The 71,777-nt window shown below is 42.2% G+C and overlaps 2 protein-coding genes across 4 annotated transcripts in view; one reads left to right on the top strand and one right to left on the bottom strand.

Moving 5' to 3' along the window:
• Positions 1-26,529: 26,529 nt before the first annotated feature.
• Positions 26,530-55,832, top strand: MAP7D3 (MAP7 domain containing 3). Of its 2 annotated transcripts, none has more exons than XM_045538836.1 (19): positions 26,530-26,622; positions 31,727-31,825; positions 31,918-32,001; positions 33,280-33,443; positions 36,495-36,609; positions 37,145-37,249; positions 40,333-40,425; positions 41,494-41,619; positions 43,807-44,537; positions 45,106-45,233; positions 45,454-45,662; positions 46,864-46,999; positions 48,715-48,862; positions 49,824-49,928; positions 50,937-50,990; positions 52,311-52,413; positions 53,499-53,682; positions 54,778-55,046; positions 55,643-55,832. In XM_045538836.1, the coding sequence occupies exons 1-19, from the start codon at positions 26,559-26,561 to the stop codon at positions 55,648-55,650; spliced, it is 2,925 nt and encodes a 974-aa protein (XP_045394792.1). In that variant the 5' UTR covers positions 26,530-26,558; the 3' UTR covers positions 55,651-55,832. The 2 variants fall into 2 exon arrangements, with proteins under 2 accessions (XP_045394792.1, XP_045394791.1); XM_045538835.1 differs by having other exon boundaries at positions 40,333-40,428.
• Positions 55,833-63,819: 7,987 nt separating this feature from the next.
• FHL1 (four and a half LIM domains 1) overlaps positions 63,820-71,777 on the bottom strand; it is a 12,732-nt gene continuing 4,774 nt past the window's right edge. The window contains exons 2-7 of one of the 2 annotated variants that reach the window (XM_045538834.1): positions 68,546-68,727; positions 67,932-68,106; positions 67,172-67,341; positions 66,572-66,758; positions 65,789-65,988; positions 65,267-65,350 (exon numbers count right to left, since the gene is read on the bottom strand). In XM_045538834.1, coding sequence (XP_045394790.1) covers positions 65,267-65,350; positions 65,789-65,988; positions 66,572-66,758; positions 67,172-67,341; positions 67,932-68,106; positions 68,546-68,727 — 998 coding nt within the window. Of the gene's footprint in view, positions 65,351-65,788; positions 65,989-66,571; positions 66,759-67,171; positions 67,342-67,931; positions 68,107-68,545; positions 68,728-71,777 lie in introns of both variants that reach the window. The other variant, XM_045538833.1, reaches the window with a different exon arrangement.

Raw genomic sequence — 71,777 nt, 5'->3', positions numbered from 1 at the left:
AGTCACCCCAGCACTGAGTCCCATCAGGCTCTGTGCTAGGCAAAAAATAAAAATATTCCAGGGAAACTTCAGGGCCCCTCATTTGAATAGGCACCTGTAAGTGCTGGGAGATGCTGGGAGTCATAGGGTGTTCTAGGTGGAGAGGGATGTAGGTATTAAAGCCACCCCTAAGCTGATGCAGGAATTGAAAGGAAGAGAAAGATCACTTTGAGAAAGTCTAGTGATTTCATTATACAAGTAATAGGTGACATATTATATTATAAATCTTCTGCCTTCAGGCAGATTTGTGTTTTATTTAAGAAAGAAAATGGAACTTTTGAATCATTTATAGAGGGAAAAGGCTTCCAAATTTCTAAATTTGAAAACCATACAAAAACAAGTCTGGTTCCATGGCTGAAAAAGTCTTCAATCAATCAAGTCTGTCAGAACAATTAGAAATGACCACAGTTAGATGGATTGTTTTCTGGTTGATGGTATTCAGCCAAACTAACCAGAATGAAATCGACCAGATGGCAATGCCATTGATGGTACAACTATCAGTTATTTTCTAGTCCAAAAAAATGGCCTCCCAGTGAGCAATCTAGGCATCTGATAAGAATACAGACTCCTGCTTATATATAGTAGCCATCACTTTAGATTACTTTTCAGGTTGATTTAGTTGCCCTGTGTAATACAATGTATGTTTATTCAGATTATTTGATGCTCTCGACTTCAATTAACTCCAGACAGGTTTCTTCCAGAAGTAAAAGGCAGAGAGGTTTATTTGCCTATATTAACTGAATTGGCAGGTAGTCAGGCAAACACAACCATAGCAACACCTGTGTAGTAGGCTGCCCAGAGCTCCCAAGCCAGGAGGAGTGATTTCAGTCAGGTGGAGATAAGAGGGTACCTTGATTGTAATTTATAGCTGTTAGGGAAATGACAGAACTGGGGAGGTGCCCTACTCTTGCTGAAAGCAGAAGCCACTAATGAGGGGAAGTAATCGGTATTGATTGTAAAAGGTACAGTAAATCCAGTGACCACATGCATTCCCTTATCAGGAGATGTTCTCCAAGAGTCACCAGTCCTGGCAAGCTCAGATTGCTGTGACTAACTTGGAGCAGGACAAATCTGTACATAAACCTGCCGGCTTGAAGGCAGCATTATGTAGTCTGTGGATTAGATTGGGCACCAGGAGGCTGAAGTGCTGGTTTTGACTTCACCTTGTGTAACCTGAGGCAAGACCTTTCTTTCCTCTGGCCCTCACTAGATCCACCTGAAAAAGGAGATGAGTTACACTAGATATGTCACCAAGCTGTCTCTCTCTCTCTCTCTCTAATACACACACACACACACATACACACACACACACACACACACACACACACACACACTGATTCTACGAACTCTCTACTATTAAATAGAAGTGGTTTAAAGAAGTAATCAATTTCTTAAAATTGAAAGGAGATGTGTGTGCTCTCAATGATGGCAATTGTTTCCAGAAGTATGTAATTTTAATAGAAATAATGTCAAATAAACTCTCTTTGGACCAGGCTTCAGACTGAGATCATGAACTTCAGTCTTTCTCCAGGGTTCTTCATTTTACTCTGGTATGATTTAGTCACCACTCAACATGTGACCACTACCGTTTTTAGCTACTGGCCTTGTCAGCACCTGCTTATAAAACACTTTTTTACCCCCTGGAAAGAAAAGCTCCATTCTAGACAAGAGACCACACTATTACACATTTTCATCCTACTTTGCGTGGAGACTTCTCATCTCACCAGCAATATATGAGAGGTCCAAATACTCAGCATCCTTGCCAGCATTTGAGATTATCTGTTTTCTATTTACTTTGTTTTTGTTTTAGCCATCCTAATAGGTAAGCAGTGGTATTTCACTGTGGCTTTTATTTGCATTTCCCTAATGACTAATGATTTTGAGCATCGTTTCATGTGCTCATTTGTCAGCACTATGCCTGGTACATAATAAGTGCTCCCTTCCAAGATTTTGAGTGGTTTCTACCCCCTTCTTCTCAGATATGTGATTTCAACAGAGGCCATCTAGAGCCAATACCCCCAGGATTTTAAGCAAGCAGTCACAAGCTTAGGGAGAAAAGCTTGGGGGAGCTAGGGAAAAAAAGAGCGTGTCTTCTGGAACTTCCCACACGCCACACCAAGTAAGTGACCACAGACATCTGGTAGGAAGAATTGCCCTAATTCTAAAACTTCTTTTCAGTATTAGCTTCTCTGACGTAAAAACACACACACACACACACACACACACACACACACACACACACACACAGAGGCAGTTTTTTAAATTAAATAATTGTTTTCGAGTGAAGTACACAGTAAAGGTAGATGGCTAGATTGTAGGGGAGCTGTAACGAGTCACTGAAAACTGCCCATATGTGCTGGATTATTGCAGTTATGATTCATATACATGAGATGGGGACATTTATTATCTTCACAATCTTCCCTTCACACTCTGAAGTCTCTCTATAGTTTCTCATTTCTTTTGCTGATAAAAAAAAAACCAAAAAACAGCAACTTGATTCTTAAAGCCTGGTACCCGAATACAAAGTCCATTTTGACTCACCAAATATTTACTGAGTACCTAAAACATGCCAAGCACTGGGCTAGACAACAAGGGAGAATTTAATAAGTAGGACATACGCTCAGCCCTTGGAGGGGAACTTGTGGTCTACTTGTACCTCAGGCTTATTTCCGGAAACAGCTGAAAATTCTGCCTGTGGTCCAGACTTAGCACATGGAGCCTAGGCATGAGGCCTCTGTTTTTTTAAAAGAGGCCTTTTCTCTTTTGATGACCTTCTGAACACAAAGTTTCCTTTAGTCCCCAACTCACTTCCTCTTTTTCGGCAGCATTCTCAGTTTGTGTTCAACTATTTCCTGTTCACATTTTCTAAATGCCCTTGATTGTTATTCTCTGCCTTTAAAAAAAACTATAAAAAACAACATAAAATATTGTTTATTTTAGCATATATTCTTAGCCTAAGGAACCAAAAAAAATCAAAAGAGTGGTGGGGTGAGGTAGGGACACGAGTAAAATCACTGTAGCACACATTCTGTTTATGGTACATACATAGATGTGTAATAGATAATAGATAGCTAGATTCTTATTTATGGAACCTCTTCATCTAATTGGTAATAAAATGGGAGGAAGGGGAGATTGTATTTGACAACAAACACCAGAAGGAAGTCCATTTCTTTCAGGGAATAATTCTGAGCATGTTTATTACTGACAAGAATTTTGCATGTGAAAGAGGAAGGTTTGAATTACTTAACTACACAGTCAATTCTTAATTTTCTATGTTAATAGAAAGAAGTGATTGCTCTGATAATCTGAAACAACAGATAATCAAAAATTCTTCCCCTTAATTAGCCACCTATCTTCCTGCGGTTTGTCTCCTCCTCCATCCCCGCCCAGCAAACAATTTTTCATACATCAGGGAAAATGTTTTCCCGAGATAATTTCTCCCCCTACAGGCAACTAGCCTACCAAGCTGATCGATCAGTTCCCTGAGGAGAGGCTGCAATACTGGAATGCCTGTGCATCAATTTGCAACAGGGTCTGGGAGAGGACAAGGAGGGAATCTCTTCCTAGAGAGAGAAATATACATGTCCACTAATCAGAGTGTATACTCACCTCCTGCTTCCTGGGAAGCCTACCTGTCAGGGAGGAGGTGGTATAGGGCAGTGATTAAGAGCTGAGATAGTCAGGGAGGGCTATGTGACTTTGGGTAAACTGCCCTCTGAGCCTCAGTTTATTCAGCTATAAAATGGGGGTCATAATTATTACCTCATTGGGCTATTGTCAGATATATGAGATAATGAATGCAAAGCACCTGACACAATGGATGCCCTTGGTGATATCAGCCATTATTATTATTATTAAGGTTGTTGACAGTGCAAAGAATCATTCCAAAAATAAGTGGGTCATCTCAAGTAGGGGCTGCGAGTTTGTTGCCAGCAATTTATTATAATAGTAATAAAAGCTTTTGATTTTTAGAAAAGTAGATTCTGGCTTATTCAAGTTATCCCACAATAACTTTTGCTTTTCACTCTCACCTCTATATTCTTTCCTGATAGCAGAGGAAACGGTTGGATTACACATGGTGCACTGGGAGTCCTGGGCACTCCCCGGTGGGTAGGAATGTACCTCTTGAAGATTGAGATCTGCTGCCTGGGAGGGCCTTTATACTCAGCCAGGCCTCTAGGACTCCCATTGAGCAATCCCTTCCTTCATCCCTGCAAAGATCACCTTCCAGTGCCTGAAGCTCCCCCTCAGCTTCAGTTTCTCCAGTCCAGCCAGACCACCCATTCCTCCTTACCAGAACGGCTCAGCTTCCTCTAAATATGTTCATATCATTGATGATATCTGCAGACCCGGGGGCTATATTCTCTTCTGAAGGTGATTTTGCAAATACCTAATCTCATCCATTCTGGGTGGATTTGATCAGACCAGCTTCCAGAGTTCTAGGACCAGTCTCCTGTCACCTTTGCCTACATTAACTATCTGTGTGCCCTTAATCAAATCAGTGTTCCGCTGTACTAGGACCTGGGTTGCCATAGAAATTCTCTGAGGACGGTCCCCTTCTGCTCAGACCTTCTAGGACTCTGGGATTCCAGCTGGGCGAGGACCAGTGGGAAAGGACACACTATAAGCAGATATTTGCAGAAAGCCAAAGACCCACCATGTCTACTTAACATTGCCCAGAGTAGCTCTTCTTCCAACCCCATTTTGCTCAAAGGGAAAGATATTGGCTTGCAGATACTGAAGCAAGTATTGTAACATTTAACATATCATAAGTTATCATAACATATCATAAGTTATAAGAAATTCCATAAGTTACCTGGTCAACTTGGATGATTACTCGTCTTTTTGCACTTTTTGCTTCCTCCTTTTATTCGCTAGGTGGCAGCAACACCCAGCGTTGCCAAACAGGAAAAGATCCTTTACATTGTCAGTTCTATGGTGATCTGTCATGTACATGTTTGATTTGGAAGCACCGCAATACTTTGTATTTCTATTTTTATTTTTCTGAACAGCTAAAAATATTTAATTCCAATGACAAGTAATCACAAATAACTGTGCATATTTCAAAGACAGCCATAGAATGTCAAGCCAGGAAAGAACAAGCATAGCAACTGAGTATGATAACTTTTTCATTGATAGAGGAAGAAACAGAACGGGAATGACTTGCTCAAGGTCATAAGGTAGTTAGTGGCAGAGTGGGAACTAGAACTCAAGTCTCTTAAGTCTCTATTCCAATCTCTTCCCCTTTTCTTCTTTTGGGAGGTAAATATGCCCAATAGTTTCATTTAGTAACTGTGTGTGCTGGGGCAGATTAGTTAACCTCTCTGGACCCCAAGTTCCTCATCTGTAACACAGGGATAATAATAGTATCTATTTCACGGGGTTTTACCAGAATTAAATGAGACCATTCGTGGAAAGGGCAGGGAGGCACATGACACTCAGGGAGATATGTCACACATGGGAGGGGCAGCACACACAAGGGATGTCTGATGGCATTTTCTGCCACAATGTCCTGGGACAGAGCTGGATACAACATACTACATACATGGTTTTCTTTCTCTTTTCCCCATTCAGGACAATGCATACATGTTTAAGGGAAACTTTTAACATTTAAGCTATCCTCAGGCAACAAGAAATGGGAAGCGGGGTTTGGTGTCCAGTGAGTGGGTATCTAAGGCCTCCTTTCGATGCTAACAGTCTCTGAGTGCAGTATGTCTAACTCCAGGTTTCTCCCTCAGCAGAGCGAGTGAAAGAGACAGTGGCTCTTTCAGTTACTATCCCCAGTTTTATCACTAACCCTCCTATAACAGAGACCTGAGGTAGAAGAACCGAGCTTGTCCTGACAACAGTCTCTGAATACCACACCTAGTTCATCTGACTCCTTTTAAGGCATGCGTGAGACCATCCTAAACAAAAACACCAATACAGGTGAGTCTCAGACAGGTGAGCATTGCATTTGCAAATATCATAGTGTAACTATAATCAGGGACCCACTTCTCAAAAATCATTCTTAGGACAGAAATTGCCGAGTCTCTCCAGAAAGCCTACGACTGAGCCTAGTTACGTGGCCAGTAGAGTCCTGTAGAATCACTATAGCTAAATTAAATCCGAGTGATGATAATACCTTGTGGTTACAAAATGCCTACACATTTAAAGAATGTTTTGTTCAGTCTTCGAAAGGCACTTTGGGATTTTTGTCTCATTTGATCCTTGAAACAATGCTGGAGTCTGTATGTCAGGTAGTAAGTCATCATCTCATAAATGAGGAGAGTCTGAGAGACAGAACAAGATCAAGCACAAAGGCCTTGGAAGCAAGCAGACTTGAGTTTACACCACAGCTCTAGCACTTCCTGGCTGTGTGACCCTGAGCAAGGTAAATGATCTTCTAAGCTTCAGTTTCCTCCTCTGTGAAATGGGGATAATAGAGTCCACTCCAATGCTTGCTCTGAGGATTAAATTCGATAGTGCATGGAAACAAAGGGCCTCAGCATTCCAAAATGTTACTTACTAAATCACGGACAATTTATAAGTAACAGAAGACAGAATAGGCACCCCAAGTCCAGTGGGCTAAATGTTCAAATGCAGGGATATATTAATATATCCTGGATTTATGTACCCAGGGTCAGATTTTCTTTTTGAAAAATTGCAGGCTTTTCTCATCAGCTCATCTTTGATACCAAAACCACCTTTTTGTCCATGCATTTGTGAATCTGCAACATTTGATTTGGTGAAGCACTTTGCACATTCACACTTCCACGTGTGTTGCTTCTGTTAGATTTTGCCTAGCATTGATACGGAAACTGTTCATCCTGTTCTGTATCAGCGTGGCCATTTCTGCTCCAAGATTCTAAGCAGAAAGCGGAAGTTAGAAAAAGGCCAGGAAAACACAGTGCCGAGGGTGGGAGGGTGGGGTGAATGGGTGTGGGGAAGGAAGTTTCGGCCAAGAATTCTCAAGTTCCTTTTCTACGCCTGGAGAGAAGAGTTAACCACTTTTTTTTCCTCAATAATATAGTCTCCCCATCACTGGTGACACACAGACACAATAAACTGGTGGTATTTTTCTGGAGAGCAATTAGGTTTGAAAGCTCTTTATACTTCTCGCCCCATCACCAACACCATATCCCAAAGGAGCAGAGGGTGGGAGGGTGAAAAACTGTGTAGGGTTGTTTTAAGCCCCACTATTTATAATATTGAAAAGCTGGAAACAAATCCAAATGTTCAATAATGATAGAGTGTCTAAAAAAAGTAGTTTATTGCCCAGATGGAATGCTATTTAGGCATTAAAATGATAAGTATGTGGGCTGTGTTAAGTGAAAAAGGTAGATCACAATGTAGCATAGGCACAAACATTACAACTATGTAAACCTAAAATATATGTGGACATTAATATAAAGGAAAGAAAATGTGTGCAATGGATAGAACATTTTAATTGAGCTTGGTTTAGGTACTGTGCATGCCACTTCACAAACATTATCTTATTTAATCGTCATGACAACTAATCATTTTGTTAATTTCTACGCAAAATAACCCCTGCTGGGATTATAATTGGGATTGTGTGTAACAGCATTTTGAAGATGGGACTTTAAAATGCCATTTATTAGATGTGTGACCTTGGACAAGTCACTCCATCTAAATTGCTTCCTTTATAAAATGAAGAGGAAGCTGATTAAATGTTACATCTGAGTGTCTTTGAGCTATCAAATGAGCCATAATTTTAGTTTTCGTGTCTCCGGTGTTTCTGAGAATAACAGTTCAGAATGCCTACGATGAAGTGTCCATTAACATGTTTTGAAAAGTATGGTGCAAAATGCCACTGGAGGAAAAGATAACTGACTTTCCTATCTTAAAGCAACACACCAATTCAAAATATTTTATTACTGTTATTCATGTTCCCATAAATTTTGGAGACCAGACTGAAAGAACTTCCTTTCTACCACACCCAGAGAATTGGCAGAAATTGGAAGGGTGGGGGGCATGCCTAGAAAGAATTAGGAACTGCACACAGATAATTTAAGTAAAAAATGTTGAAATTCTGTGCCACGGCTTCCCCAGGACCGAAGGACAATTTAAACCAGTGTTGTTTTCATCAGATAACCCTGTCATCTGGGAGGCACTATTTCCCCCAGGTACAAGCTGTCCCTCTGAGGTGAGTAAAGGAGAATTTAGCCACGGGATCTGGGTTAACCCCTCCTAACCGTGATGTTCTTCAAGCCCCACGTGCCTTCCTCTTTGTCATAAAGCACGGAGGCCATGGTCTTGTGGCTCGAATTCTCAGATGCAGCTTCAGCTTTTGCCTTATTCTTGAGAGAGGTTTTCTCTTCTTGTAAGATTTATCTTCCAAATAAGGCTGTTTCCATTTGTAAAAAAAATGAGGGAAGAATGCACGTATCATAGTGGTCTGTATAGGCTGTATTTGCTCCTGCCTTCTGGCTTCCCCACGAGGAGACACGCCTGGGGAAGGGGGTGGGTGGGTGTGTGACTGCACAAGGTGCTCTGCCAGCCACCACTGCCAAGGGAATAGACCCTACCTTGTCCCCTTCTGAAACAGGCCTTCTCCTCCCCAACAGCTGAGGGAAGTGTGGGAAGGAAGGGGCGTGGCAGGAACACAAAAGATACTGATATTCTGTGAAGCTCTAGTATTCTGGTCTTTAAAACCATTTCCAGTATATGAATGGCTCCTATGTTTATTTCCCCCAAAACAAGTCTCTTTGTTGGACAGTTACACACAGTTATTCTTTGCCTGAAAACTTGATCTCTTCTTTCTGACTGCAAACCCCTCTGCCAGCACTTGGGTTGCAAAACACTTATTCTCTCAGCCTCCTGTCTTTATTCTCTAATCACCTGGTGAAATATCCCCAGCCTTCTGCTCAGAAATGAACACATTTAGGGGGAAGGTGGAGGTGGCAGGGGGAGGGGGGGCAGGGAAGGGGTGCAATGAGGAAGAAAAGGCTTTCCAGTAAATTTTGAGTTAGGATGGGATTAGGAAGCCTGGAGTTATCTATTCCAATCTGAGCTGTGTGGTATGTTATCGTTATTAATAGCAGCGGCATTTTAGGGGATAATTCTATTGATCTCGTAGCATTATTGTCAAGAATAAGCAAGGCAATGTGACTAAAGTGTATGACTCAGTCAGTGCCTGGCACATGGTAAGTGCCTCCAAATAACTAGCTATTATTATCACTGCTAACCATTTTATATTGAGCCTGTACTGTATACCGGGCACTGTACCTGATCCTTGAGATCAGCTGATTTTAATATCAATAAAACAGTTTAAGCAATTGTCATTGTCCTCATGTTTCAGATGAGAAAATAGAGGCTCAAGGTTGCATAGTCCTTAAGTGGCAGAACTGGGCCCCAAACCCAGATATGATAAGTTCCAAAGTCCACGCTCTTCTCACTACAGTGCAGTGGATAAAGGACACATTTGGGGGCTTTGTAAGTTAGCTAGTCAGTTACTCTCCTCACCAATCTGTTACTAAAATTTGAATGCTTATATAATGACAGTATTTCTCCCTGCACCAGTTTTCTTCAAATGTCATTTCCTCCTTCTATAAACAGACTGAACATATCCCTGACTCACATTTGAACAAAATCATTTCACATTTCAGATTTTCTATTCCCTGTAGTCAGCCCTATGGCAATTCCACAGGCCCGGGGCCAAATTCCAGCTCATAGTGGGGGATGTGTGAATACCATAGGCTAAGAAAATAGCATGAGACCAACTGACAGAGGTCCCCCAAGTGCTGTCTTACCCTGCTATTTCCCAGCAGGCTGTGGATTAAGATATAAATGAAACATATGGAGATAGGAAAAAGCATATGTCAGGCATGCTGTGGCCCATGTTCCTGTCAAGCGCACACATTGGGTCATTTTTAATCATGAAAACATCACCATGCAAGCTACCCAAATATTTCTACAGAACCAAAATTGAAGTCAGTGTTTTATTTCTCACACCTTCCTTCTTGAATCAGCCTCACTGGCAGTATCCCAGAAATGGGTGCATATACCCTACCCCCTCCCCATAAAAAGAAGAGAGAGAGAAAAGAACTTGTTAGTTCCAAAAGACTAAACAGTTCCCCCTGGGTATGTTTCAGTTGAATTAATCATCCCCAGACATAATAATAAATGCTATCATCATCGACAGCAAAACTTATTGGACACAAACTCTCTACACAGCTGTGTGCTGAGCTCTGAGGACAACACGTGTCAAGAACTCACCATTCAATAAATAGCAACCACTGGCAAAGCTCTGCTGTAAGAGTCATTTCTTCCATGCAGCCCCACGGGTACGCTAGTGCTTGGCCATCTCCCCTATTCCCACCCTCACTCCTGGATTCGGGTGGCAAATTCCAGTTGGTCACTCATTTAGCCCTTGGTATAAGCTGCTGGGCACCGTTTTTAGCGGCCCTCTCTTCCTCTGGCCCCTGTCACTGATGGAAAGCGCCCGAGCTCTGGAGTCAGATCACCCTGAATTTGAATCATGCCTCTGTAAGATATGCAAAAGCAAAAAGATCAAGAGGCCGAGCCAATTGCGTAGTTTCGCTGCTGGGGAAACGTCTTCCCTGGAGGAAATAGTAAGAAATGAGTCTGGAACAGAAGGTGGAGCCAACTCATAGAAACCGTTACAAAAAGAACGGTCATTAAACAGCCTTTAAGCGCACCTTGTACAACTTTGCAGCATCTCCATTTATTTCCCTCTCATTTCCTGTTCAGTTTCATTGGGAGGATTATAGGCCAAACATCAGCGGGATTACCTAATGGTTCCCAGAATTGGATCAGCAATTCTCACCTTTATTTTTTTTTTCCAAAAGATTGTTTGGGCAGCCTTTCACGTGTGTGTAGAGGAAAGAATATTAGATAGGGTGTCAGGAGACCTGGGTTCCAGTGACAGGAACTTGAATCAACACCTCTCTCTGAGCCTCAGGGGAAAATGAAAGGACTAAACTAGGTGGCCTTGATGGTCATTCCTAGCTCTGACATTCTTGATCTGTCCTCAACGATAACATTTGGAAACTAAAGAAAAGCAAAGTCCAAGGGTATGTGTCTTTCATGAGATCAGAGGAATGTGGTCTATTTACCCATTGGCCTCAGGGATAACATGAACTTTTTCTCTTTTCCTCCCCTTCCACCCTAAGAGTCTTCCTGAAAACTCTCCTTTGGGGCCTGGAAGGGCTGGCTGTTGGGGTAACCTGAGCCTTACAAGTTTTGCTCTGCTTTTGCTGAGTTCTTCACCCCAGCTGCATGCAGAGATGATGGGAACCCCTTGGCAAAACCTGCTTAAACTCTTGGCTGCCCGTGTGTGCATGCCCACGTGCCCTGGAGAGTGTGCACACAGCTCCCTTTATACTCTCAGGCCCTTTTTTCTCCCAACGTACACATTCTCTAAATAGAGTTGTGAGCTGGCCATGAAGAAACAATGAGGTTCACAGTGCAGGCTTTCAGCCACACAATTGTATCAGCCCATGGACAATCGAGTTTTGCAAAGGGATATTCTCAAGAAGAGCCAGAGTAAGGACAAATTTTTAACCACTGAAAATGGTTTCAGCTTGGATCTCAACATCTAAATGATCTAAGGCTTTTTAGAACACCATGCAGTCCTAGATATAACTTGATGATTAATGAAGTGCAATGTATAAATATGGATGTGATTCCTTCCACACAGCTTCCAAACATGTAGATCAACACGCAGAGCAACAAACCATTCCCTCTGCCATGGAGACATCTGAGTTTGCCTCATGAAAAACTAGGGGCTGAGTGTAGTGGGTGAGGGTATGTCTATGCTGAATCAGACCAAAGTTCCCTGGGAAGCATCTCTCTCGATTCAGAGGAAAGGGATTTCTTCTGCATTTCACCTCCTGTGTGTGATCTGGGTGTGTCTTTACTTTTCTCTCGTTCATCTAACCAGCTCATTTTAAAATGTAGCTGGGTTTGTGCACATACTGTCCTGTGTGGGGAAAAGAGAAGAAAAACTGTGTATGTAATGTGTTGTAGCAGACTGTCACAGGGAATTGTGGTACAAAATGCCATCGGGCATCTCTGCTGCACCTCCCTGTATGTGATACACCTTCTCCCTCCCTGGATTGTGGTGTAGCATCACGGTAACACCCTGGCTTTCAATATACCAAATGCAAGCATCTGCCTGCACTTAGTAAAAAAGAATATTAAGTATTCAGGATGGATACAACACTAGATCTGTATTAGAATCTCTAATATTTCCCATCATCAAAGTGTAATGGTATTGAGTACTTAGCTGAAATTGACTTCACACTAGACATTGTTCAGCACACTTCCTTAGCAGTGCTGTTATATAAATAATAATACTGACAGAATCAGAAACTCTGGGAATGGGGCCCAGCAATCTGTCTTTTAACAAACCACCCCAACTATTCTTTTTTTCTCATCTTCTCCCATCTGGATTTTACCAATTTTTAGCTCTATTAGAAATTCCAAAGTGTCTTTAAAGGGCATTCTTTGATATTTTGTGCTTTTTGGCATCCTATGAAGCTTCCCTTATATTGCAGGCCTGTATTTAGAATGAGAAGGCACAGCCCATGTTTGCTCTACTTTATTTGAAGTCAAGAAAAAAAATGAGGACACTTTCTTGCCCTTTAATAATTTTAAGTCTAGACCTTTTCGACACTGGGGTGGCCATCCAAAATATATTTATTTCTTCCTCCTTCAGTACCCAGGGAGGCTTCTAGTACTCTCATTCATTCAACAAACATTCCTTACAGGATAAACAGTGTGATAAATGTGGTACATTTTCCTTTACACATGTATTTTGAAACCATCCCCAAGTACCCAGCATTTATTGACTCTCCTGAGCCTTTCTATAAGGAAGCTTCCTTAAGAGGAGTCATATCTATCTCCATTGCAAGACACATATTAAACACCCATTTTCAATGGTTTCTTATTCAGTAGTTTGAGTCATTTCCATTAAAGGCTTAAGAGACAGTTATACTCACACTCAGGTTGGGAGATGTAGCTGTGGGAGGACATTATCGATTAGAAAGCGCAAGTTTGAAAAGGCTCAGTAGCCAGAGTATGGGGATTGGATCGAGAGAGAAGTGGAAGGAATTAAGAGCGTACCGGGGCTCATCAACTGGCAAATTGGGAGGCACAGTGGAAGGAGTATGAGCCCTCGAGTCAGACTTGAATCCTGACTCTGCCACTTCATAGCTGCATTAACCTTGGGCGGGTCAGTTAACCTCCCTGTGCCTGCTTCCTCCTCTGTAAAATGGGGATGGCAATAGAAGCTAGCTTATAAAGTTGTGATAAGGATTACATGAAATAATCTATGTCAAAATTTAACACTGTGCCTGCCATTGAGTAGGGACTCAGCAAATGACAGCTGTTACTGTCTACCAGGAAGTGTCTAAGACTCACCTACTACTCCAAGCAGATTGCCACCTCTGCCACACCCTTCCTCTCTGAAGATTGTCTGAATTTCCAATTTGGAGGGAAACACCCTCGGTGTTGGTGGGAGCCTCTTCTTCCTCTCCTCAGAAGTTCACTTCCCTCACCCTGGTGAACTCAAGGAAAATCAGTCCTCCTCTTCCCCAGGAAAGACCAGAGACTCCCTAAAAGGAGATGGTATAGAGCTGAAGGGTGCTGAAGGGTCAGTTGATGGGCGGGAGTGTTGGGCATTGCAGCAGTGGGAATTGCAGATCTGAGAAGGCTTCCAATAACCAAGCGAGAAATGACCAGGCCCTGAGTTAAGTCTGTAACTTAGCAGGGAAGAAAGTGCAGATTTGGGAAAAGGAAAGAAAATGTGAGTAGATTTGGCAAGAGATGAGTCCGGAATGAAACATCACTTCTCCCACACATCACAGCCAAGCTGCGACAGCTATGGGGCAAGAGTCAGATATGAGAGGAGAAAGAACACAAAACCAGAGCCTTGTTTCTTTCAACTGTGTATACGATGGATGAATCTAACAGGTAGTTCAGGATGGAGAGAAAGAGCCATCACATGGCTGGTAAGCTTAAACCTCATAGTGTGGTGCTGTGGTGGTAGCAGTTTAAATGCAAATTTGCTAGACTTGGCAAGTTCACTAAATGTTTCTTATATGAGAATTCAGTTTTTTTTTAAACTTCGTCTTTTAATAGAAAAAAAAAGTGACAATTCCTATTATGACTGTAGTTTCTGAATGTTTTTCCTGACGGTGTAAGGTTTAAGGGGAAAAAATAGCCCAGCAGGAAAAAAAAAAGCGAGCAGGATTCCAGTTCTCCTCTGCTCACTGGGGAACACACACTTTCTAAATACAGGGAAGAAGGAGGAGAGCTGCCTGGGTTGTTTCCCAACTCTGAGTCTGTTTTGGCTCCAGAATATACTCCACTCTCCCCAAGCTGGCAACTTTCAGTTCCAATATTTTTCTGAGAAATGTACAATCTTGTGGGGGCTCCTTAAGGAGCTGCTCTAGCCCCAAGGAAATATCTAAAGGTACCCTTATAATGATATGAGTCATTAGCTTAGAATCAATGAGATTTAGAGGCCCTGGAAGTTAGGGTTGCCTTCCCTGTGGCTGTCCTCACACTGTAGAGAGTACAGAGTAGGTGTCAGTAAAAGCTGAATTGAATGACTTACCTACTGAATGAAGGAATGAAGGCTAAGTATCACAGTAATCTACCAAAGAGGTTTTAGAGAAAGAAGAGTTATCTAGATTAAAAGATACTTTTTAAAAGACACATCAAATAATGCAATGTATAGCCCTTGTTTGGATTTTTATTCAAACATTAAAATATTAGGCAACTGGGAAATTCTAACCCTGATTGGATATTTGATGATTTTATTTGCCCTGCACCATGTTTTTAAAAACTTTTAGGCCGGGCACGGTGGCTCACGCCTGTAATCCTAGCACTCTGGGAGGCCGAGGCAGGAGGATCGCTCGAGGTCAGGAGTTCAAGACCAGCCTGTGCAAGAGTGAGACCCTGTCTCTACTAAAAATAGAAAGAAATTATATGGACAGCTAAAAATATATATAGAAAAAATTAGCTGGGCATGGTGGCACATGCCTGTAGTCACAGCTACTCAGGAGGCTGAGGCAGAAGGATCGCTTGAGCCCAGGAGTTTAAGGTTGCTGTGAGCTAGGCTGACGCCACAGCACTCTAGCCTGGGCAACAGAGTGAGACTCTGTCTCAAAAAAAAAAAAAAAATCCTACTAAAATTAATTAAAATCCAGATTTTCAGTTATTTTGAAAAATGGGAAGATCTGGCCACAGATGGGCCCATCTCCCCACTCAGTGACCACAGGCTGGAATTAAGGCATGATTACTCTCTTTTAGAGGTGGGGTGGTAGCTCCCTGGTTCTCACAGTCCTCACCTCAGGTCTAAATAAGTGCCAATTCGTCCACAAAGCCTTCTCTGATCATCCCAAACAGGACTGAGTTTTTGTCCCTCTCAGTTCTTGGAACCCATTTTAATTACTCATCTAGCTCCTAGCACATGCTGCCTGTATTTGGTTATTTGTGGACATCTTATCTCCCCTCTTCCTCCCACACCCTGGCTGGACTGAGGCCTTTAGAGGCTCCAAATGCCAAAAAGATTATGTAGGGTGCCTTCCCGTATATAATTCCCACTCAAATTTTATTTTTCAAAGTGGCAGTGTTTACAAGTAAGCTGAGACAAACTTCCTAGACTGAAAAAAATTCTCCAACTTCTTATTTTGAAAAACTTCAAACCTACAGGAGAGTTGAAAGAACAGCAAAATGAACATCCATGTAACCATCTGGATTTTTAACATTTTGTGATATTTTCTCTTATCTGTTTTTTCCCTTTGTTAGAAGTAACCCGCGGTGCCCTTAAGAAAACAGTTGGACACTGCAAATTGTCTTGGCAAGGCAAAATCTTTACTTCTGATCAGAAGGGCGCATAGCGAGCGACAGCAAAAGCAGCCAGCGCATCCTGCAGGGAAGTAATTCATCTATTTATCCCTGAGGCAGACCTAGGGCTGTGTCTCATCCCATTGGTAGGGACTTTGACTGCACAGTCTTGCCCTTACCCAATTGGCTAAGGCGTGTTGCTGAGGTAAAAGGGAGAACAAGGAAATTAAAGTTAGTAAATGTGGATTTTTTGGTATTGCAATAAAGGAGATTAAACAAAGGTTATCGTTATCGTACAGTTTGTGCTATGTGCTAATAAATACGTAAAACTGGGTATCAGACAGAATATTCCTTTGGCAGAAAAGATTAGGCCAAGGTCATCTCCTCCTACAATCTCCCCCTCTTTTATATTAGGCTTTTTCACTCTTTTCTTCAAAATCGGTGAAGAGGAGCTGACTTTGGTGTTCTTAGTCTTCTAATAGTAACAACTTGTTTTCATAGGGAGGTGGAAGAGGTTGTTAGTTAACGCTGTTTCTTTCTTTCTTTTTTTTTTTTTTTTTTTGAGACAGAGTGTTGCTTTGTTGCCCTGGCTAGAGTGAGTGCCATGGCGTCAGCCTAGCTCACAGCAACCTCAAACTCCTGGGCTTAAGTGATCCTACTGCCTCAGCCTCCCGAGTAGCTGGGACTACAGGCATGTGCCACCATGCCCGGCTAATTTTTTTTTTCTATATATATTTTAGTTGGCCAGATAATTTCTTTCTATTTTTAGTAGAGTCAGGGTCTCGCTCTTGCTCAGGCTGGTCTCGAACTCCTGAGCTCAAACGATCCACCCGCCTCGGCCTCCCAGAGTGCTAGGATTACAGGCGTGAGCCACCGTGCCCGGCCCAACGCTGTTTCTATTAATCTCTGGATTAGTCCCCTAACACAAGGGATAATGCAACATCCCACTAATATTAAGACACCAAATACAATAATTAAGGAAGTTAGTACTGATGTCATCAACCCTTTTCATTTTCCAAACCACTGCTCCATGAGGCTAGTGAAAGGGTCATCTATCCCTGAGTTTTCAGCTAGCTCATTAGCCAAGGTAGTGAGTCCTTACAGAGCTTTGGTGATTGTGCCAGCCGGAGCTGTGCAGTTGGGGATATAAGTACAGCACTGGCCTCCAATCATGACACACACTCCACCTTTTTCTGCTAATATCATATCTAAAGCCATTCTATTTTCCCAGGTCACTTTACTGGTGGGTCCTAGTTGTTTGGCTATACCTTTGATGGCATCGCTGGTATAATTTGCAAATATTTGCTGATTATAGTATATGTAGTTGATCCAGTCTACATTTTTACTTACTGTGGACCGCCAGAAGAATATAGATTCAAATCCAGCAGCTATTTGATTTCTAACTTTGAATTCATTTGGTACCCCTTGGGGGACTCCAATAGCATCAACAAAAATATGGTCATCAAAAGATTCTCTGGGAGCATTTATTTCTCTTTTTGTCCAATGTCCCCTTTCCTCAACTGGGAGCTGATGGAAGGCCAGGGTAAAAGGAATGGCCAATTGCACCAAAGCACAGGTACCACTCCAGCTTTTCGGTAGGACCTCAAAGGGTTGGTTTTTACAATACCACCAGATGTCTCCTCAAGGTATGGAGAGGGCAGACTGATCCTGTAGCTTCTTGAAGGCGAGGGTTTCATTGCACCCTGTCATGTTTCCAAGAGATGCTGCCCCCTCCTCCTGTCTAGAGAAACACGAGGTGAAGTTGACATCAGAGGCTAGTGGCCTCATGGTCCTCGGGGACTGACCCAAAAGACCTCTCATGTCAGGGAAAAGCAATGATATGGTTTTGTATGATTCATTTCCCCATACCGTGGTCTCCTGGAAGAGAGCTACCATCCAGTGCATGCCTATAGGATCTACAGACCATCCAAGTGGAAAGGGAACTATTTGGGCCTCCAGTCTTCCTGTCACACAGGCATAACAATTGCTCTTATTTAGGGTGCAGACAGAATATTTGATCCATTCTAACCAGAAGTTTTCATCTTTATACCCAGTTTCTATTGCAACTGTTTGCTTTAAATCCTTGACTTCTGCAATAGTTACCTTAGATGGGTCATCTGGGAAAGATACAGGTACAGTGTTGTTGTTGAGTCTTATAGAAGGAGTGGGGAATATGACGGTTGAGGCAGGAGGTATTATTTTTAAAGAGAACTGTCCAATTGGGTCCATACCTGTTATATCTTCTCTCATCTCAAAAGTTCTATTTAAAGTTGTGTCTGCAAAACTGAGGACATTTATGGAAATAGTGACAGGGTTACATTGATGTAATTTGCAATTTGGTGGGGGAACCCCTTTTGAAAAATGGATTTTAGGTTTCAATATGTTCCCCAGATACCCTCCTGGTGATGTCCGACCTTGATACTGGGTTGTCCACCAGACATCCATCCATCTATAACAGGGACCTCTCCCAAAATGTGAGGGGCAAAAAGTGCCAGTTGGACCAACAATGGTTTTTGGAATGGGGGGCGATAGGGGCAGAGATATTTATCAGCCGCGGAAGGCTGCCTGTAGTTCTCCAGGCTTCTGCATGATATAACCTGACAAGTGTCAAAAGTAATGGTTTGCAGCGCTATGGAACTAGGAACGTTGATTGTAAAAAGACCTGCTGATGGTTGGAAAAGGGAAATAAAGACAATGCTAACTAAACCTTTCAGAAGGTTACTTTGGTGGGAGTGAATCCAGGTATGGCAGCCCATCTTCCCTCTCGGGGAAAGATTGCTTTTCCCACCCGTGTATGGTGTGTCCAACCCCTTTTCAGCCATGCAGATTGCTGTCTCTGTAGTCAGAAGGACTAGGAAGGGTCCCTCCCAGGCTGGTTTGAGTTTCTCTTCCCTTCAGTCTTCAACCAGTGCTTAGTCTCCAGGCAGAAGTGGATGTACCGGAAACTCAATAGGTGGCATTTGTGCCAGAAGTCCCCTTTCCCTGAGAGAAAGCAGAGTGGAAGACAAACAGGTATATAGTTCTTAAGAAATTGGTCTTTGGTTTCTAAGGTGAGAATGTCAGTGGTTGAATTTAGATAGGGTAACCCGAAACCTGCATGAGTCCTTTTATGATATTAGCAGTAAAGTGACTCCCATTATCTGAATCAATATTTTCAATCAGACCAAATCAGAGCACAATATGTTCGATCAAGACTTTGACTACATTATTAGCAGTTGCCCCAGGTAGAGAAATCGCTTCTACGCAATGAGTGAGATGGTCTACAATTATAAGAAGGTATTTGAGAAGGCCTATTGTAGGCATTTCTGTGTAGTCAATTTGAATGCTTTGGAATGGCCATAAACCAGGATTCCTTCCTCCAGAGGGCGCCTGTCTTAGAGCTTGCTTATTAGATTTCCCACATGTGCACTCTTCAGAGGCTTGTTTGGCTAACGTGTAGATACCTATGCAACCATAAATGTGGAGGATCATGTCACACATTGCTTGGGGACCCCAATGGCTACTCTGCTGGAGCTGGGTTAGAATTTCTCTCATTATCGGTTTGGCTAGCATTTCCCTTCCATCGGGCAATAGCCACCTTGCCTCTGAATTTTTTTCTGTCCCTATTTTCCTTAATTGTTCTTCTTCTGTTGGGATGAAAACGGGGGTTGCAACAGGAGCAGGGAGATGTGGTGTTAAATGGAATATTGGCGTTTCTGAGGAGAGGGCAGCTTGCTTAGCTACTTCATTTGCTAAGTTATCTCCCCACTGTTCAAAGGAGGACCCTTTTTGATGCCCTGGAATGTGAACTACAGCTATTTCTTCTGGTAACATTAGACTTTCTAAAATTGGGTTATTAACTCTTTATGTATTAAGTTTTTTTCCTTTACTATTATTTAGTCCCCCTTCCATCCAAATTTTTCCAAAGGTATGAACTACTCCAAAAACATATTTAGAGTCAGTGTAGATGGTCCCTTCTTTCTTTGTTAAGAATTTTAGGGCTTGGTTAAGAGCATATAGTTCACAGGTCTGGGCTGACCACCAGTTTGGGAGTCTTCCTGACTCTATTATGGTTAATTGAACTCCGTCTACCATGGAATATCCATTATGCCTTTCTCCCTTTATTACTCAGGAAGACTCATCCACAAATAATTTAAGACCCCTCTGGAAGGGGGTTTCTCTAAGGTCTGGCTGGACTTTTGTTTGGTACTCCATTAAATCTATACAACAGTGCTCAGTTGGAACATTTCCTTCCCCTCCAAGTAGGAAGTCAGCAGGACTTAAACAACCATCTGTGATGAGTGTTAAATCACCTCTTTCCAAGAGGATGGCTTTGTACTTTAAGATCCTGGAGTCCGTAAGCCATTTCCCCACTTTTTGGTGGAGAATAGTTCTGACCTGGTAGGGTGTGCTGATGATTAGACTTCCACTGAAGGAAGGTAAGCTTTCTGCTTTCTTCCGTTAAGAGGGGTTGGCTGCTATTTATACATTCCAGCCACCCTGAAGAAACAGGGTCCAAAAGTTTAGACTAAAACGCCACAGGCTGTTTATGTCCTCTGTGTTCTTGGGCTCTGTGTCCTCTGTGTTCTTGGGCTAAAACTCCTAAGACACTTCCCTTGTCAACGTTTACAAACAAATGGAAGGGTTTTTCAAAGGAGGGCAGTGCTAGCACTGGGGCCATGATGAGGCCGCTTGACGGTATCTATTAGCTGGGTGTTTTCAGGCCTCCAAAGTGATAAGGAAAACCCCCAACTGTTACTTAGCACATCAGCCACCTGAGATCCCCACCCCTCACGGAAGACCCGCATCAGCATAATACTAAACTGTCACCTGGCCCATCAACTAATCTATCTCCTGGTGCATCAGCATAACACTAAACCTATTACCTGGTGCATCAACATAATACTAACCTATTACCTTAGCCACCTGAGAACCCACCCCTCGGGCCACCCCAACTTAATACTAGTGGGAAAAATCCGGTTAGACGGGGCTCAGAATTTGGAGCCTGCCAGCAAATAAACCTCGATTCTCGGTTTGTCCTCAGGACCACCCACTGTAACACTTGCTGTAACAAAACGAGGGTATCAGGTCCCTCATCTAAAAGTTTAAGATATAATGCTTTGGTTTTGAGAGCATAGGAGTCTATCCACAACCTGTAGTACCCTATTAATCCCCCAGATTTCCGGAGTTCCCTCTTTGTAGCTGATAAAGGCATATTGATTATTCCTGAGATTCGCTCGGGGTTTAATCTTCATTTCCTTCACTGATCAAATGTCCTAGATACTTCACCTCCTATTCTACAAACGGTAATTTAGTTTTTGAGACCTGTAAACCCTGTTGGCCCAAGAAATTAAGTAAGTTTATAGTGGTCTCTGCCACCTCCTCCCTTCCATCCCCTGAGACCAGTAAATCATCTACATACTGGAGGAGCTTGATTGGAGGGGGAGCTACAAATTTTTCCAGTACTTGTTCAAGGATTTGCCCAAACAAGCTGGGTGATTCAGCAAAACCTTGGGGAAGGACAGTCCACCGGTATTGCTGATTCCTCCCAGTGTGTGGATCTTCCCATTCAAAGGCGAACAAGTCTCTGCTATTCTCAGCCAGAGGGCAGGCCCAGAGGCATCTTTTAGATCCACCATGCTAAACCATTTATGACTATAAGGGATCTTGCTGAGGAAGGTATATTTATTGGGGACCACAGGGTGCCAATACTGAACAATTTGATTGACTGCCCTTAAATCCTGAACTAATCTATATGATCCATCTGGTTTCTTTACAGGTAATATGGGGGCATTGAAGGGAGACATAAAGGATTCAAGGAGACCATCCTTCAGTAAACTTTCTGTAATAGGTTGTAGTCCTAGCCTTCCTTCTAAAGGAATTGGGTATTTTCTTCTGACAGTCTCCCCTGGAGTCTTAAGATTAACTTGTACTGGGGAAACATCTAGCCCTCCTCGATTCCATTCCTTTGTCTAAACTTCGGGGAGAATTATTTCCTCCTCCTTTGTGGACAGAAGGTTTAAGGAAACTTGGGTTGCTCTTTGGTTAACAGCTAATTCTATCCCTAATATTGACATCAAGTCTCAGTCCAGGAGATTTCTTCCTACTTCAGGCACAAAAAGAAATTTTACTTGTGTTTTCTGGCCTTTGTATATGACCTGAGTCTCCTTGAAAATTGGGATGTTAAAACTTTCCCCTTTTACCCCTGATACAAGCAGACATTCATTGGACAGTTGCATAGTGATGGGATGGCACATTAGAGAGGAGCAGGCAGTTCCTGAGTCAGCAAGGAAGGTGATTTCCTCTCCTTGGAGTCCCACCTCCAAATTTATCAAGGGCTCTTGGTAGGACCCTTCAATATAAAAGAGCCCCTGACCCCCCCTATTCTTCATCAAAAGTCATGAGGGGTATTTTCTTTTCCTCTTTCTTGCAGTCTGGACACTCCCTTTTACAATGTCCTTGCTTTCCACACTTGTAACATTTATCCTCTCCCCTTCCCCTGGGTTGCCCTTTTCCTTGTCTTCCCTGGAAACGCTCTCCGTGGGACGCTTTGGGTCTTTTAATTTCTAGGGGCCTTATTGCCTCGGGTTGTTTTTTCTATGGCAGAGAGTATAATCTTTGCTTTCTGTTTCTGCGTCTCCTCATCTCCTCTCACATACAATTTCTGTGCCTCTCCGAGTAGGTCCTCTAAATTCCTATCCTGCTAACCCTCTGGTTTTTGCAGCTTCTTAGCAATGTCGGGCCAACTGTTGGCCACAAACTGTAGCTTTAACATCTCTTGGCCTAAGGGGTCATCAGTATTCAATCCTGAGTACTTTCTCACCTGTTCCTTTAACCTTGTTAAAAACACCGGGGGTCCTTCTTCCCGCCCCGTGTTGAATATTGAATGCCCTCCCCATGTTTTGAGAATGGGGAACTGCTTCCCTTATCCCTTTTATAATCGGATTTCTAAGATCTCTCATGTTGTTTCTGTGGGCTTCATTATTGTTGTCCCACTGGGGCTCCTGATTTGAAAATTTCACCTCTGTGGGCACCTCTTTGGGGTCTGCCGGGTGCTTACGTTCCCAGGTGGCCATTGCTGTCTCCTAATCATCCCCCTCTCTCCCCAGAAAACAGAATACTCAGGATCGACATGAGCTCGGCCCATGTGTATATCTGGGGACCTAGAATTTGATCCAACTGATCTGCAACCCTGTGTGGGTCTTCTTTTTCTTTAAATTTCTGACTTTCGAACTAGTAAGGGGAGTATTAACAAAGCCTATTCTTCCGCCACATAGGGGAACTTCCCGAAGCGGGTATCATGCCTGGGATTTTTCTCCATGGGAAGGAAGGGGAAAATTTTGGATGTCTTTCTTACATTGTTCTATTTCTTTTCTTAAATTGGGGAGCGAAGGGTATAGGGTTGGGGTAGGAGGTGAGACCCTTGCAGGAGGTTCAGGATTCATCTCTTCCTTACTTACTTCTTTGTTTCTTCCCTCCAGGGGGTCCCAAGAGGGGGAGAGCTTCTCTTTTTCCTCTTTTCCTGTTTCTTTATTGTCTCTCCCTTTAAGAGGGAACAAAACAAAGGGACCCTTTCTCCAATAGGAGGCATAGCCCATTTCTCCCTGAAAGACAGGGCTCTGCTATCAGCATATTCAATTAACAGTTGGCAAACAAACCCAGTCTTCGTGGGAATCCAATTTGGGCCAAGAGAAAGGGGGTTTAAGAATGGGTTCTTGCATCTGAGTGAAACAACAATATTTTACCATCTATTAGTCCTAGCGGGCTATCAGGGGGAATTTTATCTTTACTTCTATTTTCTCTAGAGATTTTCTTACTTGTGTCATTTCCCATCCTGGCTTCCTGGCTGTGTGTGTGTCCTAGTCTAGAGGTTCAACCCCACCCCCACCCCAGAGGTTTCTTCACTCCTGACTTCCACTTCGTCTGTCTCTGGCCACTTCCCTCCCGGGAATTTAGGCTCCTCTTAACATTGGCATGTCAGTATAAACCTCCAACTAGGATCTAGGTCAAGACTAGATACTGCCTTCAGTCGTATGAGGCAGCCATGGAACGAAGATCAGGACTTCACAATCGCTTCTTGCCCAAGGCATGTCTCAGTCACACACTCACCCCCTCTGTAATGTCCGGACCACCAAGGAAATACTTTGTCGCCCCCGCGACTTTTCTTACTTTGGTCCTTGCACGGAGTTACCTGGTCACCGCAGTTCCTGCTCAGGCCTTTTTCCCTGCATTGCTGAGAGCCCGGGTTCATTTACTGCTTTGGGGAGTCTCAATCACCTCAATCCCAAGGGCTACCACAATGAGGTAGCAGGACACATCTCCCCCAGGAGCGGGAATCGAGTCCTCCTTCCAAAGGGAATGGGTGATCCCAGACGAGGCCCCAGATTGTTAGAAGTAACCCGAGGTGCCATAAAAAAATAGTCAGACACTGCAAATTGTCTCAGCAAGGCAAAATCTTTACTTCTGATCAGAAGGGCACATAGCGGCAGCAAAAGCAGCCAACCAGGCAGGATATCGGACAGAATATTCCTTTGGCAGAAAAGATTAGGCCAAGGTCATCTCCTCCTACACCCTGAACTGCTTGCCAGTATGTTTCAGGCATTGTGATGCTTCACCCCTAAATTCTTTAGCATTTATTTCTTAAGAAAAAGGACACTTTCCTATGTGAACACAATATCAGCCTCACACCCAAGAAATTTGACCTTGATACAATATTTTTACTATACAGTTCATACTCAAAATTTTCCAATTGTCCCAATAGTGACTGCCCTTTAAAGATTTTTTCTTTTTTTTTAATCCAGTTTCAAATCAAGAATCGTGCCTTACATTTGTTCTATTTAGCCTCCTCTGATCTGGAACACTTCCCTGATTTTTGTTGCCAGTCTTTCATGACACATTTTGAAGCATACAGGCCAGTTGTTTTGTAGAATATACCAGTCTAGCTTTGTGTGAATGTTTCTTCATTATTAGATTTGGGTTCAACATTTTTGCAAGAAACTACAAAGGTGACGTTGCATCTTGCTAGATTTTCTCTTTGTGAAATTCTGAATAAATTCACCAAAGCTGAACGTGTGTTTGTGTGTGTGTGTGTACTTTCCTGGTGCCCTAAGCACGTGTGTGTCATATTAATAATCATTGCTACCATCCTGGACATCATGCAAAGCATTGATCTCTGTATTGACTTAGAACAGGGCTTTACATGATATAATGCCAAACTTCTCCCCCACCCCACTAGTGTTAATCTATCAATACATCCTCACCAACACTTATTGTCCATTCTTTCATTTTTGCCAAACCTATAGGTGTAACATGATATCTTGTTGTGGTTTTCGTTTGTATTGACTACTAAAGAGCTCAAGCATTTTTCTTTGTGTTTATTGACCATTTGTGTCTTCTCTTTTGTGAGAGGCCTGTTTATGCCTTTTGTTCACTTTTTGGAGGTTGTCTTTTTCTTACGTATTTTTAGAGCTTTGTGTATCCTGTATAACTAATCATTTATAAGTTATCTATGCCTCAACTCTCATGAAATAGTATCATATAAGGCTAAGCATGTAGATACTGTAGTTAGAGGTTCTGGGTTCAAATTCCAGTTCTGTCACTTCCTGTGTGACTGAACAAATGATTTAACCTCTCTGTTTTTGTTTCCTCATCTGTAAAATGAGGGTGATAAGGGTACATTCCTCACAGAGCAGTAGGGGGGCTAAAGGAGTTAGTACATGTAATGTGTCAGAACAGTGCCTGGCACGTAGTAAAGAGTAAAAGAAGTGTTTGCTGTTATTAGCTTCTTCCATTTTGTATCGCCCCTGTCATTTTGAGATTCAGTGGATTCATGAAAGTGCTTATCTTACACGTGGTCGACTGCCCCATTTCGGGGTCTCCAACCATAAACTGCTTCCCTACAGCCATGTGTCACAGCATACATACTCATAACTGGGGTGGCTCCACCTTGTACAGGCAAGTTGTCTACAAAGTGATGTCCACTCCTCCAAGGTACTTTAAACCAATTAAGTTTTTCATTGTGAATGGGAACAACATTCTGCAACCCTGAAGGGCCGCCTCCCAAATCCAGAGACATTAATGCCAATAAGTCCTCCACTCCACTACAAAGACCCACAAACACCCTGAAGATATTTCACCCAACTTTTGAGACCTAACAGTATCATGATTTATTCTACAACAATTTAAGAAAGTCTCTCCTCATGATGGGGCCCCTAGTACCTCACAGTAACCTACCCTCCTCCCCACCTCTCTCCCTGGGCCCTCTTCCCTCAACTTGGGCCTTTCTTTGTGTAGTGCTTCAAAGACTAGTAAACTACAAGGGCACCCAGAGGCACGCTGGAAATGCCCCTTAACTGAACGAATGAATGGGGAAGGAAGGAATGTTCTGCGTTGCTAGGTAGAGGTGAAGAAAGGAGGAAAGGAACGTTGGATGGGCAGCAGGGCGCTGATTGGCTGGTCTGCAGAATGCAGCAGGGTTAGAGCCAGCAACGTAGGGCAGCCTTTCTTTAGACCAGGTAGTGGCTCCCCAGAGGGGCCGGACGCGGTGCGCGATCAGAAGCCCTGCCTACCGTGTGAGTCCCTGGCGGGGGCGGCAGCCCTTCGGGCCCCGCCCCGCCCCGCCCCGGCCTCAGGCGCCTCGGCCACGCCCCAAGCGGAGGCCTGCCAGGCGCTTGCGCACGGCAGCACGAGCGCCACTAGCAGCTCCCGGCTCGACTCCGAAGATGGCGGACCGCGGCGTCGGCGCGGGCGGCAGTACATCCCTGAGGGGAATGCGGGAACAGATGGGTGAGCGGGGCCGGCGGCTCGCGGTGCGGGAGCTGGGGGTCCGCGTGGGAGGAGGGGCTCGCGCGGCCCCGGGTGCCGTTGGAGCGGCGGGGTCCGCGCCAGAAAACTTTTCTCCGAAGTCGCCTCGCGCTGCGCGATCCTCCCCTCACCCCTGCCGGAGCCCCCTGGGATGGGACAGGCAGTCGTCCTGGGTTGAGGGCGGGAAGGGAAACGGCCGGTCGACGCCGCCAACTGCCTAACTGCCGCCACCAACACCCAGACCCCCGCGGGCGAGGCTCGAGGGAACTAATGCGCGCTGCTGGGGCGGGCGGGGTGGGGGCGGCTGGAACCCCAGAGCCCGCGGATGGGCCCGAGCCCCGCCTGCCGTTGGGGGCGATGGACGCCAGCGCGACCGCACGAACTGACGCGCCCGTACCCGTGGCCAGCGCCGCCGCCTCGGCCGGGGCAGCCCTTCCAGGCTCGGAAAGTTTTGAGTTTTCTCCTAGCTCCGGGCGTTCGCGGGTTAAGGCTCTTTTACTGTCGCAGTCCGTCTCGGTCCCAAAGGCTTGCTTCCCGCACCCTCCAGCGCAAGGTCCACGGAGGGACGGGGCGGGGGTGGGGGGGACTTTAAAAGTTGCTTTGAGAGTTAGGATGAAACTTGGCTGTCCGCATCTCCTGATATTCTTGGTGTAGCGCTTGTTTCGACAAGATGTCACCTTCTTTGGGACATCTTGCAGTCCCTAGGCTGAACTGAACGAGAATCAGCACTTCAGAGTGCTTTCTCTTCAACGGTCCCGTCACCAAAAAGTCCTCCCCGCTTAAAACCATTTAACCTTATAAAATTTGACAGCGCAGTTGCTTAGTCCAGGAAACTGCTTCACTACCTGAGCGAGATAGTATTTCTTGCTCGTGGGAGGTTGCTTGTAGCCTGCCTTCAGGCTAAGTTTCCTCTGCTACGAGCGTGAACTAAACGATTTTATTGAAATCTTTAGGGATTTTTTTCACTTGAGATTAAAAACTTTATTTTGGCTGCAATGGGGAGCCATACATTACTTAACACTTTGAATCAGCTCTCCAAAGAGTGTGTCAGAAGCAAATACTGACTTTCCTCATTCCATTAGAGAGAAAAGACTCTGTCTAGCTTGTGGTTCACTTAGAGAGTCTCCAGTAAATTGCTGTATTGCGATACTGAAGGCTCTCTGACACTGCTTTATTTCAGTGATTTAAATTAACCAGCATTTATTCTAATATATTGGATAATCCCCTAAAAGCATGTGTATGTTGAATGTTGGAAAGTATTTTAGAATTATGTAGGGGACAGTTGCTTGCAAAAGCCATGCAAAAAAGGCTTAACCCAGGACCCCACTTTACATCGTTGCTGCCCATTTCACGTTAGGAATTGGAAACATCGCATGTTAGACTTTCACAGAGCACTAGCTTGACTAGAACTGCCCTCTTGGTCTCAGCGTTTTCCTGAAGGGGTCAATGAGACAATGAAATGTTTTTGCTAAAAGGTCAGTTTCATCTCCTGCTGGGAGCCTGGCTGCAAGATTTAAAACAGTGTCCTGGACAAATATTTAGGTGCACAGCACAGTCTACATACATTTATTTTCTATATTCACATATATGTTTTAATGTATGCCTATATAAAATTACATTTATTGAGTTGTTTTCTGTGCATAGCACTGTGCTAAGGTTGTCACATACCAAAGAAATATTTATTTTAAAGCATGTGTTTCATATTTTTATGCAGAAAAAATTTGTTTCAATGTTTCAACCAGATGAGTATAAGAAACTTTGTCACTGACTTGTCACCTTTCCCTTGTTGTTTTTCTAAATTCACAAATGATTTCCCAGTTTAGAATAAACTGTTCAAAGAATACTTTCTACAAATGCAGAAAAAACTACTGAGCACGACAGCCAGATTATCGTAGAATTTTAGAGCTGTAGAAACCTGAAAGTTATCTCGTCCAACGTACAGAGTCTCAGCTATAAAATCCTAGGCAGCTTCTACAACTTGAATGTGTACTCTAATGAGGAGCTTAATATTTTTCCAGGTAGCTGTTCCATTGTAGACAGCTCTAAATGGTAGAAGATTGCTTCCAGGACATCAAGACAAGCTATCTTTGGTTTAAACTTGGGATCTCCTGAAAGTCTCTCTCACCCCTATGACTTTGGCTGTTGTTTGTGGCAAAATTCCATGGATCTGCCTTATTTTTGTGGTTCCCTGATCACAGATTTCTTTGTTTTCCTATTATTTTTTTCTTAATACTTTTATATTTCAAAATAAAGTTACTTTTTAATGTACAATTAAATGCTAGGTTCACCACTCACTACCTGTGTGACTGGGGAAGTTATGGTTAGCTTTAGTTTTCTCATCTTTAAAAAAAAACTTGGGCAAAATAATGTGTACTTTGTAAGATTGTTGTAAGAATTAAATGAGGTAATACAAATCAACTTTGTAAGTGGTGAAGTGATATATAATATTTGTTATGGCAGTTTTTAGAAAAGTACCATAAATACAGGCTAAGATTCATAATTCGGTTTTAGTAATAAAGCACACAATTTTTTATTTAATCTCCAGACAAAAGGTAACTTTTACTTTAATTTGGGGTTTAGAATTAGTGTAAGAACTACAGAAATACTGTATTATACTTACTATACCTTGCTGTTACTTTAACTGAATATTAAGTAAATTCCTTCATTCATTTAAATGCATATTAAGTAAATTCTCTCATTCAGTGAAGTTGAATAAAATGTTGACTCTGTTAAGGCCAGACAGACATAGATGCTTTCTTCCGTTGCCTGGAAATTTTAAGTAATTTTTAAAGCCATGTCTGTGAATGTATTTCTTGCTAGCAGAAATTTGGATATAAAGATGTAAAAATCAAATTTGATATTACTACGTTAACATTTATATGATTTTTTTTCATTATTCCTACCACAGCTACTTTAAGTTATTTCTGTTTAATAAAATCTTGAAATAGTCTGGTAAAAATGTGCATTTTGAGAGAAATTGTCAGCTAAGTTGTGTCAAATACATACTATCCTTAGGACTTCTAAGCAGGAGAACTGAATATGCCAAAAGAATACTACAGTGTACTTTATTGTTTTCTTGGTGCTCACATAGAAATGTTGCAAGTGGGGGTTATGTGGGAGGGTTTAATTTATAGACTGTATTTACGAATTTTTGTTAACACACTAGTGCTCAAATTCAGAAGATAATTGTGGTCCACAGACCAGTAGTTAAATATTAAGCTGAGAAGAGTCTAATCTTCAAATTTAGCTAGATCATAGATTATCTGAGCTTTTAGGTCTCTGCAGTTAAAAAAAATCCTTTTTCTCTTTTCTTTTTTGAAATGATGATCCCTATGACAGCAATTGTTTTATCACTTTCAAGGTTCCACTATAAAATAAGTCCCAGATATCTTTCCTCAGTGACAACTAACATCTCAGAGTCCATTCATTCTATAAGTGGAAGGACAGCCCTCTATTCTCTTGGTTATTTTAACTGCTCATCTTCAACTGTGCTATTTTCTGGATATATAGAAATCGGACTTGTAGGCAACATTGCAGGGGCATATTTCCTGTGCTTTTTATACAAGAGTAGAACAGAGTTAGTTTTCAGTATTATTCTCCATACCCTTCCTAGAGATACACAATACTGTGGGGCATTTTAGATAGAGCCAGACAATTAAAGGGTTCAGGGATTCCCCTGTAATAACTTTTGTATATCCTGGAATTTTAGTTTTTCTTTTCCTCAAACTGTGCTACCCTAATCTTACACTTCATCCTTATTGAAGTCTATTTATCACCCTTCTGCCTGTTTGCACAAAACATGTGTTAGCACCTTATATAATTTATATTTGTTTGCTTCACATTTTTCTATATAGAATGATATCTCATTGGAGATTTCCTTCTGCTAGATTACTGGTTCTCCCTCTGCCTTCACTGTGCATCACAATAGAGCTCTTAGCTGTAGGTGCCTGGGCCCCACACAGAGATGGGGGCGGGGAGTGCTTGGGATTGGGGGAGAGGGGCAGGCATTGCTAATTTTTTTTTTTTTTTTGGGAGACAGAGTCTCACTCTGTCGCCCCGGCTAGAGTGTCCTGGTGGCTAGAGTGCCCTGGCGTCAGCCTAGCTCACAGCAACCTCAAACTCCTGAGCTCCAGGGATCCTACTGTTTCAACCTTCCAAGTAGCTGGGACTACAGGCGTGCACCGCCATGCCCGGATAACTTTACATATATATATTTAGTTGTCCATATAATTTCTTTATATTTTTAGTAGAGACGAGGTCTCGCTCTTGCTCAGGCTGGTCTCGAACTCCTGAGCTCACACGATCCTCCCGCCTCAGCCTCCCAGAGTGCTAGGATTACAGGCACGAGCTGCTGCGCCTGGCCTTGCTAATTTTTTTGTTCTGGATACACATTCATATACTTTATTTTTTTTAATTTTAATAGATTTAGGGGGTACAAGTTGAATTCTGTTACATGTATGTATGGCATAGTGGTGGAGTATGGGCTTTTGGTGTACCCATCACCCAAGTAGTGTACATTAGGTGACTCTAATGTGCAACCAGGGTATAAAGTCCCTGATCTAGTTAATTTATAAATGTGCTCCTTACTGTTGGGCCCCATCTCCGAGGATTTCACTGTTAACACTTTGCTTCCAGATTCAGATCCATAAATTTTTAACCTTTTATTTTTTAAATTCCCAATTTATGGCAAAACTTATCTTTTCCAATTCCTTGCCAGTTCAGTTTTTCTAATACGTGGTGTAATGTATTGTCTGAAACATTTTTGAAAACTATTGATCATTGGCTCCTGCTCATCCACAAGCTTGTGTACCACTGCCACTAACAACTTTAGTTATCTTTATGTTTACAAATACCCTGGCATACCCACAATGAACACTTTTAATTCTTTGTTAAAGTATTTTTGAATATTGTAAGTACTCAGTACATCTTTCTTGTTGACCCAGATTAATCAGTCATGATTTTACCTTATAGAAGTGGTTCTATCCTTTATCATCAAAGATACAATTCGCTGTGGTTTGCTGACCCCTGTGTTAACTGTTTGTATTCTTAATATCTAATCCTTTTCCTGTATCTCCTTGTATTTTAGTTGCTGCAGCTCATGCAATTGCTGAAGAAAGAAGAAATCAAAGTGGAGTTAGTCTGATTGTGTCCCAGTCTTCAAATCTGAGACCAGCATGTAAACCAGGTATCATTTCTATAATGCTTTGATAGATGTTAGTGTCATATCTTTAAAATTTGATATCCTATTAATGTCTAACTCTATCTTTTTTTTTTTAGTAATAGATGGATCTGTGCTTAAAAATGATGAAAAGCAAAGATTAGCAAAGGAGCGCAGGGAAGAGAAGAGGAGACAGCAAGATGGTATATTTTAAACTTTTTTAAAAAATCAAAATGAATGAATTTTATGTATATATTCATATATTTGAAAGTATTTTGCTTGCTTTTCCTAAATTTTTTCTATAATAGATTATAATTTTTATATTATGTATTATGTTGGGTTAAATCCTTTTACTAAATCAGGTAAAGAAGGCCCATGAAAAATCTTTGACTAAATTATTTAATTTTTGAGGGAGTAGTTTCTGTTAGCTTTGATTTTCTGAAAACTAAGGTATGAAAATTTTTTCAACATTTGTAAAAATAAGCAGAGTGGGATTTTAGTAAAAGTGATTCTTTTTTTTTTTTGAGACAGAGTCTCACTTTGTTGCTCCGGCTAGAGTGAGTGCTGTGGCGTCAGCCTAGCTCACAGCAACCTCAAACTCCTGGGCTTAAGGGATCCTACTGCCTCAGCCTCCTGAGTAGCTGGGACTACAGGCATGTGCCACCATGCCCGGCTAATTTTTTCTATATATACTTTTAGTTGTCCAGATAATTTATTTCTATTTTTAGTAGATACAGGGTCTCGCTCAGGCTGGTCTCGAACTCCTGACCTCGAGCGATCCACCCGCCTCGGCCTCCCAGAGTGCTAGGATTGCAGGCGTGAGCCACCGCGCCCGGCCTAAAAGTGATTCTAAAAATGAAAATAAGTTGCTAATAATCCTAGCATAGATAAGGTGAAAAGATGCTCTCAAGTTGTGGAAAGATTATTCTTTTAGATCCTAATTTATACAAAGTCACACTTTAGAAGCATTTAGTGAGGGAAAATTTGAATATAGGAAAACATTATGGTATTCTATAATGTGATATATGGCTAAGTCCATTCATGTAAAACCAGCATGCTGTATAGATGAGGACTTTGAAAGAAGTTTCCTAGTAGAAGGAAACAAAACACGTATTCTGGCCTTGTGATTTTTTAATGTGTATTTTAATATACAGCATATTAATCTGGTGAGGTTTGACTTTTGCTCAAATCGGAAATACAACATGAAAATATTTCTTCTTAGTTTGGAATTATAGTTTGGATAGGGTGAGAGTCATCTGGTGTGGACAGTCCAGTTCTCCAGAGTCACATGAACACCAGTGAAAGTGGTTCTTTAGAGACCACCTCTGTTCATTTATGTAATCTTTAGTTACTAGCACAGTTTGTGTTATTTTAAGGAAGAGAATGAGATATGCTAAATTTTTCCTTCTATGTGTGTAATGTGGAAAACTTAAATATTTTCTTGGCTCTTATACCTTGAAAATGTATTTGGAATATTTCAGCCAATAAAGAAATGCAGCTACTTGAAAAAGCAAGAAAGGCCAAGATCCAATATGAAAAACAGATGGAAGAAAAACAGCGAAAGCTGAGAGAGCAAAAAGAAAAAGATGAGCAGCGGAGAATATCCGCAGAAGAAAAAAGAAAACAGAAGTTAGAGGAAGAAAGGGTACATAATTTTATAGCCCCTTCATCAGATGATACACTGTGTTGCCTGGGTCTGGAACATTTTTTTTTCTTAGCCCTTCTCTGCCTTTACTGGCCCTGTAGAAAGGGAACCAGTCCTAGCTCTTTCTTTCTTCTTCCCTCCCTCTTCCCCTCAGCATTGGCAGTTCTTGCCCCTGTCCTCATAAGATCCCAGGAGCTGAGACCCACTAGCCTTAGGGAGGAGGAGCCTTGTAGATCCAAGAACAGAACCCCGTCCACCTTTAGGATGTGGCATATAAGGTTTGCTCTGACCTTCTCTATCTACTACCAGAAAGGATTCGCTGTTGTCCCATTGCCTAGAGAGCAAAAAGGGCAGACCCCACTGTCTGACCCTCCCTCACATGCCCACATCTGACTGATTTCTTACAACTCCTCTGATGGCGTAACTCCGCAGCCAGGTCAGAGTGCTTGCTCTCCCTTATAGCTTCCCTGGCTCCCTCCTGTGTGTACCACACTGTCTCCCTCCTTAGCCCCCTGTCCCCTGTGTTCCTCACATTCTCTTTCCTGATGGGACCCCTCTGGACCTGTCGTTGATAGGCAGCATATCTCTTGTTTTGTGGCACTGCCACTCTTTTTTCCTTTCTGGACTCTTTGGTATCTTTAGTACTCTGTTGGCATGAGTCAATGGCTTTGTTATGCCCTCTCTTTTACCCTTCTGTCCGTCTTCAGTCAGTTTGCCTCTTGTTGTTTATCTTAGGCATCTGTCTAACTGTCTCCTTCTGTGTGATTCGCTCTCTTTGACGCCAAATTTTTCTCTTTGTAGGCCATTCCACTACTTTACTGTGAGTATGCTTGACTCCTTCTGAAACCGGCATGGTATCTGTGACACCAGTCTCTTTCTTGCTGGCATTCTCTGTTTATTCTGGGGACTCTCAGGTGTCCCTGAATAAATCTTAGCTTAGTCTGTCTCTGAGTCTTTGTCTGACTCTGGGCTTTTTCTGCCTGAGGCGGTTCACTTTTCTTTCTACTGTCTTTGTTTTAGCTTCTCTGTTTTTCCCCATTTTTGAACTCTTTGGACTCTGCCTGTTCTCTTAGTGTATGTATATTTCTTATCTCCCTCTCATGTTTTCTGTTGTTCTAATTTTGGTATTTCTTTTTCTCTCCTTTTCTCTTTGGTTCCATTTCTTCCCATGAAGCTACTTCTCTTTGGCTTTCCCTGTGATGCTCACTTTTCCTCCTTCCTCACACACACAGTTGCTCTTGCACTTGCTTTACCTCCAGCCCTGTGTTCCATCTGGACATCTTCCCGGTTCTAGGTCTCTTCTTGTGCCATTTCTTCCCCATCCATGAACCACTACCTCTTTCTTTCTGACCCTTTTTCTGTGATTGTTTATGCTCAGTGTGTTTCATGTTCCAGTATTTGGTAGACTCTCATTCAGAATTTCTGTCATTCCCCACTGTCCTCTGTGAATCATTTCCTTATTTTACTTATCTGTGGCAAAGAGATGAAGGCCAGAGAGAGAATATGAACTAAGTAAAGACAATTTGAGAACTAAAGAAAGTAAAATAGAAAACTGTGTGCAGAGTGAGGGAGCATCCCTGGAGGAGAGAGTCCCAGGGACTGAAACAAAAAAAAAAAAAGACTATCTTAGAGAAAGAAGAAGCTCAGAGAGGGAGGACATATAGAAGAGAAGAGAATGCAGCAAAATGACACTGCAGACAGAAAGGGAACCAGAGATATAACAGGAGGGGGGGCAAAAGAGAAACAACCCCAGAGAGCTAGATAGTGTAGGAGAGTCCCAGACAGAGCATGGGACATGGGACACTGTAAATAGCAAAAATGAGAGAGGAATTCTGGAGAGCAGAGAAGAAACCCAGACTCAGTAGAGCTAAGGCGGGGGGTGGGAGTGCATGGACAGGAGATACATATGAGACAGGATGGGAACTTCCATTATGAGCTCTGGGTGGCCACAGATGCAAGAAGGAATTTGAAAGACAGCACAGAGGGCGATGCATTCAGAAACAGTGGGATAGAATTCTTATGAATCAGAAATGTTTTAATAATGCAAGATTAATCTCTGTTTTCAGTTTATTATAGTTTCAAGGTTTCTAAGTAATTTAGAACAACTTCCTTTTAGAAAATTTTCAAATATTTCCATTAGGTAAATTTTATTTTAAAGAATTGAAATTGCTTTTTTCCTCAGGATATGGGCTGCTCTCCATTTTTCTAGCACATTTTTCTTTGTCCTCAGAAAACTGGTGGGGACATTGTAAGGATGATGTTGCTATGAAACAGTTGTTAGGGAAGAATGGAAAACCTCTGGCCTTGAAATTGATTTGCTTATCTGAGCAAATCCATGGTAGGTTACAGTACAGGGAGAAATATCTGAGAAAAGAACTCATTTCTGGAAGTAGAGTTGTTTTGCCACAGTGTGGCATTTAATTGACATATAGCTGTTGCCCTGACCAGTTTAAATTGAAGTTGGGGTCAAGACAAAGATGTCGATAATTTATTTTGAAACTTTATTTTTATTAGTTAACACCAGAATTTAAGCTGTTACAAATGCGGGTATAGTAAATGACCCTGGCAGAGATTTCACTTTTATGCATGTTGATTTTTTTTCCTGCCTCATATCACAAAGAATTTAAGGTGACTTTTAAAAATCCATACCACACCAGATGATAAAATAAATGGTTGAGGAAATCCAGCAGAGGGGAAATTAAGGTACGCAAATAATAAAGCATAAGATGTGATTAGTGTACAAGAAAGTATACGACTCAGTTTCTGTACAATCATTAGAGATAGGATACAAATTTGGCTCTAAATTTCCTACCAATATAAGCAAGGAGGAAAGCATTATTGGTTCCTCAATGCAGAATCCCTAAGATAAAAAACAAATTATTTAGGAGAAGCACTGTTACTTGGTTGATCCCTGAGACATGTCTCTGGTTACTTTAAACTTTTACCTGGTACAGAAATTTGATGATGGAGTTGTTTTATAAACCACAGATCAAAATTATACTAGCCAATGTAATAAATATGTAAAAATGTGTTGGCATTTATTTTAAATAGGAAAGATACAAAGCTGTTCTTTATCGTACTTTGGAACGGAGCACCCGTGCTGAACTTCAGCAAAAACGATGGTCATGGGAAGGCTCTGTACTGGCGAATTCTGAGAGCAGATCTGGTAATTAATACAGCTGTTAAATTTTAAGTTCATTGATATTCGTGCTTAAATATTGTCTATTATCAGATTGTATTTACAGCAAGGTTTGTATCCTAAATGAACATGCTGTACACAGTAAATTTATATTTAAATTTGTGTCATATCCATTGGAAAAAAACAGGTAAAATTTTATAATAGATTTTATTTAACTCAATATGCCCAAAATCTTATTTAAACTTAGAATCAGCAGAAAAATGATGAATAATTACTAAGTTTTACACAGCTTGTCTAATGCATATTTTAAAAAATAAACTAAGTCTGCCTTGTTTACTGTGGATGCACTATAAATTTTCCTATATGTGGACATAATTCTACACAATTTCAGAAAACATAAATTTTATATAGTTTGGAAGGAAGGAAATGACAATGAACACGGTGTACCTGATTAATGCATGTCAGTGCTTCTTATAACTACATTGTGAAAAGTCATTTTGTTTCAGCTAATGATGCTTTCTTCTTGAAATATGATTAGAGTAAATATTACATCTTTTCTCAGCCAATAAGAGATCTGCATCTGCTGAAAAACTCGAACAGGGGACTTCTGTTTCCAATAAACAAACAGTTGTGTCACCTGCAGTTCTTCAAAATTCTGTTACCAAAAGTAAGTAATTTCCTGTATTCTACTGAATTTCATTTAATGAAATCAATTCTTCATGTTTATTTTTACAGTACTGCTTATTTATATTATGAAACATTTAGGTTTATTTCAGAAGAGTACCACTTTATTTTACAGGAGAGAGACATATTTTGTATTTTCATCAATATAAATCCTTTTGATTTTTGTATTAAGCATATCAGATGCGATTGTTGGGCTCAGATAGCTCAAACTGATAGAGCGCAAGCGAGCAGCGGACAGGTTGATCTGCTTTACATATATCATGTTTGTTATTCACAATTATCTTGTAAAATTGACAGGCAGGTATAATTGCCTTCCTTGTTTTATAATTCAGACTCCAAGAAACTCAGTGATTTCAACTTTAACATCCTTTCTTATGGTTTATATTTTGGTCATTTGATAGATCATGATATTTAAATTATACCTCACATTTATAAGTCCCTGTTTTCCCCCAAAGTAAAGTGATAACAATGTTTAATGATAGATGTATTGCCAAGCTCCACTTTACAACTTTTAATCGTGGCAACACAGTATTGTTTTAAATAAAATGAAGTCATCTACTATGGATACTTCAAATACCTTTTTGTTCCTGGTATTTGCTTTTTAATTAATGTTCCTTATTAAAAAGAAAATCTATACCTGAGTGTGTATTGGTGACCATTTCTGGCTTGTAGCACATGTTGCTTCTCAGTAATAATTGAAATGGATTAGGCAACCATATCCATCAATCAAAAAAAAAAAAACCTTTTTCTTTCCAGAGGAAAAAACAGGAGTGATCTCAGGAAAAAGGGCAAACAAATTTCACATCATTCCCTCAAACTTAGCCATTATAAAAGATGAAGAAATACTGCTTTTGTGCCTTGTGAATCGAAAAATGCATAATTATAGTTTGAATTAAAAATTTTTTTGCATTATTTAGGTAGCTTGACATTTTTTGAGCAATGCTGATTGCTGTAAAATTCCAGTACAGCAAAAGACTTTGGATACCATTTAAAGTATAATTGATTATAACAGTGGTTAACCTCATGAAAAAGATTTTGATATTTGTCTAAAACAGTATTATAATATATTGAAAAGGATTTCTGGGGGAAAATGATTTTATTCAAACTTACATTTTGTTATTTGTACTTTTAGGACTCTTACAATTTCAACGATGAGCTTGAAAGATTTTATTTTGTTGTCAGTCTCAGTGTATCACATTTTCTCTTGTAATGGTCTAAGAAAAGTTGATCCACTTACCACCCCCACCCTCTTAATATGCTTTCCCAAAGCACTTTTATGTATACCCTGGGTTCATTCATAGATTAATGTGGGAAGATATGCTCTAGCACCTTGCTTGTCATATGGTAAAAGTAGTTTATTATTCACCAACTAAATCCTTTAGAAAAATTAGATAACATTAATTGCTTTGCCATGTTTATGTACTTTGATTTTAACATACCTTAATTGTTCCACAATAATTGACTGTCTTTTACTATCTAATTGCCCTGAGGAATTTAGCAAAGATTTATTCCACATTTATTACATATTTAATGTAATGAGCAAACACTCATATGCTTTCATTAATATGTCTATTTGCCATATCTATGAGACATGTAAAGAGAAAGGACAGGTGATCACTTTCAAGGTAATAATTAGTTAAATTGTACTATGAAGGAGTGATTCCAAGTAACTTTTTAAATGATTTCTTTACGAGTTTTTAATACAGGAAGGTATGTGTGGACGATACTTTGTGAAATAACTTGCTTGAAGGTACAGTATGTTGCATACTCTGAAATGATGAATTCTGTAATTAATGATTTCAGGGAAAATAAAATCCGTATTGGCATGTCTTACCTTTGTAAACTCCCTTGAAATTGAAATGAAACCTGCTCAATCCAGAGAGATCAACATTTCAGATTCAAATGAAGTTCATAATCTAATCTGTAATATTTTAAATCTTGGTTGATTCAAATAGTCTATTTTTCTTCTACTCATTGATGACTCATAATAATTGTTCACACCATTTTGTCGTTTCTTACAGTATGCTGCTGAAGGATACTGCCTTAATCACATGATTGAATTGATTACACCTCTGTGGTTCATGCTGCTCAATCACATTATCAATTCAAGGAATTTTCAAATGATGCTATATTGCCAGTGTGTACTTTAATTTACAAGTCACCAAAAGAGAAATTATTTTTTTTTTCTTTTTTTTCTGAGACAGTCTCGCTCTGTTGCCCAGGCTAGAGTGCTGTGGCGTTAGCCTAGCTCACAGCACCCTCAAACTCCTGGGCTCAAGCAATCCTTCTGCCTCAGCCTCCCTAGTAGCTGAGACTACAGGCATGCACTACCATGCATGGCTAATTTTTTCTATATAGATTTTTTAGCTGTCCAAATCATTTCTTTCTATTTTTAGTAGAGACGGGGGTCTCGCTCTTGCTCAGGCTGATCTCGAACTCCTGACCTCCAGCGATCCCGCCTGCCTCAGCCTCCCAGAGTGCTAGGATTACAGGCGTGAGCCACCATGCCCGGTCAAGATATTATTTCTTAAATGGACATGCCTCAGTAGTCTGAGCTAGAATATTTCAAGTGATTTGGAAACGTTTCTATACCAAGCAGGTTTTCCTTATGAATAGTTGAATTGCATAAATTGTGACATCTGTACCAAATGTTAATGCGTTTGTTTCAAAAAATACTAGTTATAACTAAAGTATAAATTACTTTTAGTATTAGACATTGTCTCTAAAATTAAAGGTATATTCCTAATTTGGGATCTTTGATGTCAAATAATAGCAGACACGTTTCCTCTTAATTTTAACCATTTTCTAAATAGTTTAATCTCATTTCAGATAACTTACAGAGGAAACTAAAAAAAAAAAATTGTCTCTTAGTGTGCCCCCCCTCAAAAAAAAGGAAACTAGTTTTAAGTTTGGGGATGTAGAGATTCTGTATATTTGAAATTAAATAAACTCTTACAAGCAAAGGTAGAGAAGATGAAAAATATTTGAAAAAGGGGTGGGTCACTCCTGAAATAATATACTTAAGTAGTTTGTGAAAAATAATATTTCTTTGCACTTGATCTCTAGGAAAACCGGAAAAGGAGAGAAGCTCATCTTTAAGTAGAAGAGATAGCAAACTACATTCATCTACTGATACAGAACAAGGGGAAGAAAAGCCAGGTGGTTAGTTACTTCTAAGTACAAATTTTAAATAGTGGTTTAAATGAGGTATATTACATTGAGTTATTTGAAAAGTTTTTTTTTTTTTAAATTGGAAACCAAAATATCTCTTCTTGAATGAAATAATGTGCTTTGGTGCCATGTTTATTTGGCTGAAGCCAGAAAAGTCTGTCTTTAAATGAAGTGTAATTCCTGCCATCATCTGACAAGGTGTCAATAATGAAGCTGAGGAAATACATCACAGAATGTTGGTATAGATAGGTTTGTACTGGAAGACTTGATTCACTCCCAACATTTCATCATTTTGCATTTAGAAGTTACAAATTACTGGCCACATTTTGAACTTCAAAGCTTTACTCTCTTGCTCCATAGCATTAGCCACCTATATCCTTTGTGCATGTTTTTCACTGCCGATTATTGCCCACAAAATTTCATAATTATTACTAAAGTACTTCTTTATTTAAAGTAGTTTCTTTTTAATACCTTTCCCTAGCATTTTCCTTTCACATGTGTTTGTTGCTTTTTGTTTCATACTGAACCATTTGCTTACAGAAGATTCTCCACGTAATTGATTCAGGTCAAATCCTATTAGAACAAATGCCATTGACACAGGGATCTTTATGAATATAAAGATTTAATGGAGCAAGATATTTACAGCAAAATTCACTTTTCACAAAAGATTTTAGTCAGTCCCTTAGAGCTTTTGGCAGTGGACCTGACCCTTATGATTGTCAGTGGCATATATCTATAGGAATTCCTGTAAAAGCTGTTTTTTCGTGTGCAACTTTTTTTTCCACTTGTGATTTCCTCCATATGGTGGGGAATGGTTCTATTAAATATGTTACCTAGATTCCTTCCTTAGGGTTGTTGTGGTATGAGGTGGTCTTTCCCCCTTTATTCAGGTAATCTCTTCCCTGACAGGGCAGTTTGGTCACATGACAGTGTTCAATCCTATTATGTGTTTCTGGGAAAGTTACTGTTTATAGCAGCTCATGTTGCTCTTTCTTGCTTTGCATTTATTTGTGAGATCCCAAATTGAATCCTTTTTTATTTGTTCTCATCATTTAGCTCATCGCTCGTATGTCAGTTCTCAAGAGAATAATTTAATCAACCGCCTGCTCATCCCAACAAAAGCATCATTAGCCAGAAGCAAAAGTGCTGCTTCATTATCCATCCCTGGAAAAAATATTCCAGGTAACAGGCATATGGTGGAAAGCCTAAAGGGGGTGGTAGTGTGTTTGTACTTAAAAATAGGCTCTATTACTTAATTTGTTGGCTTTAGGCACCAAATAAATTTGAATCAATAGTTACCAAATTAGTGATTTTACCAAACACTTGATGTTGCATATTTATCTTATGACTTCTAGCATGGGTAGTTATCTGGGTAATAGGTCATTTTTAGGACAGCTAACTTTGGTGGTGGTTATTAAGTTTTAAAGCTCTGTAGATTTTTAAAGTATAGAAAAACTTTACTAATATTAAGGAAGAAAGTTTCCTATTCCACCCTCCTTTTTTCCTAAAATGTGGAGGAGAATAACACTGAGCCACCCTTCAGCTTCTAATTAGGAGCATAAAGGTTGTTAGTAAAATAAAACAAATCTTCAGGGTTATGTGGACATTCTCATTTACGGTTTACACGTAGTGTTAGGTCTGTGGGTAAGACCCCCCCGCCGCATGATGGAAAGCTAAAATGTATTGTTCCCATCATTTTTTCTCTGTTTTTCCCTTCCACTTTTTCCCTCCTAGAATATATCCCACCCCTTTTGCTTTTTTTTTCTGTCAATATTCATCTGCTTGGTAAAATGAATCAAATGTTATCACATATTTTCTTGTAATGCAACCATACTTCTTTTGGTTCTGATTCCTGACTTTTAATGCCCAGTTATATGTGTGTCAGGTTATTTTCTGCCATTCTCCCTCCCCCAACCTATGGTAAGATATTTCTATTACCACCATCCAAAAAACTCCGTATTTTGTCTTAAATTTCTATAGCTAATACAAATCTACTTATTATACTTCCTGTATTTTCTGTATCACAAACTATTGGTCTTAAATAATGTGACTATTTAGGTACATGCAGATACATAGATAAAATGCTTTCTCCACCAAAAATGAGGGACTAAAAGATAACATTTAATTTAGTCAAAACTTTTATTCATATTTAATCAATCTTTGGTAATTTGTTCTATTTTAATTATTTGATGAAATCATGTGAAAATTTGTCATCCATATTTAAAGATGAGGTGGCAGATAAATTTACCAATTCTTAAGAAAGCCACTACCAGATACCTTTTTTAAATATGTTTATCTTATTATATAAGCAATAAATAAATAGTGTAGAACAATTTTTTAAATGTAATCCCATATTATCTTAACACTGACTGGTAACTTAATATTTTTCTTTGCATTTATATATTTTTTCACAAAATGAGATAACCTGTTTTTGTTTAAATTCAATAAAAACCATTTTCTGTGTCCAAAAACTGCATATTCCTACTCTTAATGACTGTCTTCATATAGTCCAAATTTCTTGTGGAAAATTCGGATTATATTTTCAATTGTTTCAATATTATAAACAATGTAGTAATTAGCATCTTTGTACATACATTTTTATGTATTTATCTGATTTTTTCCTAAGGATAAACCTAGAAATGGAATTGTTAGAACAAAGAGTATGTACTTTTTATGCTTCCCAGGGAAAATATACAAATCTACACTCCTACCAGCAGTGTATGAGGTTTCCTGGTTCCAAACATTGATGTTATCGTTTTCCTCCATCTTAGTTGACCCCAAGTATTATCATTTTTGTCCATTTCATGGGTAAAATATATTTAGATTGGTAAAGCTGGAAGGGACCTTGGAGGTCTAATCCACTCTGGTTGATGTCTTCTTATAGTTTTTAGTATGGGTGAGAAAATACTCTTTCTTACATTCTATTCTAAAACAATCAAGTATAAAATATCTTACGTTATGGCCTGTAAGGGTAAGATATTTAGCCCTGGTGAAGATGTTTAGATTGCTTTTAAAAAGGGTTGAAGGTCTTGTAATTTTCTGTGAAAATCATTCTGAAATATAGTATGGTTAAAATAGAAATTGCAAACATCAACCTTGGAGAAGCATCTTATTTTTATCTGTAATAGACAATTGCTTTCACAGCAACTCTCTCGTTGGTGTTGCTTCTGAAGTACTAACTATGTGATGGTTCTGTCTGTGTCTGTAATCCATTTCACTAAACAGTGTGCCTGTGTTGTTTAATCCCTGTGCTTTCCTAATAAACAGTCTGTTTTTTCTGTTCCTGTTGTTATACTGTGTATATGGTGTGTCTTTGTCTTATCAAATTTCTAACTTACGGAATTTCACTCCGTCCTCGTTCACTTACAGCCATCAACAATCACATAGTCCAGCATACAAATGTGCCCTCTCAGAGCTATAGTAATGATGAATTGAAGACTACTATCATGTTTCCTAAGTCAACCGTGAAAATGCCTCCTCAAATAAAATTAGAAATCGTTCCCCAGGAGAAAGTAGAGACACCCCTCAAGGCAAGTGTGGAAGTACCCCTCAAGGTGAATGTGGAAGCATTCCCCAGGGCAGGCATGGAAGCACCCACCAAGGAAAGCATGGAAACATCCCCTAAGGCCAAAGTGGAAGCAACCCCGGAGGCAAGTGTGACAGCAGCCCCCGAGGCGGGTGTGGAGGCACTCCCTGAGGTGGGCGTGGAAGTGCCCCTTGAAACGAGCATGGAAGTATACCCTGAGGCAAGAGTGGAAGTGAGCCCCAAGGCGAGCATGCCCTCCTCCCCCGAGATGAGCGAGGACTCATCCCCCTTGGTGAGCGTGAATGTGTCCCCAGTGGTGAGTACAGATGACTCCCTCGACGTGAGCGAGGACACATCCCCTGAGGTGAGCCTGGAAGTGCCCCCAGAGGAGAGTGCAGAAGCATCCCCTGTGGTGATGATAGAAGTGAACCCCAAGGTGATGGTAGAAGTGAACCCTGAGGTGATGGTGGAAGCGCCTCCTGAGGCAAGCGTGGCAGCGCCTCCTGAGGCAAGCGTGGCAGCGCCCCCCAAGGCATCCCCTGCGATTAGCATGGAAGTGTCTCCCAAGGCGAAGGTGAGAGACACTCTGCAGGTTTGTCAAGTGCCTTTTATTGACAAATTTTCTAATGTAAAATTTTAAAATAGTATATTTTGTTGTATAGATCATGATAGGTCAGATTTCACAATATAACCAATTTCTTATTTATAATAATCTGCCATAATATTCATAAGATAACTCACTTAAACTAAGAATTTAAGATTTCTCTGATGTTCATTGTACCACTTTCCCCTCAAAGCTAGAATATTAGTTTTAGTAGAAGGGAGAAATTATAAGTTTATGTTTTAAACTCTGAAGAAAAATTTTTAAAAAAAATTTTAAACCCTTAATTAGGATTTAGAAATGGAGTTAGGTTTTGAAGTAAAAGATTCTTTTCCATTAGTTGTTTCTGTGATCTACTTGAATTGTGTAATGTGAATTGTTAGTCTGGAAGAAAATACCTCCGTACCGAATTCTCATGCACTAAAAGAAAATTGGGTTTTAAGGAACTATAATTGTATTTTATTCAGTTTTTCTCTTGAAAGGCCAGCTGCCATAAAAGAATTGCTAGTAATTTCTTATCTTATTGCATTGATCTGTTCAGAAATCAGAAATGGACAAACAGACCTCAAACTCTATTACCAAGAAGTGCCCATCTTCGTACATACCATGTTATAAATGGTCATCGTCTCCTGCAAGCGGGTGTCGTCCACCTTCTCCTATTAGTACTAAGTAAGTAGCTTATTTGCACTGTTCTTGATGGGCATTATACAGGACTAATTCCATGTCAGTGTTTCATGAGTGAAACAACACACAAAAAAACTTTAAAATGTATTTACTTTTTAGAAAAAATCCCAGATTATAATATCATTATCTCAAAATGTCAAGACATTATATTTCATGAAATTGTACATTCAAAATAAATTAGCAAACATGTATTACTTTTTCTCAGCAGGCAAATCCAAAAGAACCGACCCCCGTCACCTTCATCCGTTGTTTCAAAACAATCATCACAGCCTTCTCTTTCTAATAAAATAATACATGTTCAGCGTACCCCAGTTGTGCAAAATACATTGGGTACCATCAAAAAAAAGAGAGAAGCAGTTTCTAAAACCACTAACAAATGTGAACCTTCGAGCCAAAGACATATGATCTATGAAGGTAAGTTCTTTCACTAAGAAGTTTATTTTAGCAACACAGAAAATCTTAAGATAGTTTGGGAATGGTCAATTTCATTTTATTCCCCAATTGAGAGAACTTTAGGGAGTGATCTTTCTTTTCGATACAAAATTTAACCACTCATTGGTATATTGGACTGTATCTCCTCTGTTTGCTTGTCCTTGTCAGAGCTTCTTCCCTACTCCTTTGTTTTGGAAAGTCCATTTTTGAAACCACTGTTAAAGTACAGGTTGGATGAGAGAGTTAGTCTAGGTCTTTGCTGCAATCCCTTACAACTCTGATATTAAATAGTTCTTGTAGAAAGCACATCTAACCATTCGTGGATGAGCAGATTTTCCTCAGGAGGTTTAGGTCCATTTCCATGCTACAAAGTGGTATGCCTTGGTTTGTGTAGTATTTCTGAAAAAGTGCTGTGTTGTTATTTTGCCTGCCACATGCATTCTTTTTTATTATGTGTCACATTCTTAGTACCCATGGATGTTGCTTTTTTAAGGAATTCCAATGTGAATTCTTTGCTACAGAAACCACCATTTCATTATTAATTATTTATTCCTGATATGTCTTAAAATTCTCATTTTCATATGTGATTTATTTAAAATAAATTAGTTACATAGACTAAAATATTATATGCATCCACATAGTCATCTTATTTTACTCATAGTCTTGGGTTTTTTGTTATCTATTTAGCCACTTTATGATCAACCAAATGTATATACTATTATCAAAGCTTAGGTAAGCAGAAATTATATAGTAAAAATGATGCACAAATCTCAAAATGTATGCCAGATGTTTTTTTGTTTAGTTGAGTATCTGAGATACTTGTACCCTTCATTTGGACTAAGTGTAATCTCATCTTCCTCTATATTCAGTATATCTTACTCTTTTCCCATGGGATCAATTGATGCAGTTATCTCAAAACAGCTAAAAACAAAAGAAAAGTACCTTGTTTCATTTCGGAACAAGTAGTTGTTAAAAAGAAACAAAATGCTACTTCTATTGTTAGGGGGACAATTAGAACAAAATCTGTTACACAATCACCTATAGTTTGCTTGTGATTTACAAGTTTTGGCCTACACACGTATTATTTGGTTTTTTAATGTTTTGGATTACATTACACTTCCTTGTTGGACTGAGAGACAATAAGTTCCGTAAACTAATTGTTATACACATTTATTTAAACTAGAGTCTGGTAATAAAAATACAGCAGGGACCATGAATGCCGAGGAGGCAACAAAAATTTTGGCAGAAAGACGCCGCCTCGTTCGAGAACAAAGAGAAAAAGAGGAAGAAGAAAGACTCCGGCAAGAAATGGAGCCAAGGTCAGTACAAAGTCAGCCTTCCTATACCATAAATCTTGGCTGGGCCCCAAATTTTGGAAGTCAAAATTTTACCCTCAAGTTATAAAATTCTCAAAGAGTAACTGACTTTTTTCTTCAGTGAGGATCAGAAATTCCTCAGTGCCATCTAAACAAGTAAGGAAAGTATTAGGAAGCATTTCAAGCCCTTATAAATGGCTGAGTAGACAGGACCCTGGTATGTAGATGAGTAGTGCAGTCCATTTTAGACTCCATACATCATGTACCATTAAGGTTTGCTAGGAGAACGCATAAAAATCATGTCCAGAGTCCAATCTCTTAGCTGTAGCACCAGAGTGATCACATAAGAACATTTGTTCTTAGTCCCTTTCTTTATAAGAAACTTAAAACTTGAGGATTTTTAAAACTGGAAATTATACTTATTCATATTTTACTTTGAATGCTTTCCAGTGATCTTTGTGACACCTGAGTCAGGCCAGTGAATCTTTGCCGGAAGGATTTCCTGTGGGGAGCAAATCTGACGTACAGTTGTACACATTCAAACTCGGCAGAAGGTTTTTGAAAAAATAAAATACAATAAAATAAAATAATAAAAAAAAAGGTTTCTTGCTCCTCCATCTTGCGGCCTGTTTTATGTTGGGCCCTATAATGTAAACCTCTGTCCACTGGCTGCAAGAAATAGCAACAGTATTGACTTTGCTTTTAAGTATTAAGTGTTCTTTGAAATACAATCACATACTTTTCATATACTTTATATGGGTTTGGGAGAAGGGAGAAGGGGATATTACGAATAGCAAAACACCTATAACTTAAAGAATATTATTCATTACTTCATGTAAACAGAGCTAATTTAGCATTTGAAAGCACTAAATATTGGGGAACCACCAGACCATCCTTTTTTTTTTTTTTTTTTGAGACAGTCTCACTCTGTTGCCTGGCTAGAGTGCCGTGGCGTCAGCCTAGCTCACAGCAACCTCAAACTCCTGGGTTCAAGCCATCCTACTGCCTCAGCCTTTTGAATAGCTGGGACTACAGGAATGCGCCACCATGCCCGGCTAACTTATATATATATATATATATATATATATATATATATATATATATATATATATATATATATATATATATATATGTGTATATATATATATATATATACACACACACATACATATACATACATACACATGCACACGCACACACACATATTTAGTTGTCCATATAATTTCTTTCTGTTTTTAGTAGAGACGGGGGTCTCGCTCTTGCTCAGGCTGGTCTCGAACTCCTGAGCTCAAATGATCCACCGACCTCAGCCTCCCACAGTGCTAGGATTACAGGCGTGAGCCACCACACCCGGCCCAGACCATCCTTTAAATTACCCCATTACTCCCACATGAGATTGAGTGTGAGCACATGTAAATAAGGCCTAAAACAGTTAAGGGATGATTATCTCATATGTGTGCATGTGTATGTTTTTTAAATGCAAACTAGTCCACTCCTTGGTAGAAATCTTTTTCTACTCCTAAGGGTTAATTTCCTCAATTTAAAAAGGGTGGAATTGTGTAAATCCTGTGTGGCAACAACACAGAAAGTGAAGTGAATCTGGTGTAAATATAAATTGTATTACTGTACATAAGCAGTTTCACTATGAAAACTCAATATTGCAAGGTGGATATGGTAGCAAGCAAGATAAGTACTAAGAGTTATGTAAATACTCTCAGTGTCATTAGGGAAATGAAAGATGTAGCAGAGAAAGCAGTTGAAGGCCAAGCAGAAGAGTTCTCAAAACTCGAAGATGAGCAACGACAAAAGGATATTAAAGAGAAGAAAGGATCTCAGGATCAAGAAGACCAAGAAGGACTACTACAGGTTTGGTGGCGTGACACTTTATCAGGGGATGAGAACCAGATCATAAAGTTCAGTTGGAACCCAAAGGAAAAATTTGTGTCTCTGAGAAAGGTGATGGGCAGATAACAGCATTCTCTGGCTGTATTTTTATATTACAGTCTCCCTATTCCCCAATACCACTGCAGGTCATTCTCAGCCACCCTCAGAAAATCCCAGAATGTTTTCCAAGTGAAAGAAGCAGAAAGCAGCAAATTGTAGATTAGCAGTTCTTTAGTTTGAAATCCAAATTGCTTACACAAATTAAACATCTCAGGTCAGTTTTCGTCATCTTGCATTCTGTGCTACCATACATAGCACTCATAACTGCACCCCACACACACAGCCCGACAGATGAGAAGATAAAACATTATGAATACCTCTGGAAGTTTAAAATCATTAAATTAACAAAGAAGAATGTCTCACCCATCTAAATTCAAATCACCAGGTAAATAAATTCCCAAACTGAACTCAGACTATACTCAGTTTGAATTATTACTATAGCCCAATTTATATTCCCAGTTTTAGGTTACATGTCCATAAGTGATTGTATTCACTTGCATTCCTCAGGAAGGTACCTTTAAGAATCCTCCCAGTACTCGTGAGAAATACGAGACTTTTGGCTCCTGTTGCAATGTTAATGGATAAATGCAGTGTCAGTGGAACTCTACAATCACTTATATACTTTAAAGTCAGGTGGTCTGATGTTCATAATGATACATGAAGTCCTGAATCCTCAAGATAACATTTAGCCTAGTTTTGTGTGTTCTAACTAGTGCTTTGAAAACTGATAATCCATGAATGTCATATGTATAGTAACCCTCAATCAAAAAGTTACCTTTTGTTATGCTAGATAACATTTTACCATTGAAGTTTTTAAACTAGTGTTCTCTGATGTAACTCAGATATATTGAGATTTAATGGTACTTGTACACAAATTTCCTAGAAAGGAGACACCAAAGTAAAGGCTCAAGAGGAAGCCGACAAACGCAAGAAGGAATACGAGAGAATTATGTTACAAAATTTACAAGAAAGATTAGAAAGAAAAAAGGTATTTGCTCTCTGTTTTGGGGGATTTGATTCTTTGTTTAAAACAATGTTGGGTATATGATATCAGCGCACGTTTTTGGAAATCACAAATCAGGTACATGCTAGCCCCTGCCTGTTTTTTCACTGTACGTATTTCTTCCTTATCTAAGAATCTGACCTCTCCTACATAGAAGGCTTTCCTTTTAGTGACCATACATACACACCTCTCCCTCATGGATCCTTGATGGTCGTTACAGCAATGCCTCAGGATATCAAACCTCCAGAAACAAAGCTTATTTGAGCATAATCACTCCTATCATGGTGGGGTTTGGTGGAAGTTAGAGTTCCTTCAAAACTGGGATTGAAATTGCCGCAACTGCATGGGAAGGAGTGGAGTGCAGGCCTCTCCAAGAGGCCAAGGTGCAGGCTGTTTGTAATGTGGGGACACACATGAGCTCATCTGGGGGCCTTAAGGCCTCTGTTTGTAGATTGGTCACCCTGAGGCAGCCAGGGAGCTGCGGCTCTGCTCACCTCCAGGGAAAGAAATGTACACAGAGGAGAGAGTTCTTATCCCTCCCTAGAACACATTCCTTCTCTGCTGTCTGTCTTCTCTCTTTAGTAAAAAAATCTCCTGACGGTGGGGTATCATCGAGGTATATTATTTTCATTAACATAGGCTTCAGGAATGGTCTGTTAAGACTAAAATCATATTATAAGCGCTAATTGGTTTCCAGTATTATGTGCTTAGTGTAAGTAATGAATTTCCACATATGCAAAATTAGGAGTGAGATGTTATCATTTGGATGTTTGTGTAATGATAACAAGTACAACTGTCACTTTATAGCTGAAAAAGGGTTCGGAAGAGGGAACCCAACTGCCACCCCAGGCCTTTTGTTGGTTAAGTCTATGGTTTTGGAGCAGTCTTGCCATTGTCCACCTCTGTGACCTCTGGAGATAATCAACTCCTTCAGGACCACTGTTTGGTTTTTAATCTGTTTTCATGTTTGATTTTTTATTTTCCTTTAAATAGAGAATTGAGGAAATTATGAAGCGGACGAGAAAGACAGATGTGAATGCCTCAAAGGTAGTCTCCGTACTCCTACCAGCAGTGTATAAGAATTCCTGCTGCTTCACTTTCTTGCCAACTTTTTCATTTTTGCCAGTCTGGTAGTAATGAGATAAAGAATCACATTTGTATTTCCCTAATTATTAAAAAGGTTGAGCATGTTTTCTTATCCTTACTTAGCTTTCATGTTTTCTCTGTGTGAAGTGCTTCTTTAGGTCTTTTGCTAATCACAAAACTTTTGGGTTGATTTATCTTTTTCTTACTTATTTGTAATTCTTTAAATGTTCTAGATACTGCTGCTTTTTTGATTATGTGTTGCAGATACCTTCTCCCAGTTTATGGCTTGTCTTTTCTTAATGTTGTCTTCTGCTGGATAGAAGCTCCTCGTTTTAATGTTGAATTTATCAGTATTTTCCGATGACTAATGAAGTCGGGCACCTTTTCATATGCTTACTGGCCATTTGGAGATTCACCTTGGTGAAGTACCTTTTCAAGTCATTTGCCCATTTTCCTATTTTGTCTCCTGTCTTTTTCTTACTGATTTGTAGTTGTTACCTACTCTGGTTAGGAATCCTCTGGTTAGGAATACAATATATGTATTGCAGGTTTCTTCTGGCATGCTGTAGTTTGCCTCACACTCTCTTAATGTCTTTTGATGAACTAGAAGTTTATTTTAATGAGCTTAAATTTAATCATTTTTTCCCTTTATGGTGAGTGCTTTTGGGTTCTGTTTCATAATTATGTGTATACCCCAATGTCATGTCTTTTGCTGGAGCACATGTGTTTAAGGCCTTTTTTTTTTTTCCTAGACTCAGTACTTTGTACATTCTATGCTACAAGACTTTTTGCCTTTTTATAATTGCCCAGTTATAGTCACTCATATCAGGAAATAGCATGAGAATTTAGAATAGAAATGTCATTTCTAAAAAGTGCTGGGAGTCACCATCTCAAAGTTCATTCAACTCATGGGCCTGGAAGTTTTACCTCAAGCAGCAGCCGAAAACTTTTTAGGTCTTCACTGATTGGCCCTGCCCTGCCTTAGTGAGGATTCCCAGCAGGCAGAAAATGAATGCCAACCCAACGTTCTAGTCCCTTGGCTCCTGCTCAGGGAAATCTTTCATTCTTGAGTGTCTTTCCTCAGCTGAAAGATGTAACTAGGGCCACCTGTCCCTGTCCCTTGTCGATTCTTGGAGCCAGTTAAAGAGGTTAGATTTTTCACCTTTTAATTGAAATGACGAAAGTTGGTCATCAACCCAGCTTTGAAATCTTACTTCTTTGAAATTTTAAGCCAGAGTGATGGAATATTAGATATAATCATATTTTCTTTTTTAATCGTAGGCTGCACAAACATCTGGCAATGACACATACGAGGCGGATGAAGCTGATGATGAGGATGAGTCTGAAAGTGATGAGGACTCTCTTGATGAAATGTTTCCATCAGGTTTGCTTGCTCCTAGTGTTTTTGTTAGTCAGCCTTTAGGAGCTAAACTCCCTTGGTTCATATCCAGGGGCTTCTCTAGTTCTGAGCTGTGTGGCTTTGGGCAGGTCACTTAACCTCTCTGTGCTCAGTTTTCCCATCTGAAAAAGGTGAAGCTAATGTCTTTCTGGGGTGGACATGAGATTTCAGTGAGATAAATCTGGGTAATGCTAAGCATGGTGCCTGACATGTAATAAACACTCAATAAATACCAACTGCTGCTGCTACTACTTTAAAGGTCATGCTAATAGACTATAGGTGGCAGCTCTTTCTCAGTTGAATGTGAGGATTGCTGGCATTTCATAGTTCAGGAACTCAGAAGGCATCTCTGATTGACCACGGGTGGAATTCCACTTCCCTCCTCAGTAAGAAATATTAAAATTGTGTCATTGACTCCCTTATGAGTAGGAACCACTTTAGAGTAGCAATAATTGGCATTGCAGAAAACACTATCTGTCCATATTTATCGTGCAAGCAGATGTTGAACAGGTAAGTCAGGTCCTGTACTAGGTGCTGGGGATGCAGCCAAGGAGCCATAGCCATAGCCATAGCCAGTGAGAAGACAGACATATGAGTAGATGATGATACTGACATAAGATAATTGGGTTAAAGGAGGTTTGGTCAAAATACAACAAGAACATAGCAATAAGAGCCCCTTGGTCTGCCTGTGGACACAAACTCAGAGGTGGAATTGGCTAAGTGGGTGATTGGGCGGAGGCATGAGAAGCTGGGGCAGCCCTGCCTCTGGCCTATCATTCTTCCCTAGCAAGGGAAAGAGGAAAAGTTCCTTCAGGGTAGCACCTTGGTGCTTTAAGGGCAGGACGAATGAGTGTGTTGGGCAGTGGCCTGGACCCTGACTCAGAAGGGGAAGCACTTTGGGGGCTGCTGGGCCTGCCTCCCTGGAGTACTGCTGCCTGACTCTTCCTGCCTTTAGGAAGGTGTCACCACCCTCCCGGCCCCTGCCATCCTGCCAGGATCACAGCCTTCACTATTTCTTGAATTTGTCGTTGAAACTCCAGTTTTAATTGTGTTCTTTCTTTTTTTCCTAGCCATGCAAAATGGCGGAGATTCACCTACCAAATTCAAAGCCAAGACAATGTCACACAAGCTGGTGTTTCTAGAAGCCACTACTGGCCAGGTTCGTAAAGAGCCAAAAACATACTTTAATGGTGATTTGAAATTCTTCAAACAAAAAAGCATGAAAGACCCTTTGACACAGATGAAAGGTTCAAGGTGAGTCACTCAGTGAAATTATCTAAATAAACTTGGTGGGATTATGATTAGCATTCTTAGAATGCTAAATGATATCATTGATTAAGCTCTTATTTTGTACCAAACACTATGTCAAACACTTAGCAGAAACAAACTCATCCTCACGACAGCTTTGCTAGGTAAGGTTCATCATCCCCATTTTGCAGACTAGGAAACTGAGGTGCAGAGAGGCTTAGGGGCTTTATTTGTCCAACATCACACTACTAAAGGGCAGAGTCCAGATTCAGACCCAGACACATCTGACTCCGAACTGCTTTTGTTCACACTGGTTAATGTTGTGTCATAAAATCAGGGAAGGGGACATTTATTGAGTGACTGCTGTATACCAGGCATTTTATACTGCCCATTTTAATTGTCATTGTAACTCTGAGTTTGATAATAATATCCTCATTGTACATATGGGGAAACAGGGTCAGAAGTTAGGTCAGGAGAGCAGGAAGAGATTCTTGGAAAGGAACGCTGTTTGGGTAATTGCCTGGAAACAGGAGTCTGGAAACAAGGCCCATGGAAACAGGAGTCTGCTAAGAGGCACAGTGATAGTGTGGAAGGAGCACTGGACGTAGAAACCTGCACCAGTTCTCTACACCTTACTGGTTGTATCCTTGATCAACTTGAGTAAGGGACAGGGTTTCTGGAGCCCTGTGTGCTTAGGTACCCCTAGCCCCTGGTGCTTCAGTGGTACCCTAGGCCTTTCTAGAGTATAATTTGAAAACTAGTGTGTTCTGTGATCTCTTAGGTTTCTCTCAGACTTCCTATTCTATGATTCTGAAAGTTTATTTACTTCCAAAGCATTTATTAGAAGCGAATTAAAGGATATACCTTCCTTAGCGAGGTTTGCTGGCACACATCTGTAGTCCCAGTTACTCAGGAGGCTGAGGTAGGAGGATCACTTGAGCCCAGGAGTTTGAGGTTGCTGTGAGCTATGATCACATTACTGCACTCTAGCCCAGGCAATAGAGACACTGTCTCAAAAAAAAGAAAAAAGATAGGGCTTCCTTCAACACTGAGCCTTGGTTTAGGAATAATCGGGATTCTAACCAAAATATCTCTTTCTAGATCATCCACCAAAAGAACCAGACGCACAACAAAAACTGGAAAAGTAAACGGATCCAACAATGCCATAAGATCTTCCTTGAGTTTGAATTCAAATCAGGAGTGGATCTGTGACAAGACGACGGACATCAGAAGTCACCCAGAAACATCTGTATTACATATCTCTCCTGACGGCCACGAATACAATTTGAAGGATTCCATGACATTTTACCAAAGTCCCCGGACACCTTTACGTGACAAGAGAAGAAGCAAACCTGTTTCTACTGATTCGGGTAAGGCCTCAATCCCATCTCCTGTTTGCTTGAAAGGCAGTTGACCTTGAACTTTCCCCTGCTTCTGGTGGTCCCAAGGCAGTCTTTGCACTGTGTGACTTTGGAAGAGAAGGAGAAGACAATGGCGGGTCTACAGGAATGCTGTGGAAGAGTCTTCCATTAAGTTAGTTTTGAGAGAGTAGATGATTCTAAGTTTTATCTCCCACATTTTCTACCAGCTGTAAAAAAAATATATATATATTTTTTAAACTCAGATTCCTCTGAGCTCTCTATCCACCAGCTGTGCTTGACAAACATGCAGATGTTCTTTTAGGGCAGAGGGTTAGGGAGGCCTTTGGAATTAGTCTCAGTGTTTGCAAAACCAAAAGGCCTTTGTTTTTCTTTCCTTGAGAAGCTCTCTTTGAAATTAAGAGAGACAGCTTGGGCCCATTTGGGAGCTGGAGAAGTGGGGGACATTTATAAATACACCAGTGTATCAGCAACTCCAGCGGGGCTACCCAGGGTCCTGGGTGTGCCCCAAAGGAAGGCCAAGGACACATTGCCATGAGACCAGCATCTTCTTTACTAATCTTTCTTTTCTTTTTCCTTCTGTTCAGATATGTAACCTTTCTGAAGCCTAGAAGATTAATACACCTTCCACTCTGGATAGCTTAACCCCCAGGTCCATCTTCCAAAATTTTCCTGCTTCCAACTTGAACCTGGCAAAAGAAATGACTATCAAAAAAAAGGAAAACATCAAAAGATCACCTTGACATATGTCTCATAAGATATTCATATATCTTTTTTTTTTTTTTTTGAGACAGAGTCTCACTCAGTTGCCTGGGCTAGAGTGAGTGCCATGGCGTCAGCCTAGCTCACAGCAACCTCAAACTCCTGGGCTCAAGTAATCCTTCTGCCTCAGCCTCCCGAGTAGCTGGGACTACAGGCATGCACCACCATGCCCGGCTAATTTTTTCTATATATATTTGTAGTTGGCCAGATAATTTCTTTCTATTTTTAGTGGAGACGGGGTCTTGCTCTTGCTCAGGCTGGTCTCAAACTCCTGACCTCGAGCGATCCACCTGCCTCGGCCTCCCAGAGTGCTAGGATTACAGGCGTGAGCCACCGCACCTGGCCGATATTCATATATCTTGTTCTCTTATGTCCACACAAGAGTTCTGAGTAAACATTCATTTTTGTTTTCCCTGAAAAATCACCATTTTCTCTCGTTTTTGTGTTTTCCTGCCAACAGGTATGCTGGAGTGAGTGTGCATCAAGGATGCTTTCCTAAAGTGATAACTGTCAGGTTTCTAAAAGAATCTTATTGAAGGACTAATTCTCTTTCAGTATATATTTGAAATCTTAAAATAATGTGTTTTCTGTTTACCAATGACATTAATTTGAATGACTAAAAACTCACATTTGGTCTCGTAGAGAACGTAAGGGACTCAGGATTGCTCACAAGAGTTATGTCAGATTTTCTTATACAATAATGAAGGTTGTAAAATATAGTAAATTGTATTTTACCATTATATAAGTATATTTTTAACTGCCATCATCTGTGCCAGAAAGTGCAAAGGCACTGATACCCTCAAATGCTGGGGATCTTAGAGCAGTCAGCATCTTTCACGCTTTTTTCTGTATTTCTTTTTGGGAGTTATGTACAAAAACGTGTTATTTTTATTGTGTCCATAAAGCAGTGCTTACATTGTCTCATGGAATATGTTTAATTCCTCTAAGAGTTTAATGTTTTTTTCTGCTGGTGCTCTCTGGTCCTTCAGAGTGTCAAGCTTGAGATATGTAACCAAAATTTACTTGTCTTTCTCTAGCCACTGGCAGCCAGTGAGTACAGGAGCAGTGTTAGTCTTCAGTCCCTGTGATGGGCGCACAGTTGTGCACATGGATACACACACGCACGCGCACCCCCACACACGTACGTGTGCACACAGGGTATATGATTCCGTAAAACTCTAATACAGATTAATTGTCCTAATGCTAATAATGGGTTTTTGGTGTTAAATCGCAAATAGTTTGAAGCAAGCCAGTGTTCCTTTTGGCCACTAGTCTTTTTTTTTTTTTTTTTTTTGATACAGAGTCTCGCTCTGTTGCCCTGGCTAGAGTGCCGTGGCGTCAGCCTAGCTCACAGCAACCTCAGTCTCCTGGGCTCAGCAATCCTACTGTCTCAGCCTCCTGAGTAGCTGGGACTACAGGCATGCGCCACCATGCCCGGATAATTTTTTTCTATATGTATTTTTAGTTGGCCAGATAATTTCTTTCTATTTTTAGTAGAGACGGGGTCTCGCTCTTGCTCAGGCTGGTCTCGAACTCCGGACCTCGAGCGATCCACCCGCCTCGGCGTCCCAGAGTGCTAGGATTACAGGCGTGGGCCACTGCACCCGGCCTGGCCACTAGTCTTGAATTAGTTAAAGGAGATAGTAATTCTTTCTGATTTCCTAGTTCTTTGCTACTCCAAGTTCTGTACCTTTTTATAGATTAGATAGAACAGGTTGCCTTAGGTTTAAAAACTATTTTTATACACTAGCTCTTTCATATAGAGGGCGGAGACAATCATCCTAACAAATGAGTTTCTGATGTTTTTCTGCACAAATGTCACATGTTGAAACTCTCTGTAACAGCTCCACATAAATGTGTGCTATATAAAATAAACTTTGCACATGAAACAAGGTTGTTTTATTATAATAGTAAAAAATGCACTGGTGGTGGTATAAAGGTGACACCAATTGTTAGCCAAGCTGTGAACACAGGCATCCAGCAAGTTCAAAAAATAGTAATCCTCTGATTTCCCTCTTCCTCTAGCTGGTGATTTGGCAGAGATCCACCTCTAGGACAGAAGGATGTGAGTTTTCAAACTCTGGTCTCCTTCCTGCAAGTATTTCAATGCTTGTCACCCTTCCCTCTGGTGGCTCTGACCTGTAGTTGAGGCCATTATCTTTCTTTTTATTGTAGTAAAATTCACGTGACCTAAAAGTGACCATTTTAACTATTTTAAAGTGTACATTCACAAGGTTGTGCAACTATTCCCGCTGTCTAGTTCCAGAACATCTTCCTCACCCTGAAAAGAAACCCTGCACACTTCAAGGCAGTCACTCCTGTTCCCGCCTCCCCCAGGCCTTTTAAACTCCACATTTGGTGCTTGCCTTGGATGAGGAAAACCCACTTGCCTTTTAAAGTCTGGGTGTGCATGCTCAGGCAGTTATTGGGCTCTTTATCCTCATCTCTTAACGACATCACTGTTACTGTGAGTGGCAAAACAAATGTTCTCATCTACCCACAAGTTTAGTTTTCAATCTTAAAACGTGACCTACTCCACTAGGTTTTGTTCTTAGTAAGGCCAGGTCCTTGTTTATCCTCAATCTTTAGGGTCAGGTGTTTATGCGAATGGTGGCAGCCATTACCACAAAGCGAGCATTCTATATACTTTTTTTTTTTGAGTCAGAATCTCACTCTGTTGCCCGGGCTCGAGTGCCATGGCATCAGCCTAGCTCACAGCAACCTCAAACTCCTGGGCTCAAGCAATCCTCCTGCCTCAGCCTCCTGAGTAGCTGGGACTACAGGCATGCGCCACTGTGCCCGGCTAATTTTTTCTATATGTATTTTTAGCTGTCCAACTAATTTGTTTCTATTTTTAGTAGAGACGGGGTCTTGCTCTTGCTCAGGCTGTTCTCGAACTCCTGACCTCGAGCTATCCTCCCACCTCGGCCTCCCAGAGTGCTAGGATTACAGGCGTGAGCCACCACATCCTGCCTCTATATACATTTGAATCAGCACAAGCTAGACACATCCCATTCCTATCAAAGGTGCTACCTCTGTGTGCCGCATCTGAGCTAGGAAATTTTTTTTTTTTTTTTTGAGACAGAGTCTCACTCTGTTGCCCAGGCTAGAGTGAGTGCCGTGGCATCAGCCTAGCTCACAGCAACCTCACACTCCTGGGCTCAAGCGATCCTCCTGCCTCAGCCTCCCGAGTAGCTGGGACTACAGGCATGTGCCACCATGCCTGGCTAATTTTTCTATATATATTTTAGCTGTCCATATAATTTCTTTCTATTTTTAGTAGAGACGGGTCTTGCTCTTGCTCAGGCTGTTCTCGAACTCCTGACCTCGAGCTATCCTCCCGCCTTGGCCTCCCAGAGTGCTAGGATTACAGGCATGAGCCACCGCGCCCGGCCGCTAGGAACTCTTCATTACCAAGTGTGGCACAAGATCCTGTTGATTCATCCATTGGAATTGTGTGGGACCAGGGTGTCCCTGTTTACAACTCCCGGGTGGTAGACACTGACCTAGCCTTTCCCTCCTGCATTGCTCCCCTCAGTTTCCCTTCCTCCCTGGATAGCCTTTTGTGTCCTCTGCCCTGGGGGAAAGGTCCCTGGCCTCTACCAGCAGATTCTGCAGATCAGCACATTTTCTATGCCTGTGTCATAGGGACACTGTGTGGAAAGAAGCTTTTAACAGCTCCAATCCATAAAAAACAATAATGCAGTATGGAATACTGTAAAGAATGCTAGACAGGACTCTGAAGAGCTGAATCCCAGCAGAGAGGGCTACTAGCTTGACGTGTGACTTTGTGCATGTTGTTTTCCCTCTCCGAGCCCTGTTCCTTATATGTCAAATGAGGGGGGGGGCTGTATTACAATCTCTGCGGCCCTTTCCATTCTGAGAGTCCACCGTTCTTGAATGCCACTAACTCACTGGAGCCAGAGCCAGAGGATCAGGAGGCATAAACAGCAGCTAGGGCCAAGGAGCTAGGGCCGAGGAGCCACGGCCTGGAGGCGACTGCCTGTGATATTTTATTTTAATTGCGGTCAATTCCCTGTGTCACTTCCAGTGCCCCTCGCCTCTCTGCTGCCTTGCCGGCCTGGTTGGTTGAAACATGCCCCAGAAGGGCCTCCCTGCCTTTAGTCTCCCATCCCACCAATCCAGTTACAGTGTTTCCAGATGGGTCCTCTCCACCTGTCTCATTTCCCCAGCTGTGTCGTAATAACTATGGTTGTGTCTACACTTAAGATTCGAAGGGTACTTTATAGGCATCATTTCAAGCGTTCACAACAACCTTACGAGGTACGGGTATTCACTTAAATCTACGAGGACATTGAGATTTGTGGAGATTGGCGTCTGTTCCAGGTCATACAACCAGAAAGAAGCAGACCTGATATTCAAACCCAAGTCTGTCTAACCCTCAAGCCAACATCTCACACTGCTTTGGGAGTGGACATAGTGTCCTGTGGCTTGCAGGATAGGTCACAGACACCCGAGCACTGTCTTTGGTGCTGAGGATAAAATGTTTGCTAACATTGAGTGCTTTTGCTGGGTGCCGGTCACCCCACTAAGCACTTGTATTATCCACATGGGATTCTGCAAGGTAGGAATTTTAAGTCTCATTTTATAGGTGAAGAAATAAGCTCAGAGTGGTTAAGTAACTGACCCAAGGCCTCATGACTAGAAAGCACCAGAACAGCCAAGATTTGAACCCCAGCAGCCTGGCTCCAGAACCCACCCTGTGAACCACAAGTAGATAAATTCTGGATATCCTGATTCACTTCCTTACGAGGGAGAAAATGTTTCTCTGCTGACAACTTGGTAAGTATTATAGAAATTTATCCTCATTCCTCCTGAGCGTATGGTTGTCAGTCTTAAAATTGTGCATTCAGCAAACACAAGTGCCTTCTAAGTACTGAGCACTGCATGAGTTTCCTTACTGTGATTGATCTGTTTCTATGACAGTGTACTGTCACAAGTGATATGCTAGAGGTGTGCCCAGAGTGTGGCTTGTCACTAATTAGCTGTGTGACCTTAGGCAAGCTCCTTAACCTCTCTGAACTTCTGTTTTCTTTTTTTTTAATTAAGCAAAGCATTTTTAATACAGTAATAAGTCAATAAGAGAACTGAACCAGATTCAGGATTGAAATGATGTGGTCCTTCATGAAGATTTTAAAGCCAGATTTTTCACCTCAACCTCTCCAGTTTGTGACCCTCCAAAATGCCACCTTTTGCATGATTTTCTCCATCAATCCAACAGGAAATATCCGACCTTCCGCTGAATTATGGAAGCACGTTATGCCTGTTTTGTGGTACCTATTTCACTTTGTATTTGAAGATCCAGACAGACAACCTCCATCATTTCACCTAGGTAAAGACCATACCTCAAGCATCTCCAAGTCCTCATTCCCCCAGCCTCTACCTCATGGCGCTCTGCACAGCTCCCTGTGCAGAATAACCAAAGCTTACACACAGTAGACCCTCAAAAATAAAAGTAATGATGATGATAATAAGGTACAAACTAAAGTCGCCCTTGCGGGGAAACATGACTAAGGCCATAGCCAGGGCACAAACCAAACAGCCGGGCAGGAGTCTGCACCCCCTTTCCGAACTCGTAAAACTCCTACGCCCTGGACTCTCTCAGGAGGCCCACGAAGGATGAAGGCAGCCCAGCTCTGCGGCTTTCAGTCCCGGGCCATACCTGGTTCCCGTGTCCCACTCTGCCCTGCCTCGCTGGCCAGCCCGGGGTCCACCAGAAGTTCTGTTTTCTTATCTGAAAAATGGGAACAACAGTGCGGGTGCTGGCAGTGAGGATGGGCTATAGTGTGTGTAGGCCTGTAGGGGCTTGCTCCTTTAAGGGCAGGCATCGCGTGGCAAGCAGTAGCTATGGGTAGACTCCCCACAGGCCTCAGTGTCCTGGGGCAGAAGGTGGTAGAGGCCATCTATTGGGAATATGGACCAAGTGGTGCAGCGGTGGTACCGGGAACTTCAGGCGGTGTGTTTTTTCATCAGCAGAGCTCAGGGCATCAGCTCGGGTTTTTGCAGGCCAAGCAGGGCGGAAGGGCTGAGGGCTAACATGAGTGAAGAAGGGAAAGAACAGTTGAAGTGCTAGAGGCTAGACCCTGGGGCAGATAGGGAGGGAAGTAGGAAGGGGCTGAGAGAAGCAGTTAGAGCAGTCTGTGGACTGGAGGCCAAGGAACTGGCGCGGTGAGAGTAAGAGTTCCAGGAAAGGAAGGAACTTTGCGTAGAGGAGGGCGAGTCTGGCTGCTGAGAGGGCCCAGGGCTCGGCTGAAATGGGGCAAACAGGTGGAGGGCACTGGCCAAAGTCCTCAGTGAAAGGGTGGGGGGAGCCCCTCCATCCCAGGCCCACCCCTCGGGGCTCCTTTCCTTGCTGCAGCCTCAGGAACTCAGCCTGCTTGGGGAGCCCAGGAGCAGAGGGGGCTGCTGCTCTCAATTTCCCAACCACCCCTGTGCCCCGGGGCCCCAAATGACTAGGCTCCTCATAGGTTTAAAGGTCTTAACAGCTAATTTCTTTAGGGAGACACAAACAAGAGGGTGTTCCATGTTCTTAAAAATGCTCATGGTTTTGGCCAGTGCGATGGCTCACGCCTGTAATCCTAGCACTCTGGGAGGCTGAGGAGGGAGGATCGCTCGAGGTCAGGAGTTCGAGACCAGCCTGAGCAAGAGCCAGACCCCGTCTCTACTAAAAATAGAAATGATCTGGACAGCTAAAAATATATATAGAAAAAAACATCAGCCGGGTACAGTGGCACATGCCTGTAGTCCCATATACTCGGGAGGCTGAGGCAGTAGGATCGCTTGAGCCCAGGAGTTTGAGGTTGCTGTGAGCTAGGCTGACGCCATGGCACTCTAGCCCAAGCAACAGAGCGAGACTCTGCCTTAAAAAATAAAATAAAATAAAAAAATTAAAACACCTTAAAAAAAAAGGAGTTTGAGACTAGCCTGAGCAAGAATGAGACCCCATCTCTACTAAAAATAGAAAAAAAATAGCATGCCTGTAGTCCCAGCTACTCGGGAGGCTGAGGCAGGAGGATCGCTTGAGCCCAGGAGTTTGAGGTTGCTGTGAGCGAGGCTGACGCCACGGCACTCACTCTAGCCCGGGCAACAGAGTGAGACTCTGTCTTAAAAAAAAAAAATGCTCATGGTTTCTTGCTTATAGGTTTTGAGTCCCTTCTCAGAAGGCAAATGTTAGCACCAAAAGGGGTTTTTCCCTTTGCTCCTTCTGCCCCCTCCCCACTGTGCCTGTCGCTGACATGTAGTTTGATGAGGTGTCTTTGTGGCTTGTGGACCCTTCCACCAGGAGGAGAGTGCGGCACACACCTGCTGCATTGGGCCTTCTGTGCTGTCTTGACAGGACCACGTGGGCATGAGCCCGTTAGGTGACCTGAGACCATGAGCACCCCAGGTGAACCAAATACCCCAGGGTGTTGTGCTGATCTAGAAGTGCCAGAGCAACTTCCACCTCTGCCCACACCGTCCCCACCCCTCACCCCTAACTGAACTGAAGTACAGGGCCCCAATAAGCCACGTCCACTAGGAGGAGCGAGGGTCTCACTGAGGCCAGAGAACGGGAGCAGCCGCAGGTGAGGACACGGTAGTGTCCAGCCTGGACCCTGGGGCTCCAGAGGGCACCACAGGAAGGGCCAGTGAGGAGGCGCCCAACCAAACGGGCCGAAATGGCTTCTCAGTGACACGCTTCGTCTGGGATTCTCTCCCCAGCCCCCACCATCCTGCCCAAAGAAAATCAATTCATCCCTTTCCAGCGATGTGAAAACCCAGGAAGTGCTATTTTGGGCCAGAGTAGTTTCCGAGTTTTTTTTTTTTTCCTTTAACTGGACCAAAAGGTTTTACAGGTTTGGTTTGTTTGTAATTCCTATGCTCCATGCAATTGCACTGGGCTGAGTATATTCTTAAAGGAAAAAAGTCACTCAGTTTTCTGGATTAGTACTATTACCCTTATAGTGATTGCGCCGGGCAGAATTAAAAGACAGGAGGCAAATTATTTATTTGTTGCTTTATTTCTGTAAGGATACACGGAAACGTTAGATGATAACAGCTAATGACAAAAGGTAGAAATGAGGCATCAGCTTCTATAACCACACCTACAAGAATGTTAATATGTATTGTCATTACATGTTTACTTTTGATATTGTCTCATTATACTATGTAATATAATAATGTAGAATACAGCAAGTAGGTGATCCTGCATTTCAGGTAAGCAGTAGGTGGAATCTGGTTCTGCCTGTGAGGACGGTGGCCTCCCCACTCCCCCAGAGATCCAGCTAAGCTCTTGAGGAAAGTCCTAGGAATCACAAGAGAAGGGACTTATAGTCCTCATTAACACATGAACAAAGAGCAGGCAACTACTATGTTACAAAGGATTCAACTAGTCACTGTTTTGAAATGTCACATCCATGCTGATGACAGCCCTGGCGCCTGCTCAGCTACACTTCTAGAGTGTTACGGTTACTTCTGTAGGATGAATTTCAACACTGCAGGAACGTCTGAGGGGGGCTAAAAGATTTTCATGCAAGTTTCCAAACCCACAAAATATTCTGCTATTAATTCAAACGGAAGATGTTAATAAAAAACAATAAAAACGACAGCAGGATTAGTTTTATTAAGCTTCCGAAAGTATCCTGTGACGGTGTTCCTCTGAAACAGGCTCGTTTGCTCAGGTCTGCCTACACTCTCCGTATCACCTGCACGTTCCATGCTTTAAAGTAGGAACGCTCAGAAAACATGCCACACGTAGAAATCAAAAGTTAGTACAGGGGAAAGGTCAGTTTAGAATGACAGCTAAGTTCAAATGTTAATTTTCTGAAAATTCTTGTTAGTCATTGGAAAGCACAAAAGAACAGAATGAAGGTAAAGAGTTTTGATGAGGAAGTTAAACCATGCATGCCAGTAAGTTCTTTTCTGCTCACAGAAGAGGGTGAACAGTGAGTTGGAGCAGCCGCTGCAACTCTTGCGCGTCGTGTGACTATATGGTGGGTCCCAGCTGAGCCACAAAAGGCATCTCAGTGGGGGTTTTATCTCTTATGCTTCTTGCTTACATCACTAAGTGGCTAAATGGTTAGCACTTTTCTGCTCTATGAGAAACATGCAGAAGAGTCAATCTATCTAAGTTTTCGTTTTTTAACTGCAGCTGGAAAGAAATTAACTTTGCTGCAGGGTTGTTTTTTGCTAAATCCTAGTATGATCAACTGTGTGTGCCCTTATTTGAGTAATACTGTAAAATGGGTGAAAAGACAGAAGGAGCAACTTTAAAGAGGTGACAGACCACTCTGCCCCTATAGATGGTGTAGGGCAGAGAGTAAGGGCACAGGGAAGAAGACTGAAGTGCCATTTTACAGGACAGGAGCCCCTGTCAGTTTACAGCTTTTTGGCACAGTCGGGGCAATAGACTTGCTCCTCATGGAAAACAAAGCGCTTGTTGGCTAGGTTCACGGAGCACTTTTTGCAGTGGAAGCAGTAGTCGTGCCAGGATTGTCCTTCATAGGCCACCACACTGGAGCCTTTACCAAAGCCTGGGAAAAAAACAAAAGAAAACAAGAGAGACAGCTGAATGAATACAGGTGAGAAAGTCGTGATTCAGCGAGATAAAATGACGACTTGCCCCGTTCACAGATCGCCCCGTTCACAGATTGACAAGCACACAGAGCCAGTGTCTGCCTGGCTCCCAGCCCCCGCCTCTGCTCCATCGTGCACGGTCCCCCACGCCGCCACTGTCCCCCATGCCGCCGCGACCCTGCTACAGCTCTCCAGAACCTGAGAAGATGCCGGAGCTCAGCCAAGGGCTTCCCTGATTTAAAGACCCCACGTTCCCATGCCACCGCGCGCTACTACTGCCCTGTGACGCGCACCGACCTCCCAGCATAACCAGTTTCTTTGATTTAGGTCAGGACCATGGCATCAAAGTGGCCACCAGGAGGCAAACTTGGGCTGTTCGCGGGGTGTGCACTTACCGGGCCTCGAGGAGCTGCTAAGCTTCGATTTTTTCTATAAAGAACCACCACCCACGAGGGACAAGTCCTCTCTCCACCCGGATGCCTGCCCCGGAGGTTGGCGCTGGGAAACAGGGTGAGAGGCAAGCGTTTCCCGTGGCACACTGGGGGCTTCCTAGCTTTAGAGACTGGGTGGCTCACTCTTGACACAGTCCTTTTCCCTGAGGATGGCAAAAGTCTTCTCAAATGTACATTTCAAGGCTCCCCGGGGAGATGGGAAAATTGGAGGCAGGGGAAAGGGCCCAGGGCACGTGGACCGCGGCCGCGAGATGAGGAATGACGTGATTAGCTTTGCTGATCGCAAAAAAAAAAAAAAAAAAAAGGAAAAAAAAAACCTGCCAAAAGGCACCTCTGAACTAATCTTTCAGCTATGGGGTGTTATGATCCCAGGTTATCGCTCTCCAGCCGCCCTCCCTCCCCCTCCCGCACCCCCCTTCTCCCACCCCCCTCCCATCCCCCCCAGAATCCCCTGCGCAGTGACAGTGTGGCTGTGGGTCTCAGGCTCGTGAACTCCGCACTGTTAAGTTAGTCAGCAGTAGTCAGGAAGTGTTCTGCATTGCAAGGCTAGCCTGGCCTGGGGGACAAATCCAAGCACTTGAGGGGGCCTTTGGGACCACAATGGCAGGGAGAGAAGGGCGTTCTTTGGGAGCCTTTGTGGATGAAACCGACGACATAGGAAAATGAGAGATGGTTACCATGCGTAAAACCTAGCCTGGCAGACTTAGCAAGGACTCTTTAGCCTACCAGTGATGGGGTTCTTGCATCCAGCACACTTCTTGGCCACAAAGTTCTTGTAGCAATCCACGCAGTAATACTGGTCCTCCACAGCGGTGAAACGCTGCCCAGCCAGCTTCTTAGAACAGGTAACACACACAAAGCAATCGGCATGCCAGGGCTGATCCTGGTAAGTGATTCCTCCAGATGTGATGGCCTAGACCAGGGAGTGTAGCACCGGATTCAGATTCAACAACCATTTTGTTGAATGCCTACTACGTGCCAGGCACTGTGCTGGGCGTTTTGGTATACAGTATCTCATTTAATCTCCACAACAGCCATGGGAGGCAGGGGCTATTATTATCCCCACTTTACAGATGAAGACACCAAGGCTCAGAGCACAGTGCGGGCCACCTGCGCCACCTGGAGTGGGCGGGCACACCGACAGCCTGACTCAGCTGTGGCACTGCTTTGTAATCCCAGTCTCCTCATCTGTAAAACGAGAATAATAATTCCCGCATCACAGGGCTGTCGTGAGGATGGAATGGGATAGTGTGTGTGCAAGTGCTCTGCAAACTGTCAAACACTTCTAGAAACAATGGTCAACACAGAACTCCCTGGAAAACGTACCTTGTTGCACTTGACGCAATGCTTGGCAAACTTGGTCTCGTGGCAAGTCACGCAGTAGAAGTTCTCCCCTCTCGGGAAGAAGCTTCCAGTCCCAATGACTTGCTTGCAGTTGCTGCAGGTGAAGCAGTCCTTGTGCCAGACACTTCCCTTGTACTCCACATTCTGATCTCCTGCGGGGAAAGCAATCGGATGGCCCCACTGACAGGCTCTGCAGGGGGCTGCATCCACTCGGCTCCCTCCCAGGCCCTCTGGAGGTGAAGGGATGCAGGCCCTGCAGTTACTGGCCTCACGCCTCCAACTAACCTACCCATGGCCTACTTGAGGTTGTGCCAACCCGGGATTCCATCATGGGTGGGGACCCCAGCATTACTATTTGGGCCTTCGATGCCTGATTCCCCACTCCCCCACCTCTACACCCTGCGTGCACTCAGAGATTACATTGGGGACCGCCTGGCCCAGAATCCCACCCTGAGGAAGAAGCATGCTTTGATCACTTACTACACCCAAATGAGAAAGCGCTACATACTGTTCACTTCATTCTCTTGCCACAGGCTGTTGTCGCCAGTGTTCCTTAGTCTCCGAGTGTGTGCGTGTGTGCGAGCATATATGTGTACGCATATATACGTGTATGTATATGTGTACATATATATGCTAAAATCTCAAAGCAGCTCACAGCAACGTTAGCCCCACCGTGACAAGCAAGCCCGCGTCTCCCTCAGGGCCTCCTCCCTGGCAGCCCCGGGGTAGGGGGAGGCAGTACCTGCCACAATGGCCTTGAAGCATCCCTTGCACTTGGGGGAGTCCTCACGCGTGGTGCAGTTGTTGCACAGGATCTTGCTGTCCTTGGCCACAAAGGTCTCATTGGCCAAGGGGTGAAGGCACTTGGAGCAGCGGAAGCAGGTGTCGTGCCAGAAGCGGTTCTTATAGTGCACTTCCTGGAAACCAAACAGAAGGGGGTAGGCTGCCGTGAGGGGCGCTGGCAGGGGTTGGGGGACAGTGGCAGTAGCCCGCCCATCAGGCTGGCTCCCCGGGGCTGACTACTGAAACGACAGGGTCATCCCTTACACCTGGGGCTGCCCCAGGTGACTGTTCTTACAAGTAACAAGAGGGACAGCGAGGTGAAGATAATAAAAAACCTCACAATTCCCGAAATATTTAGAGCACAACCAAAAGAGCTGGCGAGGGCTCGGCACCCATCTAGTCCAGGCCCTCACTAAAGTGCTAGGGACACTGTGGCCTGGGGACTGCAGGAGGCTTCTTCAAGGTGGCTGCGGTGATGGGGCAAATCACAAAGGCAGGCTGTTGCTGTCACGGTTGTGCGCAAACTACTCTCTGAAGCCCAGCCTGCGCGTGGGCACGTGGGGACGCTGTTACCTTGGCGTCCGCACCGATGGGCTTGCGGCATTCCACGCAGGTGTTGGCGCAGAACTTGTCAAAGCACTTCAGGCAGCAGTGGTGGCCATCTTTCTGCACGTATTTCTTCCCTTGCAGGGCTTCCCGACAATAGTGGCAGTTGAACTTCTCAGCCATAGTGCCTACCTTGTAGCTGGTAGGACCTGTGGGGGCAAGTAGACACAACAAGTGAGCATCGGAAACACCTGAGCGCCCTGCCGTGGTGGCTCTTAGAGGCACCCGTGCAATGCTGCATGTGGCCCAGAAAATCCTCAGAGGTCTGGGGACCAGGGCCCAGCTTCCCCAGCTTCCCCAGCTTCCCCTTCAGCCCAGCTGGCCACCAGGCACCAAGACAACAGGCACTTCGCTATGAAGAAAGTGTCCCGTGGGGCCAGAAGGCCAATGGCCAGTGACTCCCTGCGGAGATGGCAGAAAGCCCTGCTCAGACATACCACCTTGCTGATTTGCAAAGGACAGTGAGGGGGACAACTGGATCCAGGCTTGCATGGGCTGGAGTCGCCAGACAGGGGATTCCGGGAAGTACGGTCACTGGGAACAGTGACCTGAAGGAGTGAAAGGGTGTGATGGAACAGACAGGAAAGAAGAAACTGTTTTACACAAAGCAAGAGCGTGGGGCAGAGGCTCGAAGGGGTGGCGGGAAGGCAGGCGCCCGTCTGCAGCAGCAGCTCCACGGGGAAAGAGGCCGCTCGTGGGCAGGCAGGCAGCGCCGGCAGCCCACCTCCTCGCAAGCCAGACGCCTTCCTGCCAGCTTTCGGCTCTTCCTCCGTCACTTTTTACAGGGGACAGTGTTCTCTGGAGGCCCCACGTTCCTCCTATCTACAAAATGCTATTCATCTGAACAAAAACAGCCCACTCTACACCACACTAGGCACAAAAGCAAGCCTCGTTCATTTGTTTAAAATGTTTACATTTACTTGAAATCTGGCAGAAAAGTTTTTAATCCCTGAATAGACCCTAAAGGGTTTTTGTCCAAGATAGTTTACTGACTTTTGAGGCCTGAGCAATATAGCAACAGAAGATTTCTAAAAATGGTATTCTCCATTGGTGCAGGCAAGTTACACAACTGTGAATTATTTGTCACAGAGATGTGTGGTTCTGTGACCAAAATCAAACCCCCCTTGGGTCAAGCAAGTGAGAATCAATGTATTCACAGAAGAGTTACCATCTGGGACATTTGCTATTTTCAAAATGGCAATTTTCAAGTATAATCTGGGGAAAAATTACTTTAAGAAAGTGCTAAGCTGATTATTCCAAGAATCCATTCCATTCCCTTCTTAGGAACAATCCCATTCCCTCCCCAGCCCGCTCCGGGTTGTGCCCTACACAACACGCCTGCAATCCAAGCATTGCTGAGGCATTCTGCGGCCCCCTCTGCCAAGTCATTTCCTACGGAATCCTGCCACCAAAAAGTGAGTTTCTATTAGCTCTCAACTTCTTTAAACATATGCTAATTTGTTCCTCTCCCCCTGAAAAAGGAATTTACACGGGTAAATAAACAGCAATTATTTCATCTGTGCAGGAAACACAAGAACTGAGGCTATTTTTTCAAACTATCCACAAACATGGTTCTTGTGCTAACAAACATCCAGGGTGTAATTTAGAGAGAAAGAATGAGGGAAAAGAAAGGAGCAGTTGCCTGGTACTCACCGCAGCTCTTCCACTCACTGAACAGCCCCAAACTCACGCTTTGGGTTCCATTCCCAGTTTTTTTTTTTTTTATATACAAACACATGTACAAGTTGTTTGGATCCTGTTGCCATGGGCAACCAAATAGCAGAGAGTGAGCTAAGGAAACCACACCCTGCGTCTCAACACCCGCCTGGGCAAAGGCTGTTGAACTCTCACTCAGAACCCCCGTCAGTGCCTGAAACCATCCTCTAAACAAAGGACATCAGGCCACTGAACAGGCCACAGCGCCTTCTGCCTCCTCATGATACACACACACAGATCCCCCTCGTCGCCAGAGAGTTGGCAAGACAGTTGCTAGGGAGAGTTATGTCACAATTAAGAGACCTACCAAGACCAGAGAAGGGCTCTTAACTTGCACTTTTCCCCAAAAAGCAAGCTGGGATGTTCCCTTATGTAACTGGGTTAGAAACAATGAACTCAGGGCCTACCTCCTTGAACTATTCGCTGTTTATGTAAGGCAGCTTTTAAACTGCCTTTAGCCTCCCTGTCTACAGACCAAAGCACTGCCCCAGTGACATGTGGAAAATCACTCTCCTTAATCCATTCTTGCTGGTCTTTCCTGTGTCACATAAAATCCCTGTCTTAGCTTTGCCATATTGGGATTGCTGCCCTCAATAAACATTTGCTTTCTTGTGAAGAGCTGAGTTACAAAACCAAATAAATCTCCAGGAACACTAAAGGCCAGGAAATTAAATTATCAGTGGATCCTAAATGCCATTTGGTAGGAAAAGAGAATTTGTAAGATTAGACAGCGTTGGCTTCCTGTGTGGCTAGTAACCAAGGCTGGTTTAGCCCTTCAGAGACTACCTTCTTGACCACAATTGAAATCCCTCTATTTAGTATACAACTTTGAACCTATTTATTTCAGTGTCACTCACTTTTAATATCTTTCAAAGCAGAAATGGATACCAAAGATTTCTATATTAAAGTACTATACAGAGTCCCACCTAAGAGGAGTCCCACCTCTTGATATTTCAGTCCCAGCTTTACAGTAAAAATAATGGGTATCAGTGTCATACAAAAGAAACAACACTAGAAAACACAATGAATTCCAGTCAGAGGTATTTAGAGATTCTGAAGAGAAGGAAAACTGCACTGCAGTTCACAGTACCTGAGAGATGTTACGTGCGAAGCCTGTCCTGCTTTAAAGCCACATAACTTTCTCAACTGCTGGGTTACCTATGCCAAGCTGCTCATTGGTTACTTTCATTGTTCTAGAACACAACTCACTCAAGAGTCTCTAGGCATCCAGATGACAAAATAATCCATGGCCCACCAATGAACATGGACGTACCAAAGTGTGTTGAAAATATCACTCAATGAAGCAGCTCACTACTGCATCATTCATATAGTACAGGGACTTAAACCAAGCAAAAGGAAAATTAAATGAATCAACCCCAAGTACCAATGAAAAGAGTCTCATCTCTGGGTATTTTTGAACCCCAGTTTTAGGCGATATTATTTTTTCATTCTGTAGTATGAAAAATCCAGGGTCACCTCATAT

This window comes from Lemur catta, chromosome X (assembly GCF_020740605.2).
Source record: "Lemur catta isolate mLemCat1 chromosome X, mLemCat1.pri, whole genome shotgun sequence".
In the NCBI taxonomy this organism is placed as follows: domain Eukaryota; kingdom Metazoa; phylum Chordata; class Mammalia; order Primates; family Lemuridae; genus Lemur; species Lemur catta.
This window is presented reverse-complemented; position numbering and strand designations above follow the sequence as displayed.

Coding starts and splice junctions, on each gene's coding strand:
- MAP7D3 (XM_045538835.1), top strand. CDS start 26,559: ATGGCGGACCGCGGCGTCGGCGCGGGCGGCAGTACATCCCTGAGGGGA. Junction 33,444..36,494: donor AGAAGTTAGAGGAAGAAAGG/GTACATAATTTT, acceptor TATTTTAAATAG/GAAAGATACAAAGCTGTTCT. Junction 45,663..46,863: donor AAGACATATGATCTATGAAG/GTAAGTTCTTTC, acceptor TATTTAAACTAG/AGTCTGGTAATAAAAATACA.